We start from the raw sequence: 60,948 nt of genomic DNA, 5'->3' as shown, positions 1-60,948 counted from the left end.
GCTCCCCCAGCAGGGCCAGGCCCCGGACAGGAGTTCGTGAGCTGTGAGAGTGGGTGTGGCTTGAGCACTCATGGGCAATGAGCACTGCTCCCATGTGAGAGCCCAGGACCAGCAGGGGCGCCTCAGAGCCCCTCCCCTGCTGGGACAGATGTGCCCGGGCCGCACCACCCGTGTTGCCTGTGTCTCAGCTTGCCTGCCCCCGTGTGCTGGCCGTCACGTGAGCTCTGACGGAGTGGGGGCTGCTCTTGGTGTCCTGTGGGCTATTTCTGTCTGTCCCGCCACCCCCTGGAGGCCTCTCTCCACCTCCGAGTCCATCTCTGGCTTCCTCAGCTGGTCTTTCTCCATCCCTGTCTCTGAGTTTTCTGGGCCCTGCTGCTGATGGGGTGGGGACAGGAGGCCCAGGTCCTGCTCCCCAACTCTGCCAGCTGAGATGCAGGGCTCATGCCAGTTAACACACAGGTGATTGATGTCAGCCTACCTCCAAGAGGCGGGACCCCCATAACAGCCGCACACCTTCCCCCACACGCACTCAGGCAGCCGACCCCGTGCGTGACACCGAGGCTTCCACAGGCGCGTGAGCAGCCAGGCTCAGGCTTGCTGCACACCCGTGTGCACACAGAGTCTCATACCATACACAGACACCTTCATGGATGGTCACAATCTCAGCATCGCAGCTGTGCTCAGACCCTCATGTGCACACACACATACGTACTGACTTACAAGCATGCTCACAGGCGTGCAGGTAGATTGTTTCACCTGCATCACGGGGCCTGTGCATCTGACACCATGCTCCCCCCAGCACACGCTCGTGGGAAACTGAGTGTGACTTCCCCCCATCAGGGTGGTCAGGGATCAGCAGGACCCTAAATATACCATGGGGTGGGGGGCTGGGACAGGACAGGGGAACACGTGACTTTCCCCTTGGCTTAGAAGACCTGCTAGGCCCTGAGGAGCTGGTGCCGGGGAGTCAGGTCTGGGGGTGCCAATGGACTCCATCCCACAGGGGAATCACCCACGAAGCTGACTGTTGCCGACTTTTCCAAACCTGGGGGCGCTGGGCAGGGGCTGGGGCCAAGGGGGCGGGGTGGGAAGGGCCCGTCCTGGGGGCAGAGGAGGCGCCTTGTGACTCCAGAGAGGGAGGCTGGAGATGTGCGGCCTGCCCCTGCTCTGGTCCGGACAGGTGACCCTGGGGCATCATGGGTGTGTCATGGCTCCACCCTCTCTGGAGACGCGGGGTTGAAAATGACAGGCGGGTCCAGGATGCCGTGTCTACATACAGGTGTTAACCCTGCCGGTCTCCGGCCGGGAGGGCATCTTGGGCAGTCCCTGGGCATAAAGGAAGTTTAAGGAGGAGACGAGTTGGAGGAAACCTGGGTGAGGGGATTGCTCAGTAGTCTGACCCTATGAGGCTTGAGTGAAAATGGGGCAGGGCAGAGGGAAATGGAGGGCTGGGAGGGTGGGGAGTGCCCACAGCTCCTGCCTCCCACCCACTCTCTCTGGGAAGGAGGGAAAAGTGGGTGCTGTGGGGTCCAAGCTGGGGTCAGACTCTCGAGGGAGATCTGGAGGGAAGGGCATGCCCAGGGCCCCCACGGAACTGCTCCCTCCTCCCCAACGACCACAGACAGGCGGGTGCTCAGGGGCAAAGAGGAGGCACTTTATTGTGGCCTCACCTGGCCCAGGGGACCAGCTCCAGGCTCCTCCTTTACAGCAAACAAACACTGTGATTCCTCCTATTTAAAAAGCCCTTGCTACATTGATGCTTTGATTACTGAAACCCCTTGGAAGAAAAGATTTAAAAGTTTAAAATTTAAATATAGTGTATTATGTATATAAAAAAAGGCAAGGTAAAAAATACAGCCTGATTCTAGAAAACACTGCAGGGGAAGATTAGGCGCTTCGAAAACTTAACCCTGGCAGGGCCAGCCCACAGGTGCTAGGACCGGGCGCGTCCTGGAGAAGCCGGTACGAGTGGGACCCAGCCTTGCAGGGCCCGCGGCCGCTGGCCGGGCTGGAGCTCCGCGGTCCCCGGCGGCGGCGGCGGGCGGCGGCTGCAGCCTCCCCTGCGGGCGGCGGCGGGCGGCGGGGGCGGCGGGGGCGGCGGGCCGGCCTAGCCCGAGATGCAGGCGCTGTAGTACACGGCGCTGCTGGCGTCGGACAGCGCGGCGATCAGGCTGCTCTCCTCCGGGCAGGACATGGCGCGCGGGCCCAGCTTGGCCAGCGCCAGGTGGTAGGGCAGCCCGGCGGCGTCGTGCCGAGTCCGGCCGCAGTTGAGGTACTGGTCGAACTCGGTGAGGTCCACGTCCGCCCACAGGTCGGCGACGGGCCCCAGCGGCTCGGCGCCCTCCAGCGGCGGGGCCTCGGGCGGCGGCGAGAGCGGGCCGGGGGCGCCCGGGGCGCCGTAGTAGAGGCCGGGGAGCGGCGCCGCGGGGGCGGGCGCGGTCCGGAGCGCCTCCCCGAGGGGCGCCCCGTAGCAGCCGCCAGGGTCCCGGGACAACTCGGCGGGCGCGTAGGGCGCGCGGAAAGCCCGCAGCACGCAGTCCTCGGGCGCCGCGGGCGGCGGAAAGAAGGCGGCCTCGCCGGGCTCCAGGCCGTCCAGCGGCGAGCGCTCGGGCGTGGGCAGCCCCAGGCCGTCGAACTCGGCTCCCAGCGGGGGCAGCTCGCGGAAGGCACGGGCGGGGCCCGGCGCCGCGGGGAAGGGCTCGGGCGGCGGGGCGGGGGGCGCCAGGCCCTGCAGCAGGAGGCCGGGCTCCAGGCGCCGCGCCTTGCGCGCCTGCTTCTTGCGGCGCGGCCGGTACTTGTAGTTGGGGTGGTCGCGCAGGTGCTGCACGCGCAGCCGCTCCGCCTCCTCCACGAAGGGCCGCTTCTCCGCCGGGCTCAGCTCCTTCCACGCCTTGCCTGCGGGCGCGGCGGGTCAGTGGCTGCCCTCGCGCGGCTCGACTCCGGGGGTCCCGCGCGCCCGCCGCCCCGGCCCTCCCGGGAGAGGCGCCCCCGCCCCGCCCCCCGCCCCGCCACTCACCCAGCATCTTGCTGAGCACCGCGTTGTGCAGGTCCGGGTTCTGCTGCGCCAGCCGCTTGCGCTCGTCCTTCGCCCACACCATGAAGGCGTTCATGGGCCGTCGAATGCGCAGCTCGTCGGCCGCCAGGCGCTCTCCGCGGCCGGCCGGGCCGAGGCCATAGCTCCCAGGATCGGGGCTGCGCGGCGGGCTGGGCGGTGAGGCGGGCGCGACGGGGGCGGCGGAGGGGCCCTCAGCGGCGGCCCCGGGTCGCGGGGCCCATGCACAGTCGCGGCGGGCGGGCGGGTCGTGCTGTGCGCCGTAGCCGGGCGGCGATCTCTGCATTCCAGCTGGGCGCGGCCGGGCGAAGGGAGCGCGGGAGCGCGGAGGGCCGGCGGCGGTCACTTCGGGGCCGGGGCGGGCGGGTGGACGGCGGTGGGGACGGCGGTGGCCTCGCGCCGGGTGGGCGCCCAGATATAGCCGCCCGGGGCCAATCGGCGGTGGGGCGGGCGGGCCGGGGCGGGCCGAGGCCGCCCCCTCCCGGGGGCTCCCTTTCTCCTCCAGGCACAGCCCGCCCGCCTGCGCCTCGTGCCCCCCACCCCGTCTCTGAAGGAGACCCCCGGGGCGAGGGGCACTGATGTGGCTGAAGCCGAGGGGCGCCTCAGGGCTGGCAGGCGTTCAGAGCTGAGTGCCGCCCCCCGGAGTCGGACCCGCCTGCCTGAGACTGCCGTGGGAGGAAGCGCCGTGGGAGGCCTCCCGTGGGTCTGGCTCCCTTAAGGGGGCCGTGCTCTTGGTAACCGGGGGTGTAATGTCCCCGACCCTCCACACACGTGACCTCTCAGTCCTGTCCGTGGGGTTAATGGGGAAGATGGTCTTTACGCCCGCCCCCCCCCCCCCCCCAAACCCGCTCAGAACGGGACACACCTGGGCAAAGGGCCTCATTCCACCTCCCCGGGGCCTGCTGGTGCGGGGTGGGGCCTGGGACGGCCCAGCTGGTTACCTGCCCACCAGGGCAGCAGAGGAGAGGGAGGCAGGACCCAGGGTTGGGCAGGGGGGCAGGGAGGGGAGGAGGGAGGGGGAGCCCCTCCTACCAGCCCTCAGCCCTAGGAGGATTTCCAGAGGAACTTCCGGCCCCCTCCCACCCCCCCCCAGCAGGAGGGGCCTGGGCTCTGAGCGGAGGTCCTGCTGAGGGTGGGTCTGTGAGGGTGGAGCAAGGATCCTAGGCAGCCGCGGGCTCCCACGGAGTTTTCCTCCTACACACCCCTCTGAGCCCTGGAGCTCCCAGCGCCCCCCACCCCACCCCACCCCACCCCCCGCACGGTGCCAGGAGCCCTGGCCAGGTGTGGGCAGCTTCTTGGTGTGACCACAGGTGTCAGGGAACCAGAGGCCCTCATGCTCTGACCCTGGTGGCCCCTCTGGGCCATAGACAATCTGCACTCTGACTGCGGTGGACCCCACTGGGGCCTACACCTCCCCCAAGGCCCTGCTGCCCAGGGAAGGCCAGGACCCCACGGGGTCCCCTGAGGGCCCTCAGGTGATTTGGGCCTGTAGGGTCTCATCCAACAGCCAGAGGAGGAGTGAAGGGTGGGGGTTCAGCCTGGCTTCCGGGTCCCGGGCCCTGCCACCAGTTCCAGGACCCTGAGCCCAGCTGATGTTCAGGCGGCCAAGGAACTGGCTTCTCGGGGAGGCAGGCGGGAAACGGAGGGCCCTGGGTGGACGGGCGCGCAGGCCCTCCCAGTGGGGCCGGCTCCCCTCTGACCAGTGAGGGGTGAACCCTGTGGGCAGGTGTGTGGGGGGGACTCCAGGTGGATGGGTGGGTTTGAGGGGGTCATTACCCGGCAGAGGCTCTGGGTGTGGTCTGGGTCTCCAAGGCCTGGCTCAGCCTGGCAGCAGCTGTTCTGGGACAATGGTCATTGGGGCTCAGGAAGGAGGCATCTGGGGTCCCCCACTGCAGTGCCCCCTGCCTCCCCCACCCCATTGTGAAAGAATTTCAGTTCCTGAAGGGGCCCTGCCTGACCCCCTGCTGCCCTGACAGCCGGAGTTGTCCAGCTGCTGTGAGGCAGCCCCGCATTACCTCCCCCGGCCCCCCCCACCCGCCAGGGCCTCGCCTGGCCCCAGCCAGTGGCCCTCCCTCTTGGTCCAACAGTTCAGCTCAGGTGTCTGGAGGTCCTGTCCTGTGGGTGGGACTGGTCGGGGCAAGGTGAGAGCTCCCAGGTGCCCCTACCTCCCTGGGGGGCTGGCTACTCTCTCCTTTGAGCTGCCTGGCAAGGGTGTGGACAGCCCGGCCCCTCAGGCCCACTGTCCAGATGGGAGAACAATGGGGGTGAGGACTCCCCGGGGCTCTGCAAGGCTGGTGTGGGGTGTGGCTGGCTGTGTGTGTGGCGGGGGGGGGGGGGGGGGGGGGGAGGGGGGAGGGGAGGGAGGACAGCACCTCAGATGTGGGTGTCTGTCTGTGTGTGGTCTGCCTGTGCCTGTCAGCCTGGGTTTGGGGGTGAGGTAAGCTCTAGTGTTGGAGGTTGAACAGGACCTAGAATGGGGGTCCTGCTCAAGTGCAGTCCTGCCCTCAACACCCACCAAGGGGGGATCCCCAAGACTTCTCTGGCCACTAAGCTGTGGTCCCAGCTCTGTCCAAAGTGTGGGTGATTAATGAGTTTGGGGGCGTTCCTATGCTTCCAGGACCCAGCTCAGGCTGGCCTGAGGCTCAGTTGGCCGCTGCCCCGCCTTGGGGGGCCCCTGTGTGGAGCCCCTAACTCCCCAGACAAAAGGTACAGTGGAGGGCAAGCCCTCTCTAAGTGTGCGGCGGGCCTGCGTGTCGTGTAGACACTGCTCTGCCGCCCTCTGCTCACTACCTCCCTCAGCCTGGACTGGACCCCCCAACCTCTGGTGAAGCCTGCAAAGGATGCTGGGTAATCCCCCTCAGTGGTTTTTTGTGGGGGCGGCAGACCTCCCAGGCACTGCCCGGGGCACAGCCCTCACAGGCGCCCCCGCCCAGCCCTGCCGCAGGAGCAGCAAGCCTGGGACCAATTACCGAGTCCTGTGGGCTGGGCCCTCCTGCGCTAGAGGGTGGAGGTGGGTCCCCATTGGATACAGGTCCGGGTCGAGGGGACTCTCTGGTCTCCTGAGACCTCAGTTTTGGAGCCAGGCTCCCCAGTTCAGATCCTGCCTCGTGTCCTGAGACCCGGGCTGCAGGCCTGGCCCAGGTCCTCGTGCTGGTCCTTGTGCTGCTCCCAGGGAATGTGAGGTGAGGGTCAGCCTGGGCCTCTGCGTGGGGACAGCGCCTCTGGGCAGGCCACCTGGCGACCTGGAATCAAGTGGGCACACGTGTGTGCCTGTGTGTCTCTTGCCCAGTGACCAGTCTGGTTCAGTTGGCCCCGGGCCCATGCTCCACCTGGTCCTCCTGCCCATTCCTGGGTGCTGGGTCCCAGTGCTGTGGGCCTCTGCTGGGAAGGGTGGTGGGAGGGGGCCAGGTGAGGGTGGAGCGCTCCAGTGGGCTGGGATTCCCAGTCACAGGGGCCTGCAGCAGGCGGAGCTGCTGCTGGGACTGGGGTCCGAGTGCTTGTGGGTGTGGGGCGGCGGGGGTCTGAGCCTTCGGAGTGGGCAGAGGGTGTGTTGCTGTCACGGGGGGTGCCTCGGCGTGTGGGGCGATGGGGGCTGCTGTGCAGGGTGTCGGATCTGGCCTGAGTGCTGCTGGGCCAGCAGGCCTGGGGGGTGGGGAGCCCTGAGAGATAGCAGGCTGGGGGGTGGCAGACAAGTTGTGGTCGTTGGGTTAGGTCACACGTGGTGGGGGGACTTTTGTGTGTTCCTGTGTCAGTGGGTGTTGAGCTGTGTAAGCTGTGGGGCCTTGTGTGGCTGTGTGTCCTGGGGGTTGCTGCATGCTGTGTGGCCCCCTCTCTGCTCAGCAGGGCTCCATGGGAACGAGGCTGGGGTGGGTGGCTCTAGGTTTCCTTGGCAACAGTAGGGAGGAGCCAGGAAACACCGGCTCCGGAAGGAAGGCTGCAGCTGAGGCGCGGGAGCCGGAGGGCCGGCCTGGCCGAGCAGGCGCCAGACACCGTCTGTGCCATCGTCCGGTGTTCCTGCCCCTGGCTCCACCCTGTGCCACCCAATTTGGGCACAAGCAGCTGCTGGTGCGGCTTCTTTCCTCAGATCTCAGTGCCCTGCTGGCTCTGAGGTGCCTGTTCTGCAGAAGTTGTGCCCCGTCCCCCCTTCGTGGCTCTTGGGGCTCTGTGCGCCCTGCGTGGGGCCGTGTGTTGGCACACATGGGTATCCCGGCCCCGGAGTGCAGTGGCCCCTGGCGGGCCTGGCCCCACACTCCCCTGGAGGTCCGGGGAAGCAGGGGGGGAAGGAGCCGAGCCCCGAGGTGGTCACCAGCCCCTCGGCCCTGCAGCTGTGGTGACAAGCGGCTTTGATGGCACAGCCGGGGGCGGCGGGGGGGGGGGGCTGTCAGAGCGGCTGGGTCTGTGTTCTCAGGGACCGCCCGCCCTTCCAGCTCAGGGACAGGACCTGGCCCTCTGCCATCGTGCTGCCCCGGGCCCTGCTCTAGGAAGTGGGCTTCGGCAGCAAGCAGATCAGACCCCCGTCTCTGCCAGGGGGAGCTCCAGCCCGAGGAGAGACGTCCGAACATGGGGTGCCCTGTGCTTGCTCCAGGGAAGGTGCCACGTGGAGGAGAGGGGCTGTGTCTGGGGTGCCACTGACTTTCGTGAGGTGACTCTTGAGCTGCTTCTTGAAGGAAACATGTGAACGTCATGAGGGATCTCGGGGGAGTGTTTACACAGAGGGACCGCGTGTGCACATGCCCGGGCAGGGAGTGTGCAGGCCGTGGGAAGAGCAGGGGGGGGCTGTGGGGCCCGGGAGGGCTCTGAGCAGGAGGCCTGTCACCGGACAGCTGCCGCCACCTCAGCACAGGGCCAGGTGACAAAGGCGGGTCTGGGCCTGGCCAAGGCCACCTCCCAAGGCCTGTCCCCTTGTCCCCAACCCCCTCACGAAGCCCCTCTATTTCTCTCCGGAAGGGCAGGGCTGGTGTGCCTGGGCCCCAGGGTTTGCTGACCTCCTCCTTTCACCCATCGCCCCTGACTTGCTGCTGCCTGGGGCCCCTGGGGAGGGCAGGGGAGGTGGAGTGGCCGCCGGGCTGGCGGGCTGGCAGGGCAGGGAGGGCGGCGTTTCTGGGAATTGTGTGGGGAGCATTGTTAGAGCGGCCTGGAGCAGCCAGCCTCTAGGGATGCCTGCCTCCGCCAAGTGCTGCCTCTGGTGGGGGTGGGATGGGGTAGAAGGGGGAGGGGGGTGGGAAGCTGGACCTGGGCCAAGGTGATTGGCTGATGGACTGGCTGGAGACTCCAAGAGAGCCTGCTCTGGGCAGCTGGCTCTCCCCATTCTGCAGCCCGGGAGCCGGAGGCCCAGAGAGAGGGCTGCAGTGCAGAGCGGAGACACGCACTGGTTCACAGGATCGACGCCCCTGGCCGCTGCCCTGCCGGACCCAGAGGAGCAGGCTGGGTCCCAGTCCCACGGAGTCCCTGTGCGGGACTGTGGTCGCACGGTGGGCCAGAGGGTCTGAGGAAGAGGCTCACAGCGCGGGTGCTGGCCAGGAGAGCTGCCTCAGGGCAGGGATGGGAGTGCCTGCCGGGGCCACGGGACACGAAGGGCCTGTGAGCTGAGCAGCACAGGCCTTCCCACCAAGGCCCGCCCCGCCGGGAGGGAAGCACGGAGGCGACCCGCTGGGGTCACTGCCGGCCTTGGGCGGGCGGGGGGCAGGGGACACAAATAGAAAATAAATGGCCTGAGCTTCCGACGTTCCTGTGGACTGAGGACGGGAGGAGCAGGCCTCTGGGCTAAAGGTGTGTGGGGCCTGTGTGGAATGGACCTGGGGTGTCCCCAGACAGAGTGGGGCTCCTACAGAGGGCTCCTGAGGTCACCCCGTCTCTCTCAGTAAAGGGGTGGAGTGTGGAAGGCCTGGAGGGGATACAATCCTGAGGGGAGGGCAGCCCCGGGGGGTGGTGTGTGTGTGTGTGTGTGTCCCCGCGCGCCCCTTGGCACACCGTGGGAACTGAGTGAAACCCCCTAGTGGTGGGCCGACGGCGTGTCCAGGAGGGCTTTCTGGAATAGGATGGGGGTAGGGGTCTGGGAGGTAAGTGTGCTGTCTCCCACTCCTTATTCCTCTTAAGCTGTGACCTCTAATAAGGAGCGCCCAGTTCCCCACACATCCACAGTCATGGCTCCAAACCCAGGCTGGAGTGAGGTGGGAGGGGCGAGCGGCGGGAGGACCCAGCTCTGGGGGCTCGCTGGGTTCAGGGGGCTGAGGCCAGGTTCAGGGACCCCGGGAAGGGGAGCCCCACATCTGACGTCACCCTCTGGGCGCAGGCTGGGGAAGCTCCTTGGAGAAGGACATTCCCAAGGTCGGGTCAGGTCCATCAGGGGTCAGAGGTGAGCAAGGTTCTGGGGGTCATGAACTCACAAGGGGCCCAAGGACAGGGACTTTTCAGGTGGGGAGCTGGGAGTTTGGGGGTTGGCCAGTGCTACTTCAGCGTGAGCCCTGGCGAGGCGGGACCCCCCTACAGCCCCCACGAGGGAAGGCCTCTCCAGGGCTGACCACAGTCCTGCTGGGCTGCCTCAGGTGGTGGCCACGCAGGCTGGGCCTCCCTAGGGGAGGGTGAATGCCTGGCTGACAGGCAGGTCCGGTCCGTGGCTCAGTCCCGCCACCTAGAGGCCACTGCTCATGCTGGGCCACAGGGGCCTTGGAGCGGGGTCACCCCACCTGGACCCTGGACTCTGGCTCACTTTACACAGGGCCGCACCCCTCCCCTGCGGTGGCGGCTTCCATGCCGGAGCCACCTGCACTGTGTGGGGTTCAGGGCTCCATCGCAGGGGAGGGCTGTGGGCCCCAGGTCCCCGGCTTGGAAGCCATCTGTCCCCCCTTGTCCTGCCCATTTCCTTGGGCCAGACTCCCCGGACGCCCTGCTTCAGCCCCACAGGCCGAACCCTCTGCTGGGCACTCCTCCTGCAGGCCCCACCTCTTGGCCATCACCCTCGGGGCCACAGCGCCTTGCTCTCCGCGGTTGTTAGTGTCTGGGCCTCTGATGCACTGAGACATGCCTGCTCCTACGAGCTGTCTCTGTGGCCCCCACAGCCCCCGAGGTGGAGACCACCCGGCTCCTCACGGAGACGGAGGGCCACGGGCAGGCAGTTGGGCTCCCACTCTGGCTGGGAAGGGGGTAGTGCCTCCTCTCCTCGTGTCCTTACGTTCGTGCACGAGCGGACACTCACAGGGCTGCACTGGCGCGTCTTCAGTCCAGCTAAACACTTAGCGGTGTCCCTTACCCAGAGCCCCTTGCACAGGATGCTGGGAGACCATCCCTCGCCAGGGCGGTCTACCCAGGAAGATAAGGGTGAGCCCTCAGGCTGGCTCTCCGGGTGTCTGCACGTCCGCTCTCTCCCCAGTCCTTTGTGCTGACCGTCCCAGGGAGAGATTAGGTGGGGACTGGCCTTGAGGCTGGCTCTTGGCAGCAGCCTGCTCCAGAGGCTGTGTCGACGCCCAGACTCTGCCCCATTGCGGCCTGGGCCTGGGCGGGCGTCTGGCACACACCCTTCTTGACATCCAGGCGAGACTTCTGAGAGGCCCGTGCTCACCCTCTCCCTTTCAAATAATTAAAAACGTTTTTACTGATGTCAGAGAGGAAGGGAGAGGGAGAGAGAAAGATCAATGATGAGAGAGAATCATCGATTGGCTGCCTCCTGCATGCCCCCCACTGGAGATTGAACCCGAAATCCGGGAATGTGCCCTGACTGGGAATCAAACCATGGTCTCCTGCTTCCTAGGTTGACACTCAACCCCTGAGCCTCGCTGGCTGGGCTCATCTTCTCCTTTTGCCTCTACCCTTAGGGGCCTGAGGCTGTTCTGAGGTCTCTAGGACACGCGTCTCCTGCTGCAGAGGGCACACAGGGCTGCTCCACGCTGACCAGTGGGCTTACTCCTCTCCCCTGTGCTCCAGCCGCTGTTGGATCCCCGGTCGTGGTGCTTAGAAGTGGTGCCAGCATGAAGGGGAGTTCCCTTTGAGCAGTCCTCCATCCGCTTACCCTGCCTGTTGGGGGCCTGGCTGGGCAGTCTCGTGGACACATCCCTGTGGGAGTCTGGCACAAGGAAATGGGCAGGACAAGGGGGGACAGATGGCTTCCAAGCCGGGGACCTGGGGCCCACAGCCCTCCCTGCGATGGAGCCTGAACTCCCGCACAGTGCAGGTGGCTCCGGCATGGAAGCCTGACTCTGGGACGGGGTCGTCCGGAGTTACTGCTGGTTCTGTGCACAGGTCCCTGGCAGCCCCTTGTAGTCAGTTGTCACCTGTGGAGAGGTTGAAGGGTGTGTGGCTCCAATCTCCCTGGTGTCACTGGTATTGCTGGACCCTCAACGGCTGCACACACAGGAGATTTTGACCTCGAGTACTTACATGGTTGGGCTGGGCTCAGAGCTATGGCCCAGGCTCATGTGAGGGGCAGAATCAGTGCTGCTTTGTAAATTGGGGGTGCTGTGTTCTGTTACACTGGAAAACCTTTGCTCCCTATGCGGAATTCCATGCTTTTTCCTTATACTAATAATTACTAAGAATCTCATAACCTATGTTTTCCTTTTCACTTTGGCTGCTGGGAAGCTCATTTACAGCTAAGTCATGGTCAGCTGGGGCCATCTGAACATCTCATCTTCCATCTGGCCTCACAGTTACTTGACTTGAATTTTAGTGACTGTGGGGCCCACAATCCTATAGACCTCAGTCCCCTGGCCTCTACCCTCCCCCAGAATTGTGCCCCCTACAGCAAATCACCCGGCATCTGCATCACTGAGGAGGTGGTAGACATCTGGTGGAGATGCTGACACCGTCCCTCCCCTCCTCCCCAATCTTCCCGGGGCCAGGCCATCCCTTCAACTCAGTGCAGTCTGGCCCTTCCCCTGGAGCTCCAGCAGCAAGGGTGGTGACAACCTAATTGCTCATGCTCTCTCCTGTGCCCAGACAGCAGCCCAGTGAGGGAGATACTATCAACATCCCATTTCACAGATGGGAAGACCGAGGCACAAAGTGGTCAATGACTTATTTGAAGTGGCAGTCAGGAATTCGCATGGGGCAGATGACTGTGGAGGCAGGGTCCCTGGCCACACAGCCTCTCCAAGTCCTTTGGCGCCTAACCCCAGCCCATGCCTCTCCCAGACGCCAGAACCTGTTACTGTTCCCTGGGGCCTCCGGGCGGCGCCCTGCACGAAGCCTTAGATGCCCAAATCCGGAGCTGAGCGCTCAGGGCATCTTCTGCAGGGCTTGCTCTTGGGCACCAGTCAGAATGCGGCTGCCCTGCGACAGCGGGTGGTGGAAGAGGAGGGCTCAAAGGGGGTGGAGAGAGGGACCTTAGAGTCTCTCGCGCAGTGGGTCCCCTGGCCAACTCAGGGAGGAGGATTGCGGGGGATGCGGGTACATCTCGGGGTCCAAGCCGCACCTGGTACTCATGTCCTAGCCCCACGCGCCACCGCAGCGCCCTCCACCGGCTAACTGGACCGTGCGGGGGCTTGTGGGACTGCGAGTCCTTCGGTTCCGTCGGTCTGCCATGACGGCCTGCGTCAGGACTACAATTCCCAAGAAGCGGTACGCACCCGCGTGGCTCCTGGGAGTTGTGGTCCAGAGCGGGAAGAGCGCGCGCGAGGTGGGCGGCAGTGAGAACTACATGTCCCAGTTTGCAGCGCGGCGGGCGCGGGGGCCAAGGGTTTGAACAGAGGGTCTCCCTCCCGCGGCGAGGCTGCGTCGGCGGCGGCGGGTGCGGGAGGCGGTGACGGCCGGGGGTTGGCGTCTGGGCCGAGAGGCTGAGGCTGGCGCGGCGGGCGCTGGGGGCGCTGCCCCTGAGGCAATGATGGGCAAGGAGGAGGAGATTACGCGCATCGCCCGGAGGCTGGACAAGATGGTGACCAAGAAGACCGCGGTGAGGGGCGCGGGCCGCCAGGACCCCGGGACCCCCGCCCCGCCGAGCCCGCCGAGCCCCCGTCAGGGCCCGGGAGACTACCCGAGGGGCAGGACGAGACCCCGCCGGTGGCCGAGCCGAGACCCCTGCCCCGGGCCAGCCCTGCCCATCACCCCGCACCCACGGTTAGGCCGCCATCAGGCCTGGACCAGTCCGGCAGCCACCGCTCTGGACTCGGACCCCAACGGCAGGCCTGGGACCCGCCCCTCGCCAGCCCCGGCTCCGGACCCCGCGGGCGGCCCGCGATGCCCTTCCTCGGCCCCGCCCCTCCGGGCCTGCGACGCGCCAGCCTAGCCGGGGCCGCCTCTCCGCACCCCCGGCCCGCACCCCCGGCCCGCACCCTCCGGCCCGCAAGACGGGAGTGCGAGGTCGGCTCTCACCCTGCAGTCCCTGCGGGGCCGGGGCCCGCGTGTCACCTGTCAGGGGCCGCCACAGGCCTTCCCTGTCCCCGCCTCACAAGAACCAGGTTTCCTTAATAAATGCGTTCCCTTCTTTAGCCAGGACTCGGCCAGCAGCACTGGGGAGTGGGGGGCAGTAGGAACCTCCAGGACAGCGCCCTCCGGGTCCGGGAGCCCGGCGGGGGTGCCCGGGCCTCTTGTTCTGCCGCCAGGACCTTTGCAGAGGGGCCTGGCAGGTGGGGTTCCAACAGCTTGGAGGCCTCGGCGCCCTGCATGCCCTTCCACGGAAGCATCCTTGTGGGCGGAGAGGGTCCTGGCCGGCCCTGGGAGGCTCCGCTCACCGGAGCTCCTGGGTCCAGGCGGAGTGGTGACCTCAGCCGGTGGAGGTCCTGGGCTCGCATCCCTGCATCATCCCGGCTGGGTGCTTGCACTGACGGTTTGGATCCCTGGTTGACCCGGTTGCTGGGAAAGGGTCCGGCTCCCAGGCATTCGTTCACCCTGCCCCTTGTGTGCAAACCCCTGGGAGGGAGTGGGAATAGTATGTAGCCTTTCCCAGAGATGACCAGAGAAAGAAGCTGCTGCCCCTGAAGGAGACAAAACGACCAATAAACACCCCCAGCGGGGGATAGCGATGGGTCCTGAAACCCATGTAGGGCAGGATGGGGCCAGGCAGGACTGGGGAGGGGTATGCAGGTAGGAGCAATGCTCACCCCAAGCCCCAGGGGACAGTGCGGGAAGCAGCCGTGGCTGGTGAACACTGCCTGTGGAGTGGCGGGCGGGTGCTAGGAGTGGGGTGAGAGCTGGCAGAGGCTCTCGGGGGTTCCAGTGCCCACGAAGGCCCTGCGGGAGTTGGGGCCCTGCTTGGGATGTCAGGAATCGAGTTTGTCTCTCTGGTCTGGAGCCCCAGAAAGCTGGCATTCTGAGCCTGAGGCGCCGTCAGGGGAGATGAGCAGTGAGTGGCACTGTGCCCTTGGCGCTGGCGACGTCGTCCCCTCGGAGGAGATCACCCAGGGCTGCAGCCTGAGCAGAGATGCCACCCAGACTGGTGTTGGGGTGGGCCAAGCCCTCCCATGACCGGGGACATCTGAGGCTCTCACCAGCTTGGGTGGCCGGGTGGGGTCATCTCTGCCCTTTACGTCAGGGGAGAGACACGTGAAAACCTCGCTGCGTGAGAAACCGAAGCATCTGTGGAGGGAAGGAAAGCAGGGAGAAGGGTGGGGAGCGGCCGCTGAGAAGGTGTCGTGTGAACAGCTGTGGAGGGAGGGGGGGCACGCCCTTCGGGCGCCCTGGGAGCCACGTCCGGAGGGCCGTGCCTTACTGTGTGAGGGCTTTGAGAAAACGGGTGTGGGGTGGGGGGAGCCAGAGGAAGACCAGGGGCCTAAGAGTCCAGGCGAGGGGGGCGCTGGCCAGGGCCTGAGGGAGTCCTGCAGAGACGGATGGGGGTGGGGTGGGGTGGGGGCTGGGAAGGCATCCTGGGTCCTGGGTCAGCCCCTCTCAGCGGGTGAGTGGGCCACTTTAGAAAGAGGCACCTGGGCAAGGGACATGGGACTGCATAGGACAGTGGGCACCCCTGGGCCACCCCTTCACCTGGCTGTGGCCCCCCAAGGCATTTCCCGTCGTCCTGGTTTGGTCAGTGGCCGATGCTGGGTGACAAGTCACACGGCCTGTAATGCTGGGTGAGTGCACGGCCCTTATTCCCGCCGCCCCGGGCACCTGACCAGGTGATCTCCAATCGTCACTGCCCTGTCCCCCCTCGTGTGTCAGAGGTGGGCTTGTGCACTGCGACCTCGGAGTCCTCATGAAGCACCCCGCCCTTTCCAGGAGGGAGCCGTGGACCTGCTGCGGGAGCTGAAGGCCATGCCGGTCACGCTGCACCTGCTTCAGGTAGGCCCTCGTGCCCCTGCTCAGGACGGCTCCGGGGCCGCGCCGGGACGCTCGCAGGGCTCCCTGGCCCCGTCCTTGGTCAGCACCAACACCTTCCCGAGGGGCCCGTCCCTGCCTTGTTCTGTTCTGAGATGGGGAGGGACAGGGTGGCCCACCTGCCCTCACACTGAGCTTCCCAAGTCCCGGGGGGGGGGGGCGGTAGCCCTCGGAAAGTGTCCCCTTCCCTTAGCCCCGCCCTGGGGGAGCCTCCGAGGGTCTGTGAGGCGGCTGGGCGGCTGCCCCAGCCCACAGGCTTGCCTTGCAGTCCACCCGGGTCGGCATGTCCGTCAACGCCCTGCGGAAGCAGAGCTCGGATGAGGAGGTCATCGCACTGGCCAAGTCGCTCATCAAGTCCTGGAAGAAGCTCCTGGGTGCGAGTCAGCAGCCGGGCCGTGCTGGGGCCCCGCTGTCCCCGAGTCAGAGCCACCTGGGGAGGGGGCTGAGGGCCCTGGGAGGGTCGGCTGCTTTGCAGAGCCAGGAGGGAGGAGAGTGGAGGGTGAGTGCAGGGCTCGGGCAGGAGGACAGGGAACCACCCAGCCAGGGGCGAAGGGAGGGGGAGGAGGGAGAGGGGCCGAGGGGGAGGAAAAGGAGGGAAGAGGAGGGAGGTGGCGGAGAGGAAGGGGGCATTGCCCCTCAGAGGGTCAGAGGGGTTGGGGCAGCCTCCTGGGGACACGGAGCCGCTGCCGCCTCAGGCCCGGAGCCCCTCCTGCCTGTGCGCGGCCCCAGCCGGCAGAGCGCAGACCTGTGTCCTGGGCCTCCCTCTGGCCCGTGTGGCCTGGTGGCGGGTGGGAGCCGCATCCCACACGAAGGTCCCAGGGAGACCAGCGTCTCAGGAGCCTAGCGGGGTGTGCTCAGGGGAGGGGCCTCACTGGTGCCCGAGGTCCAGCTGGGGAGTGGCCTGTCCTGCCTCGCCTTTGTCCAAGTTCAAATGCTTCACCTGCGGAGACCGTGTGTGTGTGTGTGTGTGTGTGTGTGTGTGTGTGTGTGTGTGTGTGTGTCTCTGTGTGTGTGTGTCTGTGTGTGTGTGTGTCTGTGTGTGTGTCTGTGTGTGTGTGTCTGTGTGTGTGTCTCTGTGTGTGTGTGTGTCTGTGTGTGTGTCTCTGTGTGTGTGTGTGTGTCTGTGTGTGTGTGTCTGTGTGTGTGTCTGTCTGTGTGTGTGTGTCTGTGTGTGTGTGTGTGTGTCTGTGTGTGTGTGTGTGTGTCTGTGTGTGTCTGTGTGTGTGTGTGAGGGAGACTGGACTCAGGAATCACTGTGGGTGGATGGCAGTCTCCTCCAGCAGGACAGGCAGCTGGGGGGACCCCAGAAAGGCCCACAGGCAGCCTGCTAGGGGGGTATGTATAGAACGGTGTGGGTGTGGGGGCCATCTGTCTGCGGCTGGGCAGGAGAGGGCCCCAGCTGGTTGTTAGCAGGAAGGCTCAGCACTAGGGCCTGGGGGGCGGGGGGAGGGGACGGCTGGCCAGCGGCCTGAGGCTGTGCCTTGGTGATGATCTGCTCCCCTCCCTGGCCTGGCCCTGCCCTTCGGTCTACCTTCCCCTAGCCAGCCACACCCCTCCTTTCTGGGCACTTGCAGATGCTTCAGATGCCAAAGCCAGGGACCGGAGGAGGGGCGGGCCTCTGCCCACGTCATCCTCCAAGGAGGGCTCCGAGGTCAAGGACTCCAGGTAGTGCGCCTGGGAGGCGGCGCCCACGTCCTGCTGCCTGGGGCCCACCTGCTCAGCATGAAGGTGCTGCCTTCCGCCCCGGGCAGGCTGAGGGCACATGAACATGGCCTTGCTGGCCTCTTGAGGGACCCTCCCAGCAGCCAGGCCTGGCCTGTCGGGGTGCCTCCCTTCCAGAGCTCCTCTAGACACTGTCCTCAGCCCCCCCCCCACTGCGGGCGAGGCTGGGTCTGGGCTGAAAGAGCTGCTGCGACCCTGAGCGGGCTGCAGGCCGTCCCTGGTCTGATTCTCAGGTTGCACACCCTTGAACTTGCATCACTCACTGCGGCCTCTCCCTCCCTGTGGGGTCACGGCATGAGACCGGCATGAGACTGAGGGAGGGCTGGAGGAGGCAGCCTGGATGGCAGGCAGCCTGGCTGGGGCTCCTAGCCCTGTGAGGGCGGCCATGCTGGTGGGCACCTGGCCTTGGGCGACTCCCGGCCCCACCTGCCTCTCCTCGATCTGGCACATGGTGTTGGGTGTTGTGGCCCCGTGACCTGGGCTCCCCTGGGTGTGATGCTGTTCCCCTAGTGCCCTGTCAGGGGTGCCCTACCCAGCAGGCCTCACTACCTCTGGACAGGGGGGCAGACCCCAGGGCATGCTGCGCTGGACCGCAGGTGCATGGGTCACTGGCTGTGACGTTGGCTTTTCTGGTGACCGGCGTCTCGTGAGTTCACGTGGTCCGAGGGTCCTGTCTCTCTCCAGCCGCAAGAGGCTGGAGCTGCCTAGGGTGCTGCCGGCCCCGAGGATGACCACGTTTCCCCCGGTGCCGGTCACCGGCGACGCCGTGCGGAACAAGTGCCGGGAGATGCTGACGGCCGCCCTGCAGACGGACCGTGAGTGCCCGCTGGACAGCTGGTCCCCAGCCCACTGCTGCCACCTGGTGCTGGGCGGCCGAGGGGGGGTGGAGCCGGCGGGCGGCTGGAGAGAGCTGCTTCCTGCAGGTGACCACGCAGCCGTCAGTGCAGACTGCGAGAGCCTGTCGGCCCAGATCGAGGAGTATATCCTTTGTGCGGGGCTTCCGGCTGGGGTCCAGGGGTGTCACCAGGCCCAGCTCCCCCTGGCGGCCACTGTCCTGGCGCCTTTGCCAGGCTGTTGGGTGACGAGGTAGGCTCATCCCTGAGCCTGCTGAGGACTGATTCTGCCTGCTGGTGCGGCCTGGCCTTGAACCTGCAGCTGGGACCCAGCCAGGACTGGGTCCAGGTGGGCCCCCAGCAGCCCCTCAGCTCACCACCTGACCGGGGGGGCAGACTGACCCAGAGTGCCGGCTCCTCTTCCCAGCCCAGCCCTTACCCTGGTGGCCCCCGGAGGCCCTCCCTGGCCCAGTGCGGTGGGTGGCCAGCAACCTCAGCCTACAGCGGGTCCTTAAATGCCCGCACGCATCTTCCGGGACGTGGGGAACACGGACATGAAGTACAAGAACCGTGTGCGGAGCCGCATCGCCAACCTCAAGGACGCCAAGAACCCTGACCTGCGACGGAACGTGCTGTGCGGCACCATCACGCCCCAGCAGATCGCGGTGATGACGTCGGAGGTGCGCCCCTGCCCTCCCCGTGGCGGGGGGCGCTGCCCTGCGGAGCTGGCTGCACAGCTAAGCACCCCCTCCCCCAGGAGATGGCCAGCGACGAGCTGAAGGAGATCCGCAAGGCCATGACCAAGGAGGCCATCCGGGAGCACCAGATGGCCCGCACCGGGGGCACCCAGACAGACCTGTTCACCTGCAGCAAGTGCAGGAAGAAGAACTGCACCTACACGCAGGTGTGCGCCCCCAGGGCCCCAGCCAGGGAGTGATGGTCACCTTTGGGCCTCCCCCCCAGTAAGCAGTGTCTTGGGGGGTGGGTCCTGCTTGCTGTGGACACTAAAGTTGGGGGGCCTGGCCCAGCCCTGCCTGGAGGGGCCGAGGGCTATTGCGAGGGGGGCTGTGCGGCCTGGCGGCGGCTGCAGAACCACACCCAGACCCGCGGAGGCCACGCTGCTGTGGACCCGGGAGGTGGCGGGAAGGCGGGGTCGCTGGGGGGCCGTGGCACGTCACCCGCAGGGACCCCGGGGCGTGAGGCCAGCACGGGTGGCCTTCCAGGGTGACGCCAGGGAAGACCTGCTGCGGGGCCTCACCACGTCCTCCCGCAGGTGCAGACCCGCAGCTCCGATGAGCCGATGACCACGTTTGTTGTCTGCAATGAGTGTGGGAACCGCTGGAAGGTACGTGGGTGAGCCCGGGCCCCTTCCTCTGGGTGGGTGCTCTAGCCCGTGTGGGGTCGGCACGGTGTGAACTGGGGGACAGCCCGGCTCACCAGCCTCCGGGAGCTCTGCTGAGGGTGGTGGAGACCTGCCCGCCCCCGCCTCCCGCCCTCAGGGTCACCGATGCCGAGTGCCCCCATTCCTTGCAGTTCTGCTGAGCCCTCGTGCAGATGTGCCTGCAGCGGCGGCCAGCGCTGGCCGCCCCTCCTCGCCTCCTGTGGACACAGCCTCTCTGGAGCCCTGCCTGTGCCTTCCCGGCTGTCCCCAGAAGGCAGACACCTGCCCCCCCCCCCCATCTGCAGCGCACCTTTCTCCAGACTATTAAATGTTTCTTTTTGCCACCACACTGCCCTTGGCTTTGGGTTCTGGTGGCTGCGCAGGGCTGGAGCTGTGAGTTGGGTTCCCCACTGCCGCTGGGGACAGCCCTCCTTCCCGGGGCCAGGGAACGGGCGTGGCCCTGGGGGAGCAGAGCTGGAGGCACTGGGTGGAGGGGGCCTTGGGCACACAGAGGACCCGGTCTCCTCCCCAGGCACTGCTGCTCGGGGCCCAGGGCGAGCCGGCGGGCAGCCCTGCCGACAGCCAGTCCTCACCCCGATCTGCTCTGGGAGGCATGGGGGGTGGGGCGGGGGCTGGACCCCCAACTAGCTCAGCGCCTGGGACCACATGCAGCATCGAACCCCTCTGTGTCCCAGAAATTCAGGGACGAGTGGCCAGCACATCCTGAGACAGCAGAATTAACAGTGTCTGGCACTGGGGACCCTCAGGGAGGGTCCACCCCATGGGTACTGCCCCTGCAGGCCAGTCTCTGGGGTGACCTTTGAGGCGTTCCAGGACCCTGCCCACCCGAGGCTTGGGCAGTGCTTGCCATTGCATTGCCGGTCCTGGCGAGGCGCTGGGGGGCCGCCCCTGCTGGGGCCCGGCACCTCCGCTGTGCAGGCCCTTACTGAGGGGGGGCAGACAGGGCCCCTGCTCTCCTGCCCGGGTCTGGACATGGAAAAGAGGAGGCTTGCTTTAAAAGTATCTTCAATAACAAGATATCCTATGTTGGGGGGAGGTGGAATGGAGATAAATACGAAAACTTTTTTTCCTTATAAAATACAGCGAGGACACGTTTCCAGATTCAAAGTTAATGAACATAGAAGAGAGAAACTGGGTCCTGCCACCTGGAGCCTAATGCGGAGGCTCCGGGTCTGAGTCCGGGGAGCAGACCGCTCCAGCGGGAAGGCCTGGCCAAGTCCCGCACCGGACAGTGCAGCGGCCTCTCCCATCACAGCCACTTCTCCAGGCCCCGGGCCTCTCGAGGCTGGTGGGTCCGAGATGCCTCCTGGAGGGTCCGCCCCTCACCAGGCAGGAGCCCCTGGCCGGCCAGCACCCCTGCCGTTAGCAGGACCTCAGGGCACTAGCCCCTTGGGTGGGGAGAGCGCCTGGCCTGCCCTCAGGGTGCTGGGCCCGGTGTGCCGACACCGGCTGCCACGTGGGGAAGGCGACCTGAGTCTCTGCCCACGGGGGGCGGCCTAGGCCTCATGAGAGGACTGGGGGTCCCCCTGGAGCAGCAGGGCACGGTAGGCGGGGGAGCTGAGGAAGCGGGGGTAGGAGTCCCGGTGCATGAGCGTGTAAATCTGCAGCTGTGCGTCGTCGAACGTGTGTGCGGACGGCTCCTGCATCTTCTTGTTGATGCCTTCCCGGACGCGGGAGTCCAGGCTCACCTCCTTGGGGGACAGGATGGACACGTAATCCTCATAGATGAGCCGCGCCTTCTCGTCCACCACATGCTGGTTGGCCTCGGCCTTGAGCTCCTCGCAGGCCAGCCAGAAGAGCATGTTCTCCTCGCTGTACTCCGTGCGCAGGAACGCCCGGAACGCGCTGCGGCCCGCGGGGCTGTGCATCAGCTTGTCGAAGGACTGTGCCCAGCTCTGCGCCTCCTCAGGGCTCGGCGTGCTGCTGGGGCACCCGCCGCCACGTCAAGGTCGTGCCGCCCCCCCAGACTCCCCCGCCCACAGGTGCTCACGGCCCCAGACTCACCAGGCTTCGCAGCTGGGGAGGGGCTGCAGCTTGCTCTCCCCGGAAGCCCGCCACGCTGGCCGCCGCCCTTCACTCCTGATGGCAGACACGCGGGCCCATGCGTGAACACGGACACGCGGCACGTGTGGACATGAGGCCTGGGGCTCTCAGCACCCGTGAGCCCACCGCAGGTGGCAGCCCCAGGGTCTGCTCCTTCGCCCCCGCCCCGGGCCATGGCCGCTCCAGCTCCGTTTGACCCAGGACCTCCGCTGTCTTCTTGCTTTTGGGCCTTCACGGGCTCCTGGTACCCCCCCGCCTGACCTCACCCACTTTCTTCCCAAGGCCCCACTGATGGAGTGGGGGTGACTCCTGATTCTCCCGAGGAGCCTGTCTTTCCCCTCTGGCTCCCAAACCCATGCCTGGCTATGGACACCTCACACCAAAGTGTCCACACGGAACTCCGCACCCGTGGTGCCCGCCTGACCCCAAACCCGCCCTTGGCCTCCAAAGCCAAACTCGCAGTGAGTCCTAACTCTTCAGATTCTCCCACCCCAGCCCACCTCAGCCACCCTGGGTCTGGGCTCCAGCCTCGCTTGCTCACAGGTCAGCCGCCCCCTCTGGTTCCCCGCAGTGCTGTCCACTCAACAATTTAGGGCTGGAGGCCTGAGGGGGGGCAGGCTCTGAAAGGCACACAAACTCAAACAGCTTCCCCAGATGCCGACCAAGCCCCGGGGACGACCCGGAGGCCCAGGCCCGCTCCAGCAGCTGCTCTGGAGGTTTGTCCCCATCGTCTCCAGGCCAGGTCTCTGCTCAGCCCCCTCCACCTGACAGCCTGTGGGTCGGCAGGCCAGGCTGTGAGTGGCGTCAGTAAGCGTGTGCTGAGTAAAAGACAGGGGCGCACGGGGCACTGGCTACCAGCCACCAGGACCCAACAGCCCCGGGTCCGTGCTGTGGGTGGCAGAGGTGTCCCGCCTGCGGGTGACGCCTCAGAAGCCACATGAGGGTTAGGGAGTGGGGTCTCGGGCCCAGGTCTGCTCAGCCCACCCCTCCCCACCCCCACCCCCACGTACCAGGAGCAGCTGCAACAGCAACACCAGCACAAGCAGCAGGGGTTGCGGCTGGGGGGAGCCGGGGCCCCCGCATGACTGGACATGGAGGGAGGCTGGTCTGCCTCCTCTGGCCCTGTGTGCTGGGGGAGACGGGCTGCCTCAGTCACAGGTGGCCAGCCTCCCTGGTGCTGGAGGGTCCCTCAATTCCTTGTTGCCCCCCAGTCCCTGAGCGGGCGAGGCGGGGAGGAGGTGCACCTGCTTCCCGGCCTCATGCGCGGTGGGCATGGGTGGGTGGAGGTCGTCGCTCGGGCTCCGTGGTGCCGGCTCGGGACCCTGAGCACAACCTGGGGTCTGAGGAGAGGCCGAGGTTCTCAGAGAACCCGAGACCCCAGTCCTGAGGTTCCCGGGAGGGGTCTCGGGAGTTGCCTCCCTCCTTCCTGGAGCCCCGCAGGGCCTGCTCCCCTGCCTGCAGCCTCGCCCCAGCCTACACGAGGGCTGGAAGGGCTCCGTGGGAGGCTCGGGGCCCCCATCTGCTCGGTCCCCGGGAAGCCGGAAGCCGGGGTTCCTCTTTCTTGGTTTCCGGCTCCTGGCCCCTCCCGAGGGGACGGGCCCCAGAGTCTGGGGCTGGCAGGTCGGTGCACAGGGATGGCGGTTAGGCAGGCGGAACCCTATCCCAGCTCCCTGCGTCCTGGGTTTTCTGTGGAGGTTGTGTATGGGGGGGGGGGGGGGGGGAGTAGGGTTGCTTCCCACCAGGAATCCAGATCTGCCCGGGGGCCCCACAGCAATGCCCTGTTCACTGGGACTCAGCAAGGGGCGCCGACCATGCCTGCAGCATGAGGGGTCTGAGTGGGAAAGGGCACGGGAGTGGGGCTCATGGTGAGGACAGCCTCGAGCTTTCTGCCGTGGGCCCCCCGCTCCTCTGTCCTCAACGACGTGGCCCCTGGTAGCCCCGAACCCCAGCTGGCCACTTACTGCCCAGGTCTCCCGGCCTCCCTTGCCACAGAGCGGGCACGTGTGGGGGGAGGGGTGTCCTGCTCCCTAGCTGAACTGCAGGGTAGGGGGGGGGGGGAGGCAAGGGGTGTGTCTCAGTGTCCGCAGCACTTTCTATGCAGGGAGTGCGGGGGTGGGGTGGGGCGAGCTGAAGGCTCGAGCCAGGCAGCCCTCATGTGTCTCCAGGGGGGCGACTGTGGATCCCCAAGTACTGCACCTCGAGAGCGACAGCGCAGGGCAGCCAATCAGCACCCGGGAGGCAGTTTTGAACGTCTCCCCACCACGGGCCCTGCCTGCGCTCACCTTGGCCAGGCGAGGGCCCACAGGCCTGGGGAGCCCCTGCTCATCTGCCTCGCAAACCTTCCTGCACCCCCGCCCCCACCTGTCTCAGCCGCAGGAGGCGCAAAACTTGGCTTCATTTGATTTTCTCATCACTCAGCTGAGAATCTTTAATCCTTTGTGGTCCGTGTTGGCCAGGAGGGAGGTGGATGCTCTAGGACAGGCCCTGCGGTCCCCAAGCCAGCAGCTCTGGAGCAGGCTCCCTCCGGGCCTGGCCCCTGGGTGAGGTGCAGGTGACAGCACGCGCACATGCTCAGGGCACCCGTCTCCAGGGCCTGGCACAGGGTCCCCTGGGGCCTCAGCCCCTTACAGCCCTGAGGTCAGGGCAGGGTAGAGGGTAGGGTTCAAACTTGGTCCTAGGGGCTCCCAGCAGGCAGATGGGCAAGCAGCAGCCACAGCCTTCCCCTCGGGGCCAGGTTTCCAGGGAAAGGAAGGGTGTGGCGACCTCCGAGGCCCGGCTGTACCCCAGGCTGCTGTGACTTCCCCAGGCTGAGCTGCTCTTCCTCCTCGGCACCCCCGCCCGCTAGTGGGGGCAGGGCCTCGTCCTGTCCCCCCCCAGTACCTGTGCTCAGCATTGGAGAGGCCCTTCGGAGGGGCAGGGCCAGGGGCCGAAGGGGGACACGTTCCCGCGGTCCAGGCGGGAGGCCCTGGGCCTCCTCTCTCCCGGCTGGGGTTCCGCCCCTCACCCTGGCCTTTGGAGGAGGCTCCTTCCCCTTCCCGAACCCCTTGAAGGCCCCCCCCCCCCCAATTCTGGGATGAAAGAGGCTGGACAGGCAGCCAGTGTACCCTCTAGGTAGACTTGCCATCACCTTCGAGCTCCATTCCCTCCGGATCCGCTCAGTACCTTTCCTATCTGCTGCCCCCCCCCCCCCCCCCCAACACATTAGGCTGGTGGGGGAGCCCCGGACTGGCTCCTCCAAGGCCAATTAACCCGGAGACCCTCGCCCCAGCCCCCTTCCCCGTGGGGCGGGGACTCACTTCGCGGGAGGGTCTGGCCTGGGAAACCTGTCGCCTTTGGCAGGGACCTGAGCCCCCACCCTACCTCCAGGAAGTCGCCAGGGCGCCCCACTCACCAGCGACCCAAAGGCGGCGGGAGCGGGAGGGCCAGGCTCGGTCTGGGCCTCCCCGGCTGCCGAAGGGGGTGCGCCGCCGCGGCGGAGGGGGTTCCCGCGGTCCGGAGCGCGGCCGGCCCGGCCTTTCGGTTCGGGGGCAGCGCCTCCTCTGCGCCTCGCGGGTCTGAGGAGCTGCCGTCCGACAGAGCGGGGCCCACGGGGTGCCCCGCCTCCGCCCTCCCCGCCGGCCGAGGGGGGCGGGAGGCACGGAAACCTGGGTTCTTCCGGCCCCCCTTTGCGCAATCGCTTCCCCAGGCTCTGAGCTGCAGAAAAGGGGAACCCGGTGGTAGCACCCCCTCCCCCCGCGCGTGGGGGTGGACTCCGGTCCCTCCGCGGCCCAGGGTCCACGTGGACCCCGCCGCGGGAGTCCTGGGGTGCAGCCCCGGAGCCTGCTCCCGCCCGCACACCCCGGCCGCAGGGCAGGGCCAGGGTCCCGGCGCCACCGGCGCGCACTCACCGGCCGGCTCCGAGGTCCGCGGTCCCGCCGATCGCCGCGGCCGGGCGCGGGGTGCTGTGCGCAGGCGCCTGCCGCACTTCCCCAAAGCGCGGGGCCGGCACTTCCTCGCTCGGTCGGCGCCCGGGGCCCCGCCCCTCCCTCCTCCCAGCCCCCGCCCGGCGGCCCGGCCCGCGGTCCCCACGCCCGTCGCCAGGGCAGCGGCTGAAGGTGCGGTGCCGCCGTGGGCCTGTGGCCCCTGAGCGGCCTGGGCTGGCTCTGCAGCGGCCGGGGGTGTGGTCGTGCCTGGCTCTGCTCAGCGGCCACCTGGCTCTGCCTGCCCTGGCGCCCCGAGGCGCGGGCCCGAAGCGGAGCCAGAGAGCTGGGCTACCGCGCCAGGACCCCGCGTTACTCTGCCCGCCTCTCCCAGGCGGCCCCCAGTAACAGGAGGGTAGGAGCCCCTATCTCCGTGATGTAGGGGGTTACCAGGAAGGGGCAGGGGCCCTGGGTCGCGGTGCCGGGGAGGGATATGGGTTCTTGCATCTGGAGTCATCAAATGTCCCTACGCGTGGGGCCTTGGGCTGAGTGCCTTCTAACCCCTCATGTTGCCCCAAGGTGTCCTACAGTTTAAAGCCACGCCCGCCCGCCGGGCAGCTGGTATTCTGAGCTGGTACAGCTGGTAGTTCAGTTCCTATCCCAGCCAGGTTTTGGAGCGTGGCGGTGGGCCTGCGCGGTGTGACCCGGGTCTCAGCGGGTCCCCTGCAGGCGGCGGCCTGCTCAGCTCCTGATGCTGGGCTCTGCTCACACGACGACTTCCGGTTGCACAGGTCCTCCTGTGACAGGCGCCCAGACCTCCGAGGTGTGAAGGGAAGTGGAGACTTCACACCACTCTTCCCTGGGCCTCGCAGGGTGTGACCCACCGGCCCTGGAGCAGACTGCCTGTCCTGGGTGAGAGATGAAGAGGCAGGGGAGGGGGCAGAGGGCGACAGGGCCCTAGAGCCTGGGGTGCCTCGTGATGCCGTGGGCCCAGGGAGCTTGGCTGCCATGTTGACAGGCTGGCTAGGACAGGGGCAGAGGCCGAGGGCCTGTCAGACCGGAGGTCCCACAAAGACAGGCCAGTACTGGCCAAGGCCACTCCGCCAGGCTGATCCCTTGGTGCAGCAGCTCCGCCCTCCTGAGAAATGTGTGGCAGCTGGCTGCGGGTGTGCAAACCTCTTTGCCCTTTGAGCCACTCCCCGTGTCCTCTGGCCCTTGGGCCTGCTCTCCATCCCCTTGCCTCGGTCTTTCTGGGTGTCCTGTGCCTCCTCTGGGGAGTCTGTCTCTGTAGAGGGTCCCCATGTTCCACGGAGGCATGGGCAGAAACTCACTCAGTGGATAGAGTGTCTGCCAGCGGGTTCAGTTCTGGCCAAGGGCACATGCACGGGTTGTGGCTCCATCCCCAGTGTGGGCCTGCAGGAGGCCGCCCATCAATGGTTCTCTCTCATCATTGATGTTTCTCTCTCTCTCTCCCTCTCCCTTCCTCTCTGAAATCAATAAAAATATATTTAAAAAAAAGTTAATGGTGGAGGTGGAATTCGAACCCAGGACCCGCTGTCCAGAGCATAAGTTTGCTGCCCTGGGAACCGCCTGGTCCCTCACAGCCCCCCGACATTGAGTCTTAGTCCACATGCTTGCGCATAGCAGCCGCCGCCTCCAGGCCCAGGCACCTTTCTGGGCCGCTTTCCTTGGCCTCCTCTGCAGACCTGGGGTCCCCTCCTTGGCATGGAGGTCAAAGGGGGCCTGTGTGCCAGCTTGACACGTGGTGTACAGCCGTCTGTGCGGCGACTCTGTTGCTGGCCTTCTTGGGGCTTGGCATGTCTGTGTTGTCCTTCTGCCCTTGGTGCCTGCCTAGGGCAGTGCCCTCCCTGGTGGAGTAACGCTGTGTGGAGGGCATGGCGCCCAGCGGAGCTCCTGAGGCCTCCTTTTTAGAGATGAAGAAATGGAGGCCCAGAGAAGTGATGAAATGAGATGTGCTTTTACAAACACACGCACTCATCTTAGGCCCTCAGCACGTCCTCAGGAGACAGAACGCTGGGGTCCCGATGACAGGGGGCTGGGCCAGCGGAGCCAGGCTGGCTGCCGTCCAGTGCATGTCAGGGTGTGAGTGGCCACCACTCCTCGACAGAATGCCTCCCTGTCCGTCCCTCCTTCCTCCTTCCCTCTTCCTTCCTGAACACCTCCCTCCCACCAGCACTGACGGAACTCTCCACCCTCCCAGAGCTTCCAGACTCCAGCTCCACACACAGTCCTGGGTGTGATCCAGGCCAAAGGCAGCAAGAGCTCAGAGAGGGCAAAGGGTCATTGCGGGGGAAGGGCTTGCTGAGGGCACAGAGGGCCCGGGTCACCTGCAGCGGTCCCCATCCTGAGCTGGGCTAGGGAGGGATAGTGACCACTGAGCAAGCTTCCTTGCCAGACCCCAGCTCTGACCTAGGGGGAGTAAAGAATGCACCCCTCCAGGATCTTTGCGCTGCAGCCTATTGGAGGTGGGGAGGGCCCCTAGGGGTGGAGCTTGTGGGTCTCTGAAGCCCCCACTGCAGTCTGGGAGTAGCGAGGGGGGTGGAGGGTGGCCGAGGGAAGTCCTGGGCTCTGCAAACAGCAAGAGTATTCTCCAAGGTCTGTCCAGAAACTTGGAGGCTCTCAGAATCTAGAAGATTTGCAGGACGTGGGTTTATCCAAATGGGACAGGGGCAGTGTGCGTGCTTGTGTGCGCGCGCGTGCACGTGCGTGCGTGTGTGTGTGTGTGTGTGTGTGTGTGTGTGTGGTGCGCTGGTCAGGGAGATGGACAGGGCAGAGGTGGCCATTCAGGATGGAAAGGAAAGCCAGAGGGCGCGGGGGCTGGTCCCCCTCCCTCCCCACCTCTGGTTCTCCCAGGGACCGCCCAGCCCGCTGCGCTCCGAAGGCGGCCCTGGGTGTGCAGTCACTTGCTCTCTGAACCCGTGGGGTGACCTGCAGCCTGGGGTGCGTCGGGCTGCCCTCTCTCTCCCGTGTAGCCGTGCCTGTTGCGAGCCAGGCTCTTGTCCCCTCTGCTGCCGGGGGACAGCCTGGTCTGTCAGGTTAGGGTGTCCCTGTCCCTGTCGACCTGATACCCACTCTGTGACCCCCTCCACACCCCCCCCCCCCCCGGGGCCTGCAGGGGGAGCACAGAGACCAGCAGGCCTTGGAGAACGAGAACTTTATGCGGGAGGCGGGGTGGGAGCGCTGCGCCAGGCCAGTCAGCGCAGGAAGTTCCTGCTGTCCACCTTCTCCTCCAGGATGGCCTCCACGCGCCTCCGCTGCGGGAGAGGGGCTGGCGCCAGGTGTGCCGGGCGGTGGGCGGCCCCCCTCCGCCCCTTCCCGGGCCGGCAGGCACCTCCTGGCGGTCCAGCGGGTCCGGGATCCGCGTGGGCTTCAGCTGCGGCGGCAGGAACAGCTCCAGCCGGATGGCGGCGCGCGCGGACTTCTGCCGCTGGATGAGCAGCGAGATCTCCTCCGCCTGCGGGTCGGGGCGCCGCGTGGGGGTTTCTGAGCCCCAGAGTCTGCCCTGCCGACTCCCCCCGCAGGGCCCCGCCGCCACCCCCTCCGTCTGAGCCGTCTCCACCCCTCCCCGCCCCGCCCCGCCCCGCCCCGGCCCGCCCCGGCCCGGGCCCCTGACCCGCATGTAGGTGTAGCGCAGCCGCAGGGCGCGGACCCGGCCGCGGGCCTCCGCCGCCTTGAGGACGCCGAGCAGCCGGTCCTGGCGCGCCGGCGGCGGCTCCTGTGACTGCGTCCACGCCCGCGGGTCGGGCATCCGGTACCCCAACTCCGCTGATTCGCGCGGGAAGATGGAGGCGGCCGCACCCACGTCTTCAAGCAAGTCCCCGAAGAGCAGGTGGCGGTGGCACTGCTGGGGGCTCATGGCCTCCAGCCCCTCCAGGGACAGAGCCCAGCCGGGCTTGGGGGGCTCTCTTGCGGGGGCCCCCTTGGCGCGCTTCTCACGGGACTCTGCGCTCTGCGCACCCTTCCCGGCCTTCTCCCGCGGGTCCCTGCTCCCGGCCTCCTTTGCGGCCGGGGGTGGCATCCTAGGTGTCGCTAAGGGAGAAAGACCGGGCATCGGTGCCGGCACGTAGTCCGTAGGGCATCGGCCACCCGCCTCTAGACCCCGGAGCCCGCCTTACGTCCCGCGCCTCCAGCCTCCGCCCCGGTCCAGCCTAGCAGCACCCCCTCAGCCTCTCCATCAGTCCTGCTAGAACTTTCTGTTCCTCTGGGGGTTTCAGGAAATGGCACTCCTGCCCACGGGCCGTTTCTCTGTCCGCTGAGACAACGCTGAGACCCAAGGCTGGAGACCAGGTGCGACCCTCTCGGAGGCCTGGCAGACCCTCCCTGCGACGCTGGGGCCCTCGCTGGGCTCCAGTCACCGAGGGCTGGAACCCCAGGGGAGGCTCAGAGCCAAATGGACACTGGCTTGCTTCTGGGAGACCCATCTTCCTGGTCTGTCCCCCGCTGGTCTAGACGGAGGAGGGGATAGAGGGGGAGGGCTCACCAGGGTCGATCGGTCTCCCCTCCAGGGCTCCTCCCTTCCCGGGGTCCAGCCCATCGCGCCCCAGGCCCCAGACCCCGGGCAGGTCCTGCCCCGCTCCCCTTTCGGACACCCCGTACATTTTGGCTTCTGGAGTCTGAGCCTCCGACAAAGCCGGTACTCACTGGGGCCTGTGACGCGCGGTTGCCTGGCAACGGGGAGCCCCGCCCCTCCCCAAGCCCGGCCGCCGCCAGTGGCCCCTAGCACGGGGGGCGGGGCGGGGGGGGCCGGGGGCAAAACCCTGGGCCCGGTGAGCGGACCAGTCGCACCTGATCCCCGCAGCCGCCCCGCCTGTCCAAGTGGTGACGGCAACTTTTCTGGTCCCCGGAGCCGTCTTTCCTTCGGGGGCCCCAAGTACACGGAGGGGGCCGGCTGGGCGGTGTTTGGCGGCCAGTTTTGAGGGCAAGTTGGCAGCTACAGACCTTGGCCCTGAGCCCTTTCCCTCCACATGGCCCGCCCCCCACGACCGCAGGAGTTCCCAGACTGGACATGGGGCAGCACCAACGACCATTCACTCCTCCCAGGGCAAGGTTGGGGTCCCAGGGGTCCCACAAGATCAGACCTGGGTTTTGCTGAACCCTAAACCTCTGGCTCCTGGGTTTCTGTAATCTATTTGTGTTGGTTAATTTCATACTCTTCTATAACCAATTCACGTCTCAGTTGATTCTGTAGTTCGTTCATGCACCCATCAGTTTACTCTGGAATTCATTAATTCATACGCTCACCCCACAGTTTATGTTGGGCCCAAATTAGTGCTTTCAGTCATAATTTGTTCAAGTGTCGGTGGCTGCCACAGTGCCTGTGCCGCTCTCGCCTCCACTCGTGGATGTGTCCTGAGGGCTGTGGGCGCTGGGCCCAGGATGGTGCCTTCTTGGGAGCTGAGGGCCTGAGCCGCGGGAGCAGGGGACCGCCCTGGCTGTGGAGCGGGGTCTCGGCTGAAGTACGGCCTCTGCAGGAGGCGGCCGACTGGCCCCCATTGTTGCCCGCTTGCTCTGGCCTCCTGGGTGAGGGTGAACTAGGAGTCTCTGCCCCTAGATTCCGAGCGTGCACCCCACCCCCAGGCTCCACTAAAGGACTGTCCACCCCGCCCCCTGTCTTCCCATAGAGGTTCCCTGGATGCAGGAGGGACTAGGGTTGGCTGCTGAGACCGTGGTGAGCCTAGCCAGGGGCAGCTGTAGGAGGTGAGCCTCTTGGGTTCTGAGGTCAGCAGGACCAAGCTTCCCCTGGAGAGGATGGTGCCCATGTGTGTAGCCCAGGTGTCTAAGGTCCTTACCTTCTGTCTGCCTGTTCTCTCATGTCTAACCATGTGCCTCACATGCACATGGGTATGGGTTTGCATGTGTGTGGCCCAGGTGTTTGTGCATCCCTGCGAGTGTCTGTGCCCATGTCTGTGTGTTTCCCATGTGCCTGTTTGCAGACGTGTGAGCCTGTATGTTGTGCCCAAGTCCACACATGTCCCGGAGTCGGTTGCTGCAAAGATGCAGACAGGTCCTGGGGGACAGCTTGGGATGCTGAGTCCTGAGGCATCTGCTCACTCTGTCCGCTCCTGATCCCCCAGGTATCCTAGCGACGCTGCACCAGTCACCTAGCAACCACGTCCCCACCTTGGAGACGGAGGCTCAGACAGGGTCTGGGATGTGTGGGCAGAGCCTGTGCAGGAAGACTGACCCCATGACTGGGTGGGGCTGACGACTCAGCTGAGGGGTTCCCGACATGGCATGAGACCCCAGTGTTAGGAGGAACCCCCCCGGGGGGGGGGCTGTCAGCTGTTGGTTGCTGAGGCCAGGCCATGAGAGAATGAGACTCAGATGCTCTCTGGGGCCCAGCTGTGGCGCAGACCTCCTTAGTGTGTCTCAGAGTGACAGACGGCCTGGGTTCGAACCCTGTCTCTGCCGCTTTGACAGGCGGCCTCCCACCTCCGAGTCCTAACGCTCTCGCTGCACAAGGTGATGCTGAGAGCTATGGCCAGGTGCGGTGCGGGTGGGTGAGCTCATGTGTGTGCTGGCTTGGAGCCCGGAGGCATGTGGGCACACAGTAGGTACACACAGGAGAGTCCAGGTATCCTGCTTGTTGACGACAAGACTGATCCACTCGTGGCTGGCCAAGTAGGGGCCCCCGGCCCCCTGCTGGCCCGCTGTGGCTCAGGTCCCTGGGGAGCCTCAAACAGGCAGTCTGAGCCCATCCCAGCCACATCTGCATGTGAGACACGGCCCCATAGCTATGTCCCAGTCGTGTGTTTCATGTGCACTTCCTCGTGTCTCTGTCCCATGCCGTGTGTCTCTGTGTCCTTGTGGTGTGCGTGTCTGTCCCTATGTGCCTGTTCTGAGTCCCCATGTGTCCTCGTGTTTGTCCTTTTGTCTACCTTCCTGTCTGCATCTGTGTCCCTGGGTCTGTGCCTGAGCCTGGCTCTGTCATTCATCTCTAAATGTGTGCCCTGGTCCTTGTATCTGTCCCACCCAGTGAGGAGCCTGGTGACCCCTTTTCTGCAGCCTCTCCTCCAGCCTGCGCAGCCCCGCCCCCTCAGCGGCAGCCTCTCCCGCCCGCTCCTGCGGCTGTGGCTGCTCTGGCGTCTGCTGAGGAGGAGCCGCTGCCTCTGCTGCAGCCCCGGCCAGACCCCGGCTGCTCAGGCAGGAGCCGCGGCTGCTCGTAGGCCAGGGCCAGGTCTTCGCGGCCCCAGCTCCCCGGGGGTGCCGAGGTAAGCCTGCCCACTGGCTGTGGCTGTGGCTGTGGCTGTGGCTGTGGGTGTGGGGTGACCTGCCACCAGCCGGCTGCGCTCAGGGTGGGGCGGGTGGAAGCTGTGCTCGTGCCCCCTGTGTCCTTGTCTCAGGTATTCCTGGGCATGTCTGGTCCCTTTTGTGCCTGTGTGCGCAGGAAGGCAGGCTTGGGCATCTGTGTGTGTGTGTGCGTGTGCGTGCGCGCCCATGTGTCCCTGTGCCTGTGAGCACACGGGGCAGCTACATGTGCAGGAGTTCCTGTGGGGGAATCATGTCCTGGTGTGTACCTATACCCACACGTCCCATGTGGGGGTCTGCAGACCACATGAAACTGTGCCTGTGTGTGCACACATGTTCTCTGTGTGTCCCTGTCTGTGCTTCATGTCTGCATATGTGCCTGTGCCCCTGTGTATGCACATTTGTGTGCTTGTGTGTCCCTGTGTTGGCAGGCATGGCTCTGTGCTTTGTGTGTCCCTGTGTGTGCACATGTGTGGGCCTGTGTCCCTGTGGGCAAGCATGCACCTCTGGGACTGTGGCTGCCCACGGGGGACTCACGTGCCTGCTGGGCCAGCACATGGTGCTGGAGGCCTCAGCTGGGTGGGCGTCAGGCGCTGTGGTCACGTGTCCCCGTGCCTCCCAGGTTCCGAGTGGCTGTGCAGCAGACAGCAGCATGGAGTGCCTGTTCCCCACCCCGCCCGGGGAGCTCTACAGCAGCGACCTGCAGGACGGCTTCGTGAGCCCCAACCACAGCCTGCTGCCCCCTGACCTGCTCCTCAATGTCAGCCACGGGGCCTTCCTGCCCCTCGGGCTCAAGGTCACCATCGTGGGGCTCTACTTGGCTGTGTGTGTCGGGGGGCTGCTGGGGAACTGCCTCGTCATGTATGTCATCCTCAGGTAAGCGGGGCCCCGCCGAAGTCCCGCCTGGCGAGCCCCAGGCAGCTGCCGGGAGAGGAGGCGGGCTGTGCTGGGTGGCCTGGCTGGTGGCTGGCTGTCCTGCCGTGGAGTGCGGCTGGTCCCGACCTGACGCACAGCTCCTCAGGGGAGGGGCCCTGGGCTGGGGAGGGAGGGAGGCGAGGGACCAGCCTTGGTGTGCCCCAGACAGTGTCCCCCTGACTCCTGACAGGCGGTGCTCCCAGCCGTGAGGGCTCAGGGGCCCTGCAGTGGCCCGAGAGGAGCGCGGGCTAGTCCCTCCCGGGCTCCTGTGCGTGCCTGGCGCTGGGCGGCTCCGCATCTGTGCGCGCAGAATGAGAAAGCTGTGGGGCCCAGAGGGGTGGCCAGGCTATGAGGTCCCTACACATCACAGGGACAGTGCCGGGGAGGGTGTGGGGACCGTGGAGGTACAGCATGGGAGAGTATGGGGACGTGGGGGGATAGCATGCGAGGACAGGATGGGGACCATATGGGGACAGCATGGGAGGACAGATGTGTGTACACATGTGTGAGCATATGCATACACACGTGAGTGTGCATGTATCAGAGTGTGTGCCATACAGTGTAACTGTATGTGCACACATAACAGGTTGACATGTACACATGTGCACAAATGTGACTATGTAAATGAATGTACCACTGTGTACATGCATGCCCAATGATGTAGGTGTACACACGTGTGTGCACTTATATGTGCAAGTGGACACACATATGTGCTAGTATATAGAAACGTGTGCAAGTGCTCACATGTATGTCCAAGTGTGCACACATGTACATGTAACTGAGTGTGCAATGCACATGCTCTTATGCTGGTGTGTGTGGTGTGCAGGCTCAGACAAGGGAATGGGAGGAAGTTCCCAGGACTGACCACTGTTCCAAGTCTGTCTCTTTAAAAGACGACTTTTTAAGAGCAGTTTTAGGTTCACAGCAAAATCGAGAGGAAGGTACAGAGATTTCTCGCATACTCCCCACTCTACACATGTACAGTCTTCTCCATGGCCAAAGTTCCCACCAGAATAGTACAGTTTTTACAATTAATGGACACATTTTGACACATCATCATCACCCAGAGCCCACGGTGTGCACTGGGGTCGCCCTCAGGGTTGTACGTTCTGTGGGGCTGAACAATGTGTAATGGCATGTGCCCACCATCATAGTACCACACAGAGTAGTTTCACGGCCCTAAAATCCTCTGCCCCCCTTCCCGTCCCTCCCCCCAGCCCCTGGCCACCATGGTCTTCACTGTCCCCACAGCGCTGCCTTTTCCAGATGTCGCCCAGCCTTTCAGATTGGCTTCTTCCACTCAATCATGCATTTCAGTTCCTCCCTGTCTCTTCATGGCCTGACAGCTCATTTGTTTATTTTTTATTTATTAATGTGTGTGTGTGTGAGAGAGAGAGAGAGAGAGAGAGAGAGAGAGAGAGAGAGAGAGAGGAGAGACATGGACTTGTTGCTCCACCTATTGCTGCACTCATTGGTTGGTTCCTGTATGTGCCCTGAGTGGGGATGGAGCCTGCAGCCTTGGCATATTGGGCTGATGTCTAACCAGCTGAGCTACCGGCCAGGGCAGCTGTTCCTTTTTAGTGAATAACATTCCACTGTCTGTGAACCACAGTTTATTTACCCATCCACTCACTGAAGTGCTTCTTAGTTGCTTCCAAGTTTTGGCAATTCTGAATAAAACGATAATAAACACTCATGTGCAGGTTTTGTGTGGACATCAGCTTTCAGCTCCTTTGGGTAAACACCAGGAGCGTGACTGCTGGGTCCCACGAGTCTGTTCAGTTTGTCAGAGACCACCACGCTGTCTTCCCAAGTGGCTGCACCAGCTGCGTTCCCACCAGCAGTGCAGGAGAGTTCGCGCCGCTCCGCGTCCTCGCCGGCACTTGGTGTTGTCGGTGCTCTGGATTTTGGCCGCTCTGATAGGTGTGCAGTGGAATCTCATTGTTCAATTTCCATTTCCCTGATGACTAGGACGCGGAGCATCTTTCCATTTGCTTTTTCACTGTGTATGTCATCTTTGGTGAGGTTCTAGCAAGGTGTCTGGCCCATCCCTTACCCAGTTGTCCATCCTTATGGCTGAGTATTGGTTCTTTGTGTTCTGGGTCACAGCCCTGTAACTCGTGTGTCTTTGGCACATTTTCTCTCCTGTCCGTGGCTGCTCTTCTCAACCCCTTGGCCCTCTCTGCTGCTTACTGGCTCTGTGGTCTTCAGAAGGCCACTTAAATCCTGTGAACCTGCGTGTCCTCCTGCATAGAGGGGGCAACAAAAATAGCACTTCTGGAAACTTAAATATGATAAAATCAATGTGAAGAGCTTGGCACAGGACTTTGCCTTCATCATTGTTATGCTGTTGCTATTTGGTCATGAAGGCTTCAGTGCTTATTCTCAATCCCTCTTTAAGAGACAAGAGTAAACCTCGTATTCCCTTGTGGCAGTGGAATTGACATGGAACACTCTCACCTCAACACCATCACTACCTCCACCTCCATCAACACTTTCATCACCACCTCCACCTCCACATCCACCTCCATCACCACCTCCACCTCCACCTCCACCTCCATCACCACCTCCACCTCCACCTCCACCTCCATCACCACCTCCACCTCCACCTCCACCTCCATCACCACCTCCACCTCCACCTCCACCTCCATCACCACCTCCACCTCCACCTCCACCTCCATCACCACCTCCACCTCCACCTCCACCTCCATCAACACCTCCACCTCCATCACCGCCTCCACCTCCACCTCCATCACCGCCTCCACCTCCATCACCACCTCCACCTCCATCACCGCCTCCACCTCCACCTCCATCACCACCTCCACCTCCACCTCCATCACCACCTCCACCTCCACCTCCACCTCCATCACCACCTCCACCTCCACCTCCACCTCCATCACCACCTCCACCTCCACCTCCACCTCCATCACCACCTCCACCTCCACCTCCACCTCCATCACCACCTCACCTCCACCTCCACCTCCATCACCACCTCCACCTCCACCTCCACCTCCATCACCACCTCCACCTCCATCACCGCCTCCACCTCCACCTCCACCTCCATCACCACCTCCACCTCCACCTCCATCACCACCTCCACATCCATCACCGCCTCCACCTCCACCTCCACCTCCATCACCGCCTCCACCTCCACCTCCATCACCACCTCCACCTCCACCTCCACCTCCACCTCCATCACCACCTCCACCTCCACCTCCACCTCCATCACCACCTCCACCTCCACCTCCACCTCCATCACCACCTCCACCTCCATCACCGCCTCCACCTCCACCTCCATCACCACCTCCACCTCCACCTCCACCTCCATCACCACCTCCACCTCCACCTCCACCTCCGCCTCCGCCTCCGCCTCCACCTCCATCACCAAATCCACCTCAATCACTGCCTCCACCTCCATCACCGCCTCCACCTCCACCTCCATCACCACCTCCACCTCCATCAACACTTCCATCACCACCTCCACCTCCACCTCCACCTCCATCACCACCTCCACCTCCATCACCACCTCCACCTCCATCACCACCTCCACCTCCACCTCCATCACCACCTCCACCTCCACCTCCATCACCACCTCCACCTCCATCACCACCTCCACCTTCATCACCACCTCCACCTCCATCACCACCTCCACCTCCACCTCCATCACCACCTCCACCTCCATCACCACCTCCACCTCCATCACCACCTCCACCTCCACCTCCACCTCCATCACCACCTCCACCTTCATCACCACCTCCACCTCCATCACCACCTCCACCTCCACCTCCACCTCCATCACCACCTCCACCTCCATCACCACCTCCACCTCCATCACCACCTCCACCTCCATCACCACCTCCACCTCCATCACAACCTCCACCTCCATCACCACCTCCACCTCCACCTCCACCTTCACCTCCATCACCACCTTCACCTCCATCAACACTTCCATCACCACCTCCACCTCCACCTCCATCACCACCTCCACCTCCATCACCACCTCCACCTCCATCACAACCTCCACCTCCATCACCACCTCCACCTCCACCTCCACCTTCACCTCCATCACCACCTCCACCTCCATCACCACCTCCACCTCACCTCCATCACCACCTCCACCTCCACCTCCATCACCACCTCCACCTCCACCTCCATCACCACCTCTACCTCCACCTCCACCTCCATCACCACCTCCACCTCCACCTCCATCACCACCTCCACCTCACCTCCATCACCACCTCCACCTCCACCTCCACCTCCACCTCCATCACCACCTCCACCTCCACCTCCACCTCCATCACCACCTCCACCTCCACCTCCACCTCCATCACCACCTCCACCTCCACCTCCACCTCCACCTCCATCACCACCTCCACCTCCATCACCGCCTCCACCTCCACCTCCATCACCACCTCCACCTCCACCTCCACCTCCACCTCCATCACCACCTCCACCTCCATCACCGCCTCCACCTCCACCTCCATCACCACCTCCACCTCCACCTCCATCACCACCTCCACCTCCACCTCCACCTCCACCTCCACCTCCACCTCCGCCTCCGCCTCCGCCTCCACCTCCATCACCAAATCCACCTCAATCACTGCCTCCACCTCCATCACCGCCTCCACCTCCACCTCCATCACCACCTCCACCTCCATCAACACTTCCATCACCACCTCCACCTCCATCACCACCTCCACCTCCACCTCCATCACCACCTCCACCTCCATCACCACCTCCACCTCCATCACCACCTCCACCTCCACCTCCACCTCCATCACCACCTCCACCTTCATCACCACCTCCACCTCCATCACCACCTCCACCTCCACCTCCATCACCACCTCCACCTCCATCACCACCTCCACCTCCACCTCCACCTCCATCACCACCTCCACCTTCATCACCACCTCCACCTCCATCACCACCTCCACCTCCACCTCCATCACCACCTCCACCTCCATCACCACCTCCACCTCCATCACCACCTCCACCTCCATCACAACCTCCACCTCCATCACCACCTCCACCTCCATCACCACCTTCACCTCCATCACCACCTTCACCTCCATCAACACTTCCATCACCACCTCCACCTCCACCTCCATCACCACCTCCACCTCCATCACCACCTCCACCTCCACCTCCATCACCACCTCCACCTCCATCACCACCTCCACCTCCATCACCACCTCCACCTCCACCTCCACCTCCATCACCACCTCCACCTCCATCACCACCTCCACCTCCATCACCACCTCCACCTCCATCACCACCTCCACCTCCATCACCACCTCCACCTCCATCACCACCTCCACCTCCATCACAACCTCCACCTCCATCACCACCTCCACCTCCATCACCACCTTCACCTCCATCACCACCTTCACCTCCATCAACACTTCCATCACCACCTCCACCTCCACCTCCATCACCACCTCCACCTCCACCTCCATCACCACCTCCACCTCCATCACCACCTTCACCTCCATTACCACCTCCACCTTCATCACCACCTACACCTCCATCACCTCCACCTCCATCACCACCTCCACCTCCATCACCACCTCCACCTCCATCACCACCTCCACCTCCATCACCACCTTCACCTCCATCACCACCTTCACCTCCATCAACACTTTCATCACCACCTCCACCTCCACCTCCATCACCACCTCCACCTCCATCACCACCTCCACCTCCACCTCCATCACCACCTCCACCTCACCTTCATCACCACCTCCACCTCCACCTCCATCACCACCTCCACCTCCACCTCCACCTCCATCACCACCTCCACCTCCACCTCCATCACCACCTCCACCTCACCTCCATCACCACCTCCACTTCCACCTCCACCTCCATCACCACCTCCACCTCCATCACCACCTCCACCTCCACCTCCATCACCACCTCCACCTCCACCTCCACCTCTATCACCAACTCCACCTCCATCACCGTCCCCACCTCCATCACCACCTTCACCTCCATCACCACCTTCACCTCCACCTCTGCCTCCACCTCCATCACCACCTTCACCTCCATCACCACTTCCACCTCCATCACCACCTTCACCTCCATCACCACCTCTGCCTCCCACCTCCACCACCACCTCCATCACCACCTCTTCCTCCATCACCACCTTCACCTCCACTTCCACTTCCACCTCCACCTCCATCACCACCTCCACTTCCACCTCCATCACCACCTCCACCTCCACCTCCCCCCTCCACCATCACCTCTTCTCCCACTGCCATTGCCGCCTCCATCTCCACTGCCACCTCCCCCTCCCCCTCTGCCTCCACCTCCACTGCTACTTCCATCACATGACCTCCACCACCACTGTCACAACTATTACTTCATTCAACAAATATTTCTGGAACACCCACAGTTTCCCCAGCCCTATTCCAGTAGCGTGGATACCATCAGGCCTCATTAGCACCCCTCCCGTCACAGTTGCCATTTCCTGTCTTGGTGGCTGGACAACAATGTGGTCTGGGAGGCTGGAGAACTCTGGCAGCTGCAGGGACGGGATTTCATCCACAAAGGGTCTTGGGGGAAACTCCAAGGGAGGAGCACGGCTCTTTTGCTCACAATCCTACCCCTTCACTCCATGCAATGTCAGGTGTGCTCTGCTACCCTCACACCCACTTTCCCCAGCAGACCTGTGCTAGGTGTGGAACCCTCTTGTGTGCCAGGAGGACTTGAAGCTTATTACTCTGTTGGCCCCAGGCTCAGTGCCCAGGAGCCTGCGTTTAACAAGGGCCTCAGAGTTGGGTGCCCACCTGGTGGCTGTGCTCCCAGGTCTAGCCAGTGGCCAAATGAAGCTGTCCTTTGCCCTCCCGGTGCCCCCTGCAGACACACCAAGATGAAGACAGCTACCAACATTTACATCTTCAACCTGGCCCTGGCAGACACCTTGGTGTTGCTGACACTGCCCTTCCAGGGCACAGACGTGCTCCTGGGTTTCTGGCCCTTCGGGAATGCCCTGTGCAAGATAGTCATTGCCATCGACTATTACAACATGTTCACCAGCACCTTCACGCTGACCGCCATGAGTGTGGATCGTTATGTAGCCATTTGCCACCCCATCCGCGCCCTCGATGTCCGGACGTCCAGCAAGGCCCAGGCTGTCAATGTGGCCATCTGGGCCCTGGCCTCTGTCGTCGGCATCCCGGTGGCCATCATGGGCTCGGCACAGGTTGAGGATGAAGGTCAGTCGGGTGGTCCCTCCTCCCCAGGGCCGTGTTCCCTGGCTCCACCTGACCCTGCTTCTCTCCCTGCAGAGATTGAGTGTCTGGTGGAGATCCCCGCCCCACAGGACCACTGGGGCCCCCTGTTTGCTGTCTGCATCTTCCTCTTCTCCTTCATCATCCCCGTGCTCATCATCTCCGTCTGCTACAGCCTCATGATCCGGCGGCTGCGGGGTGTCCGCCTGCTCTCGGGCTCCCGAGAGAAGGACCGGAACCTACGGCGCATCACGCGGCTGGTGCTGGTGGTGGTGGCGGTGTTCGTGGGCTGCTGGACGCCTGTCCAGGTGTTCGTGCTGGTCCAAGGCCTGGGCGTGCAGCCGGGCAGTGAGACGGCGGTGGCCGTCCTACGTTTCTGCACGGCCCTCGGCTACGTCAACAGCTGCCTCAACCCCGTCCTCTACGCCTTCCTCGATGAGAACTTCAAGGCCTGCTTCCGCAGGTTCTGCTGCGCGTCCGCACCGCGCCGGGAGGGGCCGGGGTCGGACCGCGTGCGCAGCGCGGCCAGGGGTGCGGCCCTCGCCCGCAAGACCTCAGAGACGGTGCCGAGGCCGGCATGACTAGGCGTGGACCTGCCCATGGTGCCCGTCAGCCCGCAGAGCCCGTCAACACCCAACACGGAGCTCACCCAGGTCACTGCTCTCTAGGCTGACGGACACCCTGACCCCTGAGCAGCACCAGACTCTGGGAGCTTCCCTGGGACCCGTTGCTCAGGGCTGCCCCGTGGCCCCAGTCACACTAACCCACTCCTCCGGGGTGGGGGAGCGTGTGAAAGAACTCACCAGTGAGTGAGCCTGGCCAGAGCTCACGGCCACACCCACGATCCATGGGACTCCATGCCTCCCCTCTGCTGCACCCGCGGGCCCTGGCGGGCACACCTGGAGGCGGAACAGCCGTGTGCAGCCTGAGGGCCCTGTGCTGTGTGTGGTCTGCGGGAGGGCAGTGGGACTGGCCCAGAGCTGGGAGCTGCTGACATGGACTTGCCCGAGAGTCACTGGTGCCGCCTCCAGGTCCCCCGTGTCCACGTCCCTCCAGCCCTCAAGGAGCCTTTCCCTCCAGACGCTCCGTGAACCGATGCGCTGCAGCCGCGGGGCCACGTGTGCAGAGCCGGCTGGGGCTGCGGGATGGGGCGGGGCCACGGCAGGCTGCTCTGTCAGTCATTCGGGAAGCGGCCCTGTGCGCCTGGTCTTGGCTGCTAGATGCTGAGGGCCCCGCCGGGGCTGTGTCCTGGGGCTCTCTCCCTCACAGTCTCTCCTTTGCTTGAAATCAGAGGCCCCAGCTGTGCTGCTGGCAGGACCCTGGGTTTTGCTCTGCACTGGCAGCGACTGGCCCATGGCGTCATCGCCAGGCCTCCAGGAGTCTGTGGGGAGGCCTGAACTTCTGGTGCCAAACCAGAGGGTAGTTTCACCTTTGGAACTGGTGAGAGGTGGGACTTGGCAGGGCCGGCTTGAGTGATGCTGTGAGAACCATCTGGGCTGTGGGCGCCGGTGGGGGTGGCTCCCTAGTGTGGTCACCAGAGAAGCCCCGCCCCCCCCTGCAGAGGGGAGCTGGAGCTCGGTGACTGCACACAGCCCCGCAGCGCTGGCCAGACGACTGCCTCCGCCTGGGAGTGAGCGGCAGCCCTGCGCCGGGTGACTTAGCACCTGGGAAGCCGGGACCTGCTGGCCGCAGGCGCCTGGCCCCGAGGGCTGAGCCCGGGCTCCGAGGCCGGCCTCACAGGGCGCCTTCCTGCTGAGACAGAGACTCGCGAACGCGTGCCTGTGCCCCCTGTGCCCTTGTACTTAGGCATGTGCCAAGCCAGCCCTGCCTGGACCCGCCTGAGCCTCCCTCCCCTCCCCCAGGCGCACTCCTCCTGCAGGGTGGGCTGTGGGGTAACCTCTCTGGGGTTAGCATGTGTGGTCCTCCCACCCGCTCTGAGTCCTCCCCCGCCTCCCCCACGCCCCTCCCGCCTGCCCCCCTGTCGGGAAGGGGTGCGACTAGTTCCTGTGTTGGGGCTGTAACCTTCTATTCAGCACAAACAGTTTCTCCATGAACAGCAGCCTGCCTCTCTTCTGCAGCGGGAGGTTCCCTGTGGATCCAGTGTGGGGGGGCTCTTCCCACACGGGTGTGGCTTCTCAGCACCCCAGCCCTGCTCTCCCTCCCGGAGCAGCTCTGAGGGATGTGAGGGGGACCATGAGCTGAAGTGCTTGGTCAAGGCCAACGGGCCAAGGTGCGGTTTTGTACAAGTTTCAGTGACCGGCACTTTGCTGTTAAAACAAAAATTTAGCATCAAGGGAAAGTGTGGGAGGAACGGCAGTTAGGCAAAGGCACCGCGTCCCGCGCAGGTGGCCTCCCCACACCGGCTGCGGCTGCGGCTGCGGCTGCGTGTCCCGGCGACTCCACAGAGACCGCACTGACGGGCAGGGAGCAGCGGGCCAGGCCGGCGTGAGGGGTGGGCAGTGCCAGGGGACCTCCAAAGTGGGCCATCTCCCCCAGCTCTCCAGGGCTGAGCCCCGTCTGCACTCCTGGCCCCACCTCCATCCCTGATCCCCCAGGCCCCACCCACCCCTACCTCCTCCCACATCCAACCCCGACTGCGCCCCCACCTTCAATCCTTGTCCCACCCCCTTCCCCATTATAGTTCTGATTTCCCCACATTCACCTCCATCTCAGGCCCCACCCCCTAGCCCCCCAACCCCCTGTCCCCAGGCTGCAGCCCCAGCCCCTGGTCTGGTTTCTGGGCTCCTCTAAGCTCCCCTTCCTCACCGGAGCCCAAAGGCTGCACCTCCCCCGCGGGGCTCCGGGGCGGCCCAGCTCTGGGAAGGTGTCACTTGGGTTGGGCCTCAGGGAGCTGTGGACGCCCCCCCCCCCCCGAGTGCTGCCCCTCAGGGCTGCAGTGGCCCTAGGACGCCTTGTCAGGGGTGAGCCGGGTGCTGCTGGCTGCCCGGGATCTGGGCAATGGCTGTGGTATTTGGGGACCAGGAGCCCAGAGCATGGGAACCCTCCCTGTCCGTGCCTATGCCCATCTCAGGGGGTCACCATGGAGGTGGGAGATCAGCATCCGTCGGGGGACGGCATTCTCCTCCCGGGCCCGCAGTGCCCTGGGGTAGGGTTCTGGAGAGGGTTTACCTGCCCCTGCACCTTGGCTGGCCCGTGGCTCCCAGGTCCTGAGGTCTCCCTGCTGTTGGGTGTGGGGTGTGGGGGGGCTGTGTGCCTTGGCTGTGACGGACCACCTGGCCCCTGTCCTGGGGGACGTGCTCTCCTGTGGAGCTGGGGCAGGTCCGGAGCCACCGAGGGAGAGGCTGGCGGGCACCGCTCTGCCTGCTGGGGCGGAGGGCAGCTGGGGCGGAGGGCAGCTGGGGCGGAGGGCAGCTGAGGCGGAGGGCAGCTGGGGCGGAGGGCAGCTGGGGCGGAGGGCAGCTGGGGCGGAGGGCAGCTGGGGCGGAGGGCAGCTGGGGTGGAGGGCAGCTGGGGCGGGAGGGGGCTCACTCCTGCTTTGTCTATTCACTCCCCATCTGTGTCTCACACCGATTCTGTCCTTCACCTCACACCTGCTCTCTTGGCGTCTTGGGGTCTCGGGGCCTCCCCTCCAGGAACTGGGGGCAAGGGGGGCGCACAGGATGTGCGAATCACGCCGCTGCCTCAGGTGTGACTGTGGCGCAAGAGGGAGTGGGCAGAGAGTGGGTGCCAGCCTGCGGTGGCCAGCTTTAGTGCTGCGCTTCTAGTGGAGAGAATGGGGCCCCTCCCGGCCCCCTCGATAGCTGGCCCTGGGGATCCTCACCATCCTGATGCCCACGCAGCCCTGGGAGGGAATCTGGACCCAAAGACCCCGGGCAGGCCCCCCGGAGGCTCGCGCTGTGCCAGGCGGCGCCCCAAAGCGTCTCACCGGTTTTGGTTTCACCGGCATAAGAGCGAGGGTGCGCTCTGCCGGAGCCGGTCAGTGCAAGCGCAACGTCCAGCGAGCAACGCCAGGCCTCAGCGACAGACACTGCAGGACCCAAACCCCCAGCGCGCTGTCCAGCCTCAGGGAGCCGCCTCGTTTGCTGGTGGAGGGTCTTGCCTCGACCAACCGACCAACCGACCAACCGTCCAACCGTCCAACCGTCCAACCGACCAACCGTGATGGAAACCAGCGCGCAGAGCGAGCTCGCTGCCTGGAGGCTGCGCACAGCAGTGTTCCTGCCGCAAGAGGGACCGTGTAGTTTCAGGCTGAGAGAGCGTGTGGGCCTGGACTCTTCGGGGCTCAGACACGCCAGGACCATGTGACCCAGGAAGCTGGAGGTGAGGAGTCAATCCTGCCCCCGGGCCACCTCAGAGGATGGCAAACAGTGGGTCCTGAGGACCAGCTGGACAGACTGCCGGGAGCTGTGTGTCATGAGGACCGAAAGCAGCCTGCGCACCGAGGGAGAAGGGCTCCTGGGAGGTGCTGGGCGACTCAGAGTCAGGCTGTGCGCCGGCGTGGAGCCAGCTGGGAGCACAGTGCCAGGCCACAGCCTGGTCTTCAGGGACCGCCCCCTCCCACCGGGGAGACCTCTGAGCAGCCAGACGCTGTGACCCCACCTGACCCAGTGCCGCCCAGGTCCCAGGCCACACCTGGGAGGAGAGGGCCAGATGCCAGCCTGTCCCCTCTGGACTGGGGGGCCCAAAGGTCCTGGCCGAAGGGTCCAAAGTCCTAGAGCAGGACACGAGGGGCCGCAGGCTGCTGCTGGGAGGGCTCCAAGGTGCATGGCCGTGGCATGAGGGGCTCGGGGGCTGGCGCCACAGTGGGAGCGGAGGGAGCACGGGGCACGTGAGAGTGCGCTTTGTGGCCTCCGTTTGAAGTGCGTGATGGTTGCTGACGGAGGGAGGCGCCCTCAGCCTGGGGACCTCACCTGACCCTGCTGTGCCCCAGCCTCCCAAGGGAGCTGCCCAGGATCCCGCCCCGGCTCTGTGCCTGCAGCCCCTCTGCTGGTCTGTGTAACGCAGCCTGGTGTTGTCCCACTGTGCGCCAGGCCCAGGCTGTGCTGGGGTCTCACCTCTGTCCAGGGCTTACGAGAGGGGTGCTTTTGCTACCACCTGGCCGCTGTTGGGAGAGGGGTGGGTGGGCTCTGCTCTGAGTCCTGGTGGTGGCTCTGTCTGGGACTGAGTGAGACAGAGAAGGGAGTGGTGCCGGGGTCCAGGAACCCACTCATCCTGGCCCCTTTCCTCTCGTGTCCTGGGAGACACGCCTCTCTCCTCCTGCCAGCCTCCTGGAGCCCTGGCCGGGGTCTGGGACCCCCTGTGGGCCACGCATGCTCAGGGGCGGGGGTTCGGAAGGGAGGGGCTGGCACCAGTGGAAGGAGCTTTCAGCAGGAGAGGAAGACCAGGCAGAAGCAGGTTTCAGTCTTGGAGTTGCCATAGCAACGCAGGCCTCCCCACAGATGTGGGCGTGGTGTCCTGCCGGCGGCTGTGCGGAAGCCACAGGGCCTCAGGCCTGTCAGCTCCCGGCCTCGCCTGGGACCTCAGTCTCTATCAGGTCCAGAATGCGGTCAGCGCGGGGTGGGGGGCCTTGGCCGGGCCTCCTGGTGGGTCCTGCAGCGTCTGTGGGGACAGTCCCATGTCCTGGGGCCCGTGGCCACCATTGCTTTTGGTGTCTGGGGAAGGACAGAGGTTTGAATCTAGACTGCCCCCCCCCCCCCCCAATTTTGGCCTCAGTGTGTCATCAAGCGGTGACATCAGCCGGGAACAGAGAGGTGGGCCCGCAGCTCCTCTGTGCGAACGCGAACGCGCAGTGGGCAGTGCTGGCGCCCTGTGAGGGGTCAGGCGCCCGGTGGGGCCAGGCCCCGTGGGCAGGGCCCACGCAGTCGGCCGGTGTGGGAGGCCCTGATGGGAGCCTGGTCCGGAGGTGGCCACCGGCTGCAGTGAGCCCGTGTGGCACCGGCCGCGCCTCAGGGCCCTCTCCCAGGAGGCCCTGTGGGTCAGCTCTGTCCAGCCTCGCCCCAGGGCGGAGACGGCTGGGTCCCCTCCTGCCTCCTGCCCCTGCCTCCGCCGCACGGTTCCGCACAATGCAGCCCAAGCCTGACCCCCAGTGGCCAGTTCTGAGCACTGCGGCGGGGGCCGGAGAGTTGGCCCAGCTGGTGACTGGGGGGCCGTCTGTGACCCAGCCCAGGCCTAGCGCCCCTAGAACACACCCAAAGGAGCTGTTGGCCGTGGTTTGTGGCCTCTGAGGGTTCAGGGACAAGTGGGTCCTGCGCCTAAGGAGGAGTGTTCTGGATTGATGTTTGTAACTCTGGAAGCTTGTCTGTGACGGGCCCACCCCAATGGGAGTCAGGGCAAGGTGGCCTCTGAGCTGGGCCTAAGGGGTGAGCAGGGGGGCAGGGAGGTGAGGAACAGGGGAGGGAGGGAGAGAGGCTGCTGGGAGAACTGTGAGCGTATTTGGGAGGGGTGAGGCCTGAAGGCAGGAGGCCGCACTGGGAGGGGCTGCAGTGGGGCTCTAGTTGGGGGCGGGGCGGGGGCCCAGAGCGCTTTGGACAGAGGAGCAACGTGGCCACGTCTGTGTATCTGAGCAGTCATTCTGGCTGCTGGATGGAAGGTGGACAAAGGACCGAGGCTGCAGGAGGGGGTCAGTGGGGCCTGGAGGCAGGGACCCAGCCTGGTGGGGGAGGGCATTAGCAGAGAACGTGGGGACAGCTGGAACGGGGGGGGGGGGGGGGGGGGGGGAGTTGGAGAGCAATTATGGCTGCCAGCCTTCCTGAGGCAGAAGGTGGAGGGAGCCTGGGCTGGAGTCGCAGCTGCCAGCTGATGGGTGATGGGGTCTGTGGGCGGGCTCAACAGGTCTCAAGGCCTCAGACTTACCTGGACCCCTGGGAAGGCCCCCGTCATCTCCCTCACCAGCAAGGCAGGCAGTGTGGGGTCAAACCCCGCACCGCGGAATAGCAGAGGAGAGGGGCCGAGCCTTTTGAGGGTGGAAGGTGCTGGGCAGTGGGCGCTGCCTGGAGACCAGGGCACACGATGAGGCTGGAGCTGAGGCAGCTACGGGGTGAGGCCCGAGGAGCTTTGGAGACCTGAGAGCTGTCAGCCTGGAGGGGAAGCTTCTGGGCCGGGCACACACGTGTGTGTCTAGTGTGTGCATGCGTACATGCAGGCGCGCTGTGTGGATGCCGTGTCTGTGCACCGGTGCTCTCTCCTTCAGGCCGTTCTTGGCAGCCAGAGCGAGTGTCCTAACACCCGGGAGGGTCATGTCATTTCTCTCTTGAAAAGTCTTAAAAACAACCCATTTCAATATGGATGAATGGAATGACGTGGTCACGGCTGGGGTTGATTCGAGGTGACCCTGTGGCTGTGGGCGCGCGCAGCCAGCCCGGGTAGCCAGCGGCGTCTGCTGCTCCCGGGATGCCCAGGGCGCCTGGCCTCCCCACCTGTGTGTGGGTTAGAAGTTCTGTCAGAATAAATCGCAAAGGACTTTGCATGTAAAAAACAACAACTCGGTGTCCTGTTGGCTTGCCCTTCCAGATTTCTTGTCTTTCATTATTTTTGAACTATTTTAATGCTCTATAATTGCAGAAAATGGGTAGTAAATTCTTCATAGAAATGCAAACCAGTTTTGCCCAGTGGAAAGCAGCTGATGACTGCTCTTTGGGTCTCACTAGTTCTGCATCTGCTGACAAGTAGTTTCGGGGTTCCTGGCGGCCTGTGTGTTCCGGGCAGTCCCATTCCCCTGTGACCCGGGTTGTGACAGTCACCGCTTTCTTCATTAACGAGTGCTGTGGGTTGAACTGTAGCCCCAACAAGACACGTTGAAGTCCTAACCCAGGACCTGTCGTGGGACCCTGCTTGGCAGTCAGGTCTTTGCAGGTGCGGTTAGTGATGGTGAGGCCGCATGGAGTCCTCAGAGGAAGCGGGAAACTGGGCCAGACACCGAAGACAGAGGAAGAGCAGCCGGCAGGTGCCGGGCGAAGGTGCGTCCCCTGGAGCCTCAGAGGGAGCACGGCCCTGCCCATATCTGTGTGTGTGTGTTTTAATTTTTTACTTTAATTTTTATTTTTTGTTAACTCTCACCCGAGGATATTTTTCCATTGATTTCCAGAGAGAGTGGAAGGGAGAGGTAGAAACAGAGAGAGAAAAAACATCTATGTGAGAGAGACACATCGATTGGTTGCCTCCTGCACGCACCCTGACCAGGGCCGGGAATTGCACCTGCAACTGAGGTACATGCCCTGGACTGGAATTGAACCCAGGCTGACACGCTATCCACTGAGCCAAACCAGCGAGGGCACCTGCCCACATCTGGAATTGGAGTGCTGCCATCCCGGCTGTGAGAGAGGGAAGCCCAGGCTGTTTTGAAGCCACCAGGTCTCACGCAGTGCGTGGGAGGGGCCTCCCAGGTGGGCCTAGCTGGAGGGTGGGTCTTGGAGGGGAGTTTGGACTTTTCCTAAAGGCAGTGGGAGGCTTTTGAACAGCCACCACCAGCTTAATAACATCTCATCAGAAAATGCTGAGATACACTTTTGAAGGTAATCGCAGGGCCCTCGTGTCAAAGGCTGTGCGAATCCCTCTCCAGGTCACGCAGAGGACTGCGCTGGGCGTTGAGGGCAGGGCGTTCCCAGTGTGTCCTGGACTGCTGACACCATCTAGCCCACAGGTGGCAGGGGAGCTGTGTTCTGGGGCCCTGGGTCCAGGTGTGCACTGTTTGCGGGCGGATCACAGGGTGGGTGTCCCAGGACAGATGCCCACAGAGGGAAGGTGTGCGAGATGCAGAGCAGGAAGGAGCCTCTGCGGGTGGACCCTGCGATGCAGGAGCAGGTCTCAGAGTGGACAGTGGGGCTGTCCGGCCAGCACCTCGCTGTGCCGTGGGGCTCGGAGGCGTCTGGCTGAGCCTGGTCTCTGGGCAGGGCAGGAGGCAGGGAGGCCTAGGAGCCAGGAGGGGTGTGGTGGCGGTCCATCCTCTCCAACATGCCTGCTCTGGCTCCACTCTCAGCCTGTGGGGACCCTCCTCTTGTCTCTGTCCTGGGGACTGGAGGGTCAGGACGCACTTCTCCCTGGGTCTTGGTCTTGGTCCACAGCCACAGCCACACTGCCAGGAGCCTGAGCAGCCCCTCCAGTGGCCCCTGGGGACCCTGTTTACCTCCAGCCCTCCACGGCCCAGGCAGGTGGGAGGGGACTGCTATCCGGCTTATCTCTTTATTTCTGACTAGAGGCCCATTGCACGAAGATTCGTGCAATAGGCCTTCCTTCCCCTGGCTGCTGGCACCAGTTTTCCTCCAGCACCCGGGACCCAGGCCTTCACTCCGGGTACAGCGGAGAAGCCAAGCCTCTTCAGTCTTCAGTCTTCAGTCTTCGCTTGGGCCAGAGCCTTCAGTCTTCGCTATGTGCCTGCATATGCAAATTAACCCACCATCTTTGTTGGGTTAATTAGCATACTCACCCCCGATTGGCTGGTGGGCATTGCGGAGGTATGGTCAATTTGCATATTTCTCTTTTATTAGTGTAGATTGATGCACAGCAGACACATGACACATTCAGACACCAGTGTGTGTCCCATGGACTCTCACGGTGAGCCCCGGACCACATGGAATGGAATGTGGCCCTGGGATACCTCCAGGTTTTAGTAGGGTCCCCCAGACTGTGTTGCCTCCCTCACCCACCAGAGGGTGGCAGCATCTCCTCACATCTGCCTACTGGGACAGCTGCAGGGCTTCTTGGGGGCCATATGTGGGGTGCTGAGACTTCCTGGGGGCCAGTGATACCCCCGTGGGAAGGGCTAACACAGAAGGAAGAGGCAACCTGTTGCTCCCAGCTCCTGACCCCCAGCACTGAGAACCTCCTGGTGGGCCCCACCCCAGGCCTCAGGGTCAGAACCTCTGGATTGGCAACTGAAGCAGGAATTCAAACATGATTATTTAAATATTTTAATATATTTTGTTTTTCCTTTTGGGGAAGGAGCCATAGGTCATACATGCAGAGCAGAGTCAAACAGAAAAGTGAGGGACCCTGTGAAAAGGAAATGTCTGTCCCTGTTGTCCCCATCAGCCTGCCGTCTGCCGTAGGGGCCCTCCAGGCTGTGCGCATGCTGGCCTCTCTCCTCAGAGCTCATAACCCTATCCATGGATGGGTGGGTTGTCTCCCACTTTTTTTGCATAGATGACGGTATCAGTGATGTCCTTGAGTATGTGCACTTCCCAGTGGTGAGTGTACAGTGACTATGGCCTTGTGAGCTCACCCCATACTGGCCCACAGCAGTGGATAGAGTGTTTTGTCCCCAACACCCTTTCAACATGTCTGTGTTGCATCTTTGTCTGTGTTGCAACATGTCTTTGCATCTTTGGCAATCTAAGGGTTAAAAGAGAAACTCTGGGAAACCAAGATGGTGGCATAGGTAAACACCTGAACTTGCTGCCGGGAAGGCTGGCTGAGTGGAAATTCTACAACTAGAAGGAAAGAGAAAAGCACACTGAGACTTGGAGGAGGGGCGGAGGTGCAGAAGTGAAGTGCAGAGGTATGGAGGCGCAGAGAGGACTGGCAACTGAGTACGCTGTTGTCTTTTTCAATCGGGAGGGAGACACAAGCTCCCGACTGCTCTGAATTCCAGTTCCGGGCAGGACTCTTGGGACCCAGACTCACACGGGGAGAAACTGGACTGTCTGGCATCGGGTGGAACTTGAGGGCAGCTTTCTCTCAGAGGTGCTTGCAGTGATTATTGTTCCTGCACAGTGCCAGGTACACAGAGACATAAGACCTCTTCCAGGCAGGGCTGATGGTCAGCCATTGCTGTTTGCTCCATCCGGGTGATTCCCTGAGACCCTGCCTGACCCAATTTGTGTGCAGAGGCTTTTGCATATAAATGGCCTGGCCCTTTGCAATCTGAAACCTAACGTTCTGCAGCTGGGTCAAAGAGCCCCAGAGCTTCCAAAAGAAGACCCAAGGCTGGACAGCAGCTTACATTGCTTCACATCTGGGCCTCATCTGGGCACCTCCAAACCCCAAACAAAGAGAAGGAATCTGCAGATCTCTCTGTAGCTCCTGCTGGGTGGACTCTCACCTTGGAGATCCAAGAGCCAATGTACCCAGTGGTCAGAGAGAGACCATCCAGACTACAACTCTCCAGATCCATAAGGGACACACTCAGGGAGCAGACTCAGTGAGCGCCAAAGCCCCACTGAAGCAAGTCTTGCCTCATAAGGGTGTTTCCAGCACAGAAGTTCTCCCATCATAGATACAACTGATCCTCACAGCCAATTGGCCTGGAGGTCAATTCCTCCCAGTGATACCAACAACAATCAAGGCTTAACTACAACAAGACGGTGCACACAGCCCACAAAGGGGTGCACCAAGAGTGTCCACCTCAGGTAACTGGGGAGGCTGAGCCACTGGGCCCTATAGGACAGCTAGCACACAAAGCCACTCTATCAATACAGGGAAGCAGATAAAATAAGGAGACAAAGAAACAGGTCACAAATGAAAGAAATGGAGGAAAGCAAACTACTGGATATAGAGTTCAAAACCACGGTTATAAGATTACTCAAGAATCTTCTAGAAACTGCTGATAAATTTAGTGAGATCCTCGAGGATATGAAAAAGGACCAACTAGAAATTAAGCATACACTGACTGAAATAAAGAATAATATACAGAGATCCAACAGCAGACTAGAGGATCCCAAGAATCAAGTCAAAGATTTGAAATACAAAGAAGCAAAAAACACCCAACTGGAAAAGCAAAAAGCAAAAAGAATCCAAAAATATGAAGATAGTGTAATGAGCCTCTGGGACAACTTCAAGTGTACCAACATCCGAATTATGGGGGTGCCAGAAGAAGAGAGAGAGAGCAAGATATTAAAAACCTATTTGAAGAAATAATGACAGAAAACTTCCCCTACCTGATGAAAGAAGTAGACTTACAAGTCCAGGAAGTGCAGAGAACCCCAAACAAAAGGAATCCAAAGAGGACCACACCAAGACACATCATAATTAAAATGAGGGCAAAAGACAAAGAGAGAATCTTGAAAGCAGCAAGAGAAAAACAGTTAGTTACCTACAAGGGAGCACCCATACAACTGTCAGCTGATTTCTCAACAGAAACTATGCAGGCCAGAAGGGAGTGGCAAGAATTATTCAAAGTGATGAATAGCAAGAACCTACAACCAAGGTTACTCTACCCAGCAAAGCTATCATTTAGAATTGAAGGTCAGATAAAGAACTTCACAGATAAGAAAAAGCTAAAGAAATTCATCACCACCAAACCAGTATTATATGAAATGCTGAAAGGTATTCTTTAAGAAGAGGAAGAAGAAAAAAGTAAAGACAAAAATTATGAACAACAAATACATATCTATCAACAAGTGAATCTAAAAATCAAGTGAATAAAAATCTGATGAACAGAATAAATTGGTGAATATAATAGAATCAGGGGCATAGAAAGGGAGTGGACTGACAACTCTCAGGGGAAAAGGGGTGGGGGGTGCGGAAAGAGACTGGACAAAAATCATACACCTATGGATGAGGACGGGGGGGGGAGGGTAAGGGCAGAGGGTGGGGTGGGAAATCAGGTGGAGGGGAGCTATGGGGGGAAAAAAGAGGAACAACTGTAATAATCTGAACAATAACAATTTATTAAAAAAAAAAAGAGAAACTCTGCATCTTAAAATTAATGTCTCCTACCATGAGTCAGATGGAACAACTCTTGACCCATGTTTTTCATTGAATTGTTGGACTTTGTCTTAGTTATTTGTACAGACTCTTTATATAGGAAGGCTTTATCCCTAAATATTTATCCTTGTTTGTTATTTAACTCTTGTCTTTGTTTAAAGTAGTTTTGCTGTGTAGAGATTTTTTATTATGTAAGGTAATTAACCCTTTGCACTCGGATGTCGAGTGTGACTCAACACGGTTAGCAGTAGAATAAAGGAATCGAAAGAAGCAAGCGAGTGCAAAGGGTTAATCTTTATGGCGTGGGCTTTGTGAGCTCATAATATTGTCCTCATACTAGAGGCCCGGTGCACGGAATTCGTGCACGGCGGGGAGGAGGGGGTAGCGGGGGGTGTTGTCCCTCAGCCCAGCCTGCAGTCTCTCCAATCTGGGACCCCTCAAGGGACCTTCATTTTTTCCTTCAAGAGTGTGGTGGAAAAACCCTAGATTACCTTCTTGGATTCTTATAACCCAAATTACCAAGAACACTGCAATTGGTGGCCTACAGGGAGCTTAGCCAATGAGTGGTCAGAAAAGGTATTTACTCTCAAAATGGTTTGGCTCAGTGGATAGACCGTGGGCCTGCAGACTGAAGGGTCCCAGGTTTGATTCCTGTTAAGGGCATGTACCTTGGTTGGAGGCATATCCCCAGTGGGGAGTGTGCAGGAGGCAGCTAATGGATGTTTCTCTCTCATTGATATTTCTGACTGTCTATCCCTCTCCCCTCTTCTCTGTAAAAAAAAAAAAAAATCAATAAAAATGTTTTTAAAAAGGTGTATCCTCTGCAGCTCATGCAGCCCCTGGGTTGTGTCCACTGGGCTAGGGGTGTGTCCCTGCCACCCGGTGGTGGCTGCCGGGGTCTCCGCACACCCCAGAGGCCAGCAGCCCTCCCCCTGTGGAGGGCTCTGGGCTGGGGGCATGGACACAATCTGCCACTTGGTGCTGGAGCTTGGAAAGCCTCTGGGGCAGGGTGGGAACATCCCCGGCTCCAAACGCCCCAAGGCTAGCAGCCAGCCCCACCATGGGCCCCAGGCTCGAGCTTGCAGGGACCCTTGGCAGCATGCAGCGGTGGCCGCCAGGGTCTCGGCAAACCCAAGAGGCCAGCAGCAGCCCCTGGTCCTGGCGCCTGGCTGGGGGCGTGGCCCCAAAACGCTTGCAAAGGCTCCTGCACAAAGCAGCGGTTTGGGGCCATGCCCCCAGCCAGGTGCTCAGGCTGGGGGCTTGCAGGGATACCCCGGGCAGCACGCAGCAGTGGCCGCCAGGGTCTCGGCACACCCCGGAGGCCAGCGGCAGCCCCCGGTCCTGGGCGCCTGGCTGGGGGTGTGACCCCAAACCGCTGCTTTGTGCAGGAGCCTTTGCAAGCCGCTGGGGCGGGGTGGAACATCCCCGCGTTGCTATAGCGACGCGGGGATGTTCCGCCTGCCAGGTTGCTTGGCACCTACACCCATAGGCTCTGAGTGGCCAGGGGGCGTTCTGGGACCCCTGCCGCTCAGGACCTAAGCACGGGCCTACAGGCTAGGAGCGGCCTGGATCCGGAGGATGTTTCCTGGACCCAGGCTGCTCAGTGCCCGCATATGCAAATTAACCGCCATCTTGTTTGCTCTGATTGGCTGTGGGCGTAGCGGAGGTGCGGTCAATTTGCATGTTTCTCTATTATAAGGTAGGATTCTCTTCTAGTACTTTATGGTTATCTTAAATGCTTTTTTCTTTGATCAACTTAGGATTTATCTATGTATATAAATGGCTAAGTGCCCATCTGACCAGTAGCTATGACATGCACTGACCATTAGAGGGCAGATGCTCAATGCAGGAGCTGCTATGATGCGCACTGGCCATCCTTTATAATAAAAGGCTAATATGCAAATTGCCCCCATGAGCAGGAGTTTGACTGACCAGGAGTTAGACGTGCGCTGACCACCAGGGGCGGTGTGGAACATGGCAGGCTTGGGGACGCAGTGCTGGCAGCGGGCAGCTGTGTCGGCGCTGCCAGCCCCGAAGGGCCCCAATGAGTGCGGGATTGTGGCAGGATGGTGGAGCAGGTGAGTGGGCAGCTCCAGGTCAAGGCAGGTGTGAGCGGGGGCCCCAAACACACTGCCGGTTGCCCCACAAACCAGCCCTGATTGCTGGCCAGGCCTAGGGACCCTACCCATGCACAAATTTCATGCATCGGGCCTCTAGTTTTAAGATAAACGGCACCATGGACCTGGCGCCAACAAACCAACACTCAGCTTCCCCCAAGTGGGACACAGGCCCTGCCACCACCCCGGTGTGACATCCCACCAAATCGCAGCCAATGCTGCCAAGACCCCATGGTGCAAAATGCAGCCCATAGCCCAGCCCAGCTCGGAAACGGTCATTGTGGGTGCCAGGTAATGATGTCATATAGCAACACCCAGCTTCCTCTCACTAGCGACTAGCCTCCTTGGAACCCAACTTGCTTTAGAGCCAGGTGCAAACATTTTACACTGTAACCAAATGTCTGTGAAACGTTTTCCCGTGCCTCATCTCACTTGATCCTCACAGAAGTCCTGGAGTGGGTAGATAGGAGACTCGGTGGAATCCTATTTTCTTTTCATTAGCCAGAAAATGGAGATTTCAAAAGTTTAGAAACTTGACCTGACTGAAAAGAAGTAAGAAATGGTGGAACTTGAAAATGACTTCAGGTTTTCTCACTGCACAGAATATAGTCAAACACTGCTGCAGTTAAATATTTTACCCTTTGTTCTCCCTGAATGATCTACAATAATAATCTGCTTCATGTTGATATTAACTGCTGTGTTGCTGATAATTACCTGAAAGAGAAGTTGGGGTGCTTCACTGGGCTGGAGAAAGTTTAGCTAAATCAGAAAGCAGGTCTAATTAAGCAAGTTTATTCTCTACATATAAAAGGCTAAGTTGAGCCCTAACTGGTTTGGCTCAGTGGATAGAGCATCGGCCTGGGGATGGAAAAGTCCCAGGTTTGATTCTGGTCAAGGGTATGTACCTTGGTTGCAGGCACATCCCCAGTAGGAGGTGTGCAGGAGGCAGCTGATTGATGTTTCTCTCTCATCGATGTTTCTAATTATCTCTCGCCCTTCCTCTCTGTAAAAAATCAATAAAATATTAAGAAAAAAGGCTAAGTTGACTCTCACATGCACTATACATATAAAGCTTTCACTGGTGCCAATCGCACGTGTGTGTTTCCATCTGTCATTGTTGATTGTGAATTTGGTTGACACTTCTATTATAGAGAAAGGGTGAATAACGATATTAAAATATTTCTTCTAATTTATTTCCTCTCAATGTGCACGAATCTGTGCACCAGGCCACCAGTTTGGTATAAGATCCAAGTCAGCCCTGGTCAGTGTTTCCCAGTGCTTAGAGCATCACCATACACAGAAGGATTGTGGGTCTGATTCCCGGTCAAGGGCACATACCTGAGTTGTGCTGGTCAGGGCACATGCAGGAGGCAACCAGTTGATGTGTCTCTCTCACATCAATCCCTCTCTTCCTCTCTCTCTCCCCTTCTCCCCCTCTCTCCCTCTCTCCCTCTCTCCCTCTCTTCTTCTCTTCCTCCCTCCTTTCCACTCTTTCTGAAAAGCAATGGAAAAAATATCCTTGGGTGAGGATTAAAAAAGAAAAAAGATCCGAGTCCGGGATCTGTGTCAGTTTGGGAAATTGAATAAAGGGCTTCCGGTGTGTGCAGGGTGCAGAGAAGCCGCTCAGGGTACGAGGTCCACCCTGACCCTGAGAGGACCTGGAGGAGGCTGCCCAACAGGAGGGGAGACCAGTGGGTGGGGATTCTGCGGAGAGGGGGCTGGGGGAATAAATACCCCCTCCTGTGGGGCTCCTCCAAGACCAATCCTAACCGGGAGGTAGGCAGAATGGGTGCACCTGCAGGTCCCCTCCACTCTGGGCTGGATGGGGAGGCTGATGGTGGACGGCTGGATGGTGGTCACTGAGCTGGGATGGGAGGGAGGAAGGGCTGGGTCTGGTGAGTGACCTTGACCCGGTCTGGACGAAGTGCAGCTTCACGGAGCCAGGCCTGTGGGGGTGGGAGTGCCAGGGAGGCCATTGGTGTGCACAGGGCTCCAGCCTCCTCCCTAAGAGGGCCACGAGCAAGAGCACTGCGCTGCACCACTGTCCGTTCGTTCGTTCATTCATTCATTCATTCATCCATTCATCCATCCATTCATCCATCCATCCATCCATTCATTCATCCATCCATCCATTCATCCATCCATCCATCCATCCATCCATCCATCCATCCATCCATCCATCCATTCATCCATCCATTCATTCATTCATCCACTCATCCATCCATCCATTCATTCATTCATTCATCTATTTGGCACAGGTGTGTGGAGCCCTTGCCAAAAAAGTTGTGACCCTTCCTGACATAAAAATTCAACCAAAAACATTAAGCCATAAATTGGTGTAACAAAGACTCAAATGATGATTTTTCCCAGTATGACTAGACAGACTCTTTTGAGAAAAAAAAAGAAGCCCAATTCTTTTTTTTTTTCTTTTGGTTTGATGAGTGCATTTTATTATTATCTGCTGTTTGCTGGCAATTAGCAAAAATCAAAAGCTTTTTTAAAAAAATAATTCTTTATTGTTGAAAGTATTACACATGTTCCCTTTCCCCCCTATTGACCCCTCCAGCTCGCCCCTGTCCCCCAACCCCCACCCTAGGCACCCCATTGTCCCTGCCCATGGGCCATGCATATATGCACACAAGGTCTTTGATTGATTGCCTCCCACCCACCCACCCTCCCTGCCTTCCCTCTGAGATTCCGCACTCTGTTCCCTGCTTCCATGTCTCTGGATCCACTCCGTTCATCAGTTTATTTTGTAATTAGATTCCACATAAGTGAGATCATGTGATACTTGTCTTTCTCTGACTGACTTATTTCACTCAGCATGATACTCTCAGGTCCCTCCATGCTGTCTCACAGGATAAGAGATCTTCTTTTTTACTGCTGCACAGTATTCCATGGTGTAAATGTACCACAGCTTTTTAATCCACTCATCTGCTGATGGGCACTTGGGCTGTGTCCAGATCTTAGCTGTTGTAAATTGTGCTGCTATGAACATAGGGGTGCATATATTCTCTCTGATTGGTGAGAAGTCCAATTCTTAAAACAATTGTTTTTGGTTGCCCAGCTTTTTTAAAAAAATATATTTTATTGATTTTTTTACAGAGAGGAAAGGAGAGGGATAGAGAGAAACATCGATCAGCTGCCTCCTGCACATCTCCCACTGGGGATGTGCATGCAACCAAGGTACAGGCCCTTGATTGGAATCGAACCTGGGACCTTTCAGTCTGCAGGCCAACGCTCTATCCACTGAGCCAAACCAGTCAGGGCTGGTTGCCCAGCTTTGATGGTTCTCTAACACTTGCTCTGACTATCAGAAATTCAGTGCCCAGCTGGGTGGGGTCCCTGTGGGTGGGGCCTGACAGTGGGGTGGGGGTGGGGAACAGGAGTTTGGGTCCCAGGGAGACGGGCCTGGGAGAGGGACTTGGCTGTTGTCCCGAAGGAGCTGCTGGCGACCATGGTGCGGTGTGGCTGGACAGGGACCTCCGGGACCACTGAGACGGCCTTGAGCTGAGTGTGGACAGCATGGGATGTGGGGTGCAGATCAGGCGACCCCTGTCTGTGGTCCAGTCAGAGGAGAAGGGGGAGGACAGGAGAGCTGTGGAATGTGCGCCTGGGGGGGGGGGGGGGCGGAGGCAGGACCCCAGGAGGCCCCGCACATGGCCTTGAGCGCCCTGGCTGGGAAGGGGACAGAGGGAAGAAGGAATCGTGAGGCCCCCCAGGTGCGCGGGCCTGGAGGACACAGGAAGACCCGGGGGCGGGTGGACGCTGCCTGTCTGACCCTGTGCCCCCCAGGGATGGCCAGCACTCTCAGTTTTATTTATTGATTGTGAGAGAGAGGAAGGGAAGAAGCCAGGTCAAAGTTCAAGTAGCTTCCCCTTACCCCAAACCATGGGAGCTGTGGGCACCGGAGCGGCTGCCACCACCCAGGAGCCCCAGCAAGGTGTCTGGCCCGCGCGCAGGGACTTGGCGGCCTTCGACCCCTCGCTGCCCTGTCCACAGCCAAGTCCTCTGCACCCCTGGGTCTTGCTGGTCCTTTGATTTCCTGTGGCAGCGCCCCGTGGGCACCAGTTCTCCCACTCACAGGGCTGGGCCTCTGCTCCGAGCTGCTGCGCTCCCCACGCCGAGCCGGTGGGTCTCCTCCCACCTCTTCCGCAAGCGACAAGTCCCTTTAAACCATTAAAGCCTTTGATGAGACCCCTGCTCAGAGCTGTGCTCTGTGAATGGATGTTTAAATTAAAACGTTGCTTTTGTAGTCTGGAGGCTTTGCCTGGGAAGAACTTAAAGGGACAGCTCACCTTTTTCCTCATCCTCAGGCTTGGTGGCCCTTCCTCCAACCCTGTGCTGGAGAGGAGGCGGCGTGGGGGCAGCTGTCCCCACTCTGGCCCCACCAGGGACACCTGCAAGGAGGCAGTGGCGTGGGAACCAAGAGGGCGGCACTCACTTACAAGCAGGCGCAGGCCTGCGCCCGGGAGCCCACAGCCAGAGGCCGCCGTGCCTGGCATGGGGGTCAAGGGCCCAGAAAGGCTATACATTAAGGAAAGAGGAGCTTTAGCTGGACATGGACGTTTGTAAAACACACAGCCAGCAAGGTTTACTCCCCCAATGCGGGGAAATGTTTTCACCTGAACAAAATTCACAGCAACATGGAAAGAAGGGGCCACGGGCTGGGCAGAGATGAGCTGCCGGAGGGAGCGGAGCTGAAGTGGCTCTGGGAACCCTGTGGCTGCCTCCCTCGCCCCAGACGGCTGAGCTGCGTCTGAGAAAGGACGCCGCGTGCTGTTTGGCATGGAGACGGTCAGTGCCGAGGCTCTGGGAGCAGCCTCTGACACCCCGAAGTTCTGGGCTGTTGGCTGATGACTGAACTCGAGTGTGGTGCTTCCTGCCCCACATTCTATGTGGAGACACCCAACCTCACTAATCACCCAGAAAACACAAGAGACTGGCAAAACGGAAATCGGATTCTCCAAGTGCGGTGAATAGATGTGAGCTTCATGCTGTGGCCAGAGAGCCACCACCAGGAGCCCTGGCGAGCCTCCCCCTGGCACCCAGGGCATCCATGCCACCCAAGGTCATCTGTAACTCAGCAGCAAGGAGGCACAGCCATTGGAAATGTACTTGTCATGGCAAAACGTGACCTGTGTGTCCCTGGGCAGGAATGCACAGGTTCGATTCATCCCGAGTAACGACACCCAGCTCACACCAGGCGGGTCAGCTCTGATACACCTCGGAAATCATGCTGAGCGATGAAAAGCAGGTTTCAAAGGGTTTTCCTCTGTGCGATCACATTAATGTAACCTGCAAAGAATGGTACGCGATGTCCTTGGATGTGTATGTAGATGGCAAAATGGAAAACATGCAGAGATGATACAAACCAACTTCAGAGGCGACAATGAATTCAGAGTGTTTATCATTGTCTATGTGTTTGAACATTTTTGTGCTTAAAAAATTTAAAAAGACAGAAAAATCAGAAGTTTGGGCTAAGGAGGCCGGCCTTGGGAGCTCCCCCAGTGGTGGGGAGGGTTCCAAGCAGGAGTTTGGAGGAGGAAGAGTGAGAGCGGAGGGAGAGTCCGGGCAAAGCTCAGGTGGGACGTGTTCCTGCGCAGCATTGCAGAGTCTGGGCCGTA

At 62.2% G+C, this 60,948-nt stretch overlaps 5 protein-coding genes across 15 annotated transcripts; 2 read left to right on the top strand and 3 right to left on the bottom strand.

Annotated features, from left to right (window-relative positions):
* Positions 1-1,678: 1,678 nt before the first annotated feature.
* SOX18 (SRY-box transcription factor 18) lies at positions 1,679-3,747 on the bottom strand. Its single transcript, XM_079784164.1, has 2 exons — positions 3,017-3,747; positions 1,679-2,895 (listed from the first exon to the last, which is right to left on the bottom strand). The coding sequence occupies exons 1-2, from the start codon at positions 3,336-3,338 to the stop codon at positions 2,108-2,110; spliced, it is 1,110 nt and encodes a 369-aa protein (XP_079640290.1). The 5' UTR covers positions 3,339-3,747; the 3' UTR covers positions 1,679-2,107.
* An 8,312-nt stretch (positions 3,748-12,059) lies between these two features.
* Positions 12,060-19,577, top strand: TCEA2 (transcription elongation factor A2). Of its 3 annotated transcripts, XM_079783826.1 has the most exons (11): positions 12,060-14,693; positions 14,979-15,048; positions 15,194-15,256; positions 15,561-15,666; positions 16,867-16,957; positions 17,699-17,829; positions 17,938-17,994; positions 18,373-18,527; positions 18,605-18,751; positions 19,121-19,192; positions 19,381-19,577. In XM_079783826.1, the coding sequence occupies exons 3-11, from the start codon at positions 15,230-15,232 to the stop codon at positions 19,387-19,389; spliced, it is 795 nt and encodes a 264-aa protein (XP_079639952.1). In that variant the 5' UTR covers positions 12,060-14,693; positions 14,979-15,048; positions 15,194-15,229; the 3' UTR covers positions 19,390-19,577. The 3 variants fall into 3 exon arrangements, with proteins under 3 accessions (XP_079639952.1, XP_079639951.1, XP_079639953.1); XM_079783825.1 differs by lacking the exon at positions 14,979-15,048 and having other exon boundaries at positions 12,063-12,935; XM_079783827.1 differs by lacking the exon at positions 12,060-14,693 and having other exon boundaries at positions 14,758-15,048.
* A 714-nt stretch (positions 19,578-20,291) lies between these two features.
* On the bottom strand, positions 20,292-25,252 carry RGS19 (regulator of G protein signaling 19). Of its 9 annotated transcripts, XM_079783718.1 has the most exons (6): positions 25,180-25,248; positions 24,684-24,985; positions 22,537-22,632; positions 22,303-22,421; positions 21,254-21,328; positions 20,292-21,172 (listed from the first exon to the last, which is right to left on the bottom strand). In XM_079783718.1, exons 3-6 carry the CDS (start codon positions 22,564-22,566, stop codon positions 20,746-20,748), a joined length of 651 nt encoding a protein of 216 aa, XP_079639844.1. In that variant the 5' UTR covers positions 22,567-22,632; positions 24,684-24,985; positions 25,180-25,248; the 3' UTR covers positions 20,292-20,745. The 9 variants fall into 9 exon arrangements, with proteins under 9 accessions (XP_079639844.1, XP_079639841.1, XP_079639847.1 ...); XM_079783715.1 differs by lacking the exon at positions 24,684-24,985 and having other exon boundaries at positions 25,180-25,252; XM_079783721.1 differs by lacking the exons at positions 22,303-22,421; positions 22,537-22,632.
* Positions 25,253-28,406: 3,154 nt separating this feature from the next.
* Positions 28,407-29,263, bottom strand: LKAAEAR1 (LKAAEAR motif containing 1; the record flags this gene model as incomplete). Its single annotated transcript, XM_079784685.1, has 3 exons — positions 28,407-28,466; positions 28,544-28,666; positions 28,826-29,263. The coding sequence occupies 3 exons, from the start codon at positions 29,261-29,263 to the stop codon at positions 28,407-28,409; spliced, it is 621 nt and encodes a 206-aa protein (XP_079640811.1).
* A 3,849-nt stretch (positions 29,264-33,112) lies between these two features.
* On the top strand, positions 33,113-41,185 carry OPRL1 (opioid related nociceptin receptor 1; the record flags this gene model as incomplete). Its single annotated transcript, XM_079784683.1, has 3 exons — positions 33,113-33,336; positions 40,234-40,589; positions 40,662-41,185. The coding sequence occupies 3 exons, from the start codon at positions 33,113-33,115 to the stop codon at positions 41,183-41,185; spliced, it is 1,104 nt and encodes a 367-aa protein (XP_079640809.1).
* Positions 41,186-60,948: the final 19,763 nt, after the last annotated feature.

Source organism: Cnephaeus nilssonii, assembly GCF_951640355.1.
Source record: "Cnephaeus nilssonii genome assembly, chromosome: 11".
Classification (NCBI taxonomy): domain Eukaryota; kingdom Metazoa; phylum Chordata; class Mammalia; order Chiroptera; family Vespertilionidae; genus Cnephaeus; species Cnephaeus nilssonii.
This window is presented reverse-complemented; position numbering and strand designations above follow the sequence as displayed.

Coding starts and splice junctions, on each gene's coding strand:
- TCEA2 (XM_079783825.1), top strand. CDS start 12,864: ATGATGGGCAAGGAGGAGGAGATTACGCGCATCGCCCGGAGGCTGGAC. Junction 15,257..15,560: donor TCACGCTGCACCTGCTTCAG/GTAGGCCCTCGT, acceptor CTTGCCTTGCAG/TCCACCCGGGTCGGCATGTC. Junction 17,995..18,372: donor GTCGGCCCAGATCGAGGAGT/ATATCCTTTGTG, acceptor AAATGCCCGCAC/GCATCTTCCGGGACGTGGGG.
- RGS19 (XM_079783715.1), bottom strand. CDS start 22,566: ATGCCCACCGCGCATGAGGCCGGGAAGCAG. Junction 21,329..22,302: donor TGCTGTTGCAGCTGCTCCTG/GTACGTGGGGGT, acceptor GTCTGCCATCAG/GAGTGAAGGGCGGCGGCCAG. Junction 21,173..21,253: donor CTCCCCAGCTGCGAAGCCTG/GTGAGTCTGGGG, acceptor CGGGTGCCCCAG/CAGCACGCCGAGCCCTGAGG.
- SOX18 (XM_079784164.1), bottom strand. CDS start 3,338: ATGCAGAGATCGCCGCCCGGCTACGGCGCACAGCACGACCCGCCCGCC. Junction 2,896..3,016: donor GGTGCTCAGCAAGATGCTGG/GTGAGTGGCGGG, acceptor CCGCGCCCGCAG/GCAAGGCGTGGAAGGAGCTG.